At 48.3% G+C, this 71,245-nt stretch overlaps 1 protein-coding gene across 3 annotated transcripts; it reads left to right on the top strand.

Moving 5' to 3' along the window:
• Nucleotides 1-49,994: 49,994 nt before the first annotated feature.
• ONECUT1 (one cut homeobox 1) lies at nt 49,995-69,385 on the top strand. Of its 3 annotated transcripts, none has more exons than XM_057397741.1 (2): nt 49,995-51,454; nt 65,645-69,385. In XM_057397741.1, exons 1-2 carry the CDS (start codon nt 50,374-50,376, stop codon nt 65,935-65,937), a joined length of 1,374 nt encoding a protein of 457 aa, XP_057253724.1. In that variant the 5' UTR covers nt 49,995-50,373; the 3' UTR covers nt 65,938-69,385. The 3 variants fall into 3 exon arrangements, with proteins under 3 accessions (XP_057253724.1, XP_057253732.1, XP_057253739.1); XM_057397749.1 differs by lacking the exon at nt 65,645-69,385 and adding an exon at nt 52,775-53,609; XM_057397756.1 differs by lacking the exon at nt 65,645-69,385 and adding an exon at nt 52,149-52,243.
• Nucleotides 69,386-71,245: the final 1,860 nt, after the last annotated feature.

Raw genomic sequence — 71,245 nt, 5'->3', positions numbered from 1 at the left:
GTGCTCAGGGCTCTCCTGAGCATCACCGTGCCAAGCCCGACCTCCCATTCGTGGTCCCCAGCCAGGGCTGAGCTTCCAGAACACATGAGACAGCCCTGAGAAACACATACAGCTAAAACTGCTCACCAGTAAATACACCCTGCTGCATTCAGAGGCTCCTCCAGCTCAGATTAATGTGCCTTGGGGAGGAGTGCAGTATCCTAGAGGACACAGGGGAGAGCAGATGGAGGTGATAGAGACCTCCTGCACCCAATCAAGGAGAGAGGGGGATGCTCCTCACCCACTCTGAGAAACATGTTCCTCTACATTTAGCAGAGGAGAGTTGGCTGCTTCCCTGCCCTCTGCTGCCCTTTTACTTAAAAGTCTGACTCCTGGGAATCAGTTTTGAAGTGAGGCTACAGGCAAACCCCGATCATGCATGCTGGTGCTGTAGCCATGCAGAGCTGAGGAGAGGACAGAGCTTTTGACATACAAAGCTGTTGTACAGGTGGTCCCCTTGCAGCTCATGGGCAGAAATGTTCATGATGCTTTAGTTAGGAGAGCAGGAGGAACATGTGATTGGTGCTGTGTATGCAGCTCAGCAACTCACTGTGGTGCTCAGGGCTCTCTGTGCATCACCTACCCACAAAATATCCATGCCAGCAACACAAGAAAATATTCCCCTCCAGAAGTGCCATGTGCTGCTGCTTTCATGTCTGAAAAAGCTAGGCCATTTAGCAACAGGTCTCTGCCTACAGACCCTGAGAGATGCTGGTACTGCCATCCTGTTGTGCTTAAGAGCCACAGGCAGAGATGCTTCTGCAGCAGAAATAGGTGCTTAGAGGCTTGTTGCTCTGATTACATCTACTCCACATAAAGCACAGTAACCTAACTGAAGCCAGCAGTCACCCCAGTGTAAAATGGGATAGTGGAAGATCAGAAGCTGGGTTGTAATCCTCTCATTGCCCCAAAGTGAATTTTCCTCTTGGCAGCAGGGCTTAACAATAAATGTTGAATCCTGGCTCATACACAGCTTAGGAGCATGAGCAGCCTTGCAAGGGCTGTGCAGCAGCCATCCCTGGGGCCACGGAGGGAGCAGGAGACCTTAGGAGGGCTTCCCCATGTGTCCCGGCTGTGAGGGGCTCACAGGAGCAGCCTCTGCAGTCATAACTGCTGCCAGTGATGACATTTCAGAAGGTTTTGCCTTGTCAAGGTGTCACAAATGTCGTCCTCAATGCTTGTTGCTGAAGCTCCTGGTGGTGGCTGCACTGAAGGGAGCAGGAGCCAGGTGTTTCCCCTGGAAGGGGTGGCTCTGTGTCAGGTTTCTGCATCACTGTCACACATATATCTGATAATATTTACTTACTGTTTGAAAGGAAAATAGCTTTCTAAAGCCATTATTTCTTTCACTTGTCTGCTGTCATAAAGGTCTTTGTGATGGAATGATACAGGATTCATGCACAAAAATGGACAGATACCATCTCTGGGTAGGGCAATGTAAGATCCCTGTATCTATCAGTTACAGTGACACCTTTTGTATATGTAAAGGTAAAAAATACCAACTAAAAGTAAATAGGTAAGATGAGCACTCATATATGAAGGACTTGAAAACTAGATTTTTGCTAAAAGTTGGTTTGGTTTTGATTTTTTTTTCCTAAGGAGACATTTTATCCTATCTCATCCCATCTCATCTTTTCCTTTATTCCTTTCTGTCTAGTTTGAGACCTAGCCTCAATATAGTACAGTCTGTTTATCATTAGTAAGATGTAGTGTATATTAAAGCAGCAATAACAGTAAGTCATTTAGAGTGTATATCACAGGTTACAGAGAGAATAGGAATGCTATTTTATTATGCTACAGCTGTAAAGCTTATACTAATACAAAATATTGCTGGCAGTCACCTTGTTTTATTCTTCTTTTAACAACTTACTAACAGTGTGTAAATATAAAAGCAAACTTTGATTTTTCCATCCGGATACACTGAAAACTCTTCCAATAAAAATGCTAGGGTGCATTTAACACTGTGACCAGAAATATTGAAATTTGACAGTTAGGAGGTTAAAGGTTTCAAATTTATACACAGAGGTGTTTTGCTCCTGTCATGGTCATAGCAGCCTGCTCAGGATAACCCCTTTTGCTTACTGAACCTTTGAAAAGCAGAAAACATTAAGCAATACCTCTTGGCAGATGCCCTGGGATTTCACACCACCAGCAGAAGCCCATATGCACACAAAAAAGTGAACCTCTTAGGTGAAAACTGGTCAAGCCTTTCTGTGTGCTGCTGCTCCATGTGCTGGAAGCAACTGTCTTGCACTGCTGCCGCCACCCTTTCCACTAGAATTAAGGCAGTTTCTGTAATATTTTTCAGCTATGAAGTGCTACAGCTTTTAATTTCCACGTAGATGGCTCAAAAAGGTGGCATCAAGAGAACACCCGCAGAAACCAATACTGTGAGGAAATGGCATCAAATAAACAGGTATTTTCTGTTCCTGCTATGAAATACATACATAAACCAAAATAAAATTAAATTAAATGTACTTTGCACCCAAGATATAATTGTTTTAGATTTCTTCTAGTCTTTATTTTAGGAATTTCAGCCCATGGTATTTAGGTGTAGTACAGCATTTGCCTCTTTGCCACCATCTAAGAGAATACATGCAGCTGAGAACAGACAAGGCGCCACAGTGCTTCCAGCTTCTATTAAATCATATTTTTCAAGCTCTGAGTAAAAAACCAAAACATTAATGCAAACACTAGGTGTTGATTTAGTGAGAAACCATCACTGTATAGACCCGCTTGAAGCATTACAGCCTTGGCAAAACAGCAAGTAAAATGATCAACTTTCCTTTTTTGATCTTCATTATTGCAGTATGTAAGAGAATCACTATGGGCATTCCTTTTCATATTCACCATAAAATTGTCCTCATAAATATTACTACAAATGCACAAGGGCTTTTTGGCTGATGTTCTCTAAACAATTACAGAGGGAACATGTATTTATGCATAGGCATCTTTGTGACATTAACGTACCCACCTTAGAGGGGAGGAGAGCCACATCCCCTGGTGTAGGCATGGTGGGGCTGGCCAAGGGGATGCTCTAAGTCAGGTAGCCCTGCTTGTTAAATACCCCCCTGCTGTTGCTCCAGGGGCTTGAGGAATTTAGGGTTAGGTCTGAACTCAGGTTATAGCCCCTATTCACTTCAAACCAAGCACTGAGCAGTCTCTGCCTTTGTTGCTCATAGGACCAGCAGCAGTGGGAGCACCAGGCAGGGGGCAAGGCCCATCTGTTTGCTCAGGGCTTTGCCTTGGGCAGGTGATGGTGGGACATGGGGCAGGGGCCAAGGGGTAGCTGGTAGGAGATCCTTAAGTGGACTTTGTGCTCTTTGTAGTGAAACAGCAGGCAGGAGTGCGGGAATCAGTTGCACACAAGATTTTAGCAGTTTAGTGACTGTGAGAGTAGTTGTTCTCTGGTCTTGGAAAAGCACATGTGGCAGTGCTGAGACTGCACAGCGCTGTCCCTCTTGCTGTGTGTGTCAAGGCCATGTGTATCTGAGGAGAGGCACTCCATATCATGCTTCTTCGATACATACTGTGCTCCAGGAGGGGAGGCAGGAACTACTGCATGGGAAGCATGCAGAAGGGACCATGCTGTACCCATGAGTGCCCTTCCAGTGTGCAGGGCAGTATGCAGAGGTCACCACACCTCCTGTGATTCCTCAGGCAGTCCAGCTCTCCTGTGCCCTGGCAATAATGAGGCTGGAGGTTTGACTTTACACGTTTTTACAGGTGTAAATACTTACCTGGCATCTGCTCAGGCATCTGCAAGCTCAGGTTTCCGTGCAGTTAGAAGTCTTACGTCTTGTGCACAGCAGAACTGCATGTCCTGCAAGACTCCAGCTTTTTGGCTTTTGGAGCAGCTGTCAAATGACAGCACTGGTACCAGTGGTAATAGATGAGCTGGTTTTATTTCTAATGACTTCCCTGCATAACAACCAGTTCATCCCACCTCTCCCTGGCAGACAGTTCAGGGTACTGCGTGTCACTAAGATCCAGCTTAAAGCTGATTGTCTGAAGTGCGTGGCAGAGGGGCACTCTAGGCAGTGGAGAGAAAGGCTGGATTAGAAAACAACCAAATCAGAACTGTCAGTTAATGCCATTGAAAACATTAAACTCCTCTGTTAAGGGCTTCATTGGTCCCCAAGGCTTTCCCTGTGCCATCCAAGTCCTAGAAGGAGCCTACTGTGGCACCTACTGTGAGAACCTCCCCTGTGCTGTCTTCAAGATATATATCATCCAGGTCTTCAGAAATTCAAATTAAGTACTGTAAGGTAAACATATTCTTCTGTCTCTAGTCTTGTTATAGTTGGTTTGTTTTTCCCAAATACTTCTTTATCAGTCTGTTTTCCTCTGTAGTGCTGAGACCAGCTTGCTTGAGCCAGCAGCCCTTCAGGGTCCTGGCTCACCTCCGGTACAATCATGCAAAAGAAGCAATTTTTCATTATTGATAAAATGTAATGTCATAATGTCATGGCCTTTCAGGTCATCATCTTTGTAAGTCAGCCATGACATTATCACAATTTATAATGATAACAAATGACCATAATGTTTGCATGTAATTTTCATTGGCTATTGCAGAATTCTAAAATCACTCCTTCAAAGGATAGATTTCATTAACAAGCGACTGCTATTACACAGTACTAACTGCTTCTGCTGGGGGCTTTTGGCTAACGTGAAGCCTGTTCTCACTGATATACAAGATTTATGTGCCTAGTAGAAATCTAAGATTTGGTGGCTGTTTGCTAGTTAAGTACTGATGCAAATTGAGAGAGCATTCTTGCCTTTTTATGGTAACAAGTGCTTTACAGTATGCCTAAATACTAATGATTTCTAAATGCTTATGTAAATATGCACCCCATGAAGATTGTTTGCTGGAAGGTCTGACTTTAATGTCAGGTTCACTTTTGACTGCAGCGTTGGCTTTACTTATTTAATATTTCATGATAAAACATTTACAGCTTCAGGAGCTGGTGAGAATCATAGGACATTTATTTCCTTGTGATATTTAGAGGTTGGAGCTCCAGTTCCCAAACACTTTAAACATATCCTTAGCTTTAACATCTAGACTGAGAACATCACTGGGGTGGTTCCCCTTGTTCTGCAGGATCAGGACCTCAGCGTAAGTGCACCAAATTCAATAGATCTCAATCTGGAGCACTTGTAGGGAGTACTATGTCAATTTAATCCACAAATAAATACTCCTCCACTGTTGAAGCCCTCCAAAGCTAATGCATGAAAAACAATGAAATGCCTGGGCACTCCAGGCCTCTTGAAAAAGCAGAGCTAGGCTTTTGTATATGTGTGTGTGCACACATGCATGTGTATGAAATGAATTAAACCAAACAAAAATACATGTTTCTGAAATAGCAGCTATGAGTTATAGTCCAACAGACTCCATGACAGGCCACCAGGCAAAAGGACTCTCTGAGATGCACAACTGGTCCCCAAGGGACATGGTGCCTCAGAGAGGACAAAGCAAGAGCCAGGGACTTTAGGCTGTGCTTTGGTTTTGGCCTACAAGTCTTATCAGATCCGTGTTGTGATTTATTTTTCATCTGCAGCAAGAAGTTTGCAGGAAAATTTTACCTTTTGGGTTTTTTTAATTCTTTTCTCTTTCTTGGAGCTGCTCCTTTTTTTCTCTGGAAATTATAAAATCACTGCCCTTGGGCCAGATTTGCAAAATCACAAAGGGGGAAATACCTGGTCTCCCTTGCTAATGGGAAACATTTAGCTTGTTAAGGGAAACAAGGATAACTTCTGTATTTGTATTTACTATGTGGCCACCACAGAGTGTGTAGAAGTCAGAAGGAAGTGGTGCTCTGCCACGAGAGTGTTCCGAGTTCACAGGAGATTTCTGTGGAAAATATTAGACTAAGTTTCATTCTTTGTCAGTGTGACACCAAGGCTACCCGGTTACTATTGGATGGTCAACCAGGTCACACAAACATGCAAACACAAGGCTCTTTCCTTTCGAATGAATTGTATAAAAAATATCTGATTGTCTGGAGGATCACACTTTATGTGGGGTATTGCCCAATTATATTCATTGCCATTCATTTTGTAGAGTTTGAACATCACTCATGTGGGGATCTCCTTGTTACTGTCTTTGAAGTCTCTACCATGAAGACTAGTTTCATTAATTTTCCAAGCCTATTGGTCTACAAATGACCCAGAAAGGTTATCCACCACAATTCAGTCTCCATACTGTAATTGCTCAAATGGACCAGAGACACTTGGTTTGTATGCTTAAAAGAGTATCTTCATCCTCAGCAGCAAAGGGGGCTGAACTCCGTTGCAGTATGCAGGTACACTTGCATCAAGACAAGTTCTTTTAAGTCAATTCAGTGGAAAACTACTTGAGCTATCAAAGTTAATATGTGCTGCCAGCAATGAATGTTAACCAGAGTCTTGGGAAATACCGAAAGAAGCCTAAGTGTCCACGTTTAATTGTCCTTCCTGAAATGCCTTTTTATTACTCATCCCTGTTCACTGAATTCCCTCGGTCTAACACAAGTTTTACTTTCTTTCTTGGATGTGTTGACAGCCCAGGGCTTGGTTGTATCAGGGAACATTTTGCAGACTCTTAGTGAGATGGGTCAGGTCGATCTCAGCACAGCTCCAGCTCTTCTTATGGTTAGTGTCCCCAAAGATCAGATCATGGGGACTTGAGTGGATTTGCCTCAGTTTCTGTTAATTTATATGTAATCCCAAAACACCATTCCCTGGATTTTAAAGATGATGGCTACATCACACTGCTTAATTGGTATTTTAATGATGTTTTATTTGGTGACACACATAAGAAGGTGTCAGTGAGATTGCGTGATACCATTGCAACAGTCCATGTAACTTCCCAGGTGATTTTTACTCCGCTATCGCCTCATTGCTTTTCGGTGCCTCAGCTCAGCACTGACCATTTTATCAACTGCCCTGTTCAGATGAGTCCTGCTGCTTGACTCGATCTGAGCAGAGGGCCAGAGGAGAATAAGAGGCTTCTCTTCAAGAGAAAGAGAGAAGAATCTACAATATGTCAGAAAAGCACAAACAAAAGATTCCTTTGCATTCTCTAATGAAGCTTCCTTAAGCAATTGTTTACAAAGGAGCTTTTACGCCTTGGTTTCATCTTGTTGTTCTAGCTGGCCTGTATAGGCTCCCTCCCACCAGATGTTCATGCCTGTACCCGACCTCAGTAACAAGCTGTTATCCAGCTGTGAGCACCAGTCTGCTTTGCTACAGATTGCTGGGTTGTTTTTCACCACGTGAGAAATATCTACTGGGAACAGGCAAAGACTGGTTTCAGCCTGGCATGACCTGGTTCTGCTGTGGTGCTTCTCTTCACAGAGCACAGTGGCATGTGGTGGGCTCAGTGATGGAGGATTTTATAAGGGTCAGGAAGCAGCAAGGCATGAGTTTTGGTGGAGGGCAAGAGGTGGGCATAGCTGCCAGAGCAAAGCCAGAGCTGCTTGATCTTTCCAAAGCACGCAAGTCTGCTTCTCTGAAGGCTAAATAAGAAGTAACATAACGTGTAGATTTAGCACAGATTTGCTGCTTTGTCATTAAAAATGGGTTTGCTGCCAAAACAGCAGCCTTGCTGCTGGGGGAATGTCTGTACTGTCAGGCCTCATCTCAGTGCAAGCTAGTGCTTTGCTAAAGCAAACGTAGGGGGAATTATACAATATTGAATGTGGACCTGTCTCTAAATGCATTGAAAATGTAGGTTATTGTCTTTTGGCATTTCCTAAAAAGCCTCTTGAGCTCCTGTTGGCAACTGCTGATATTGAGGGGACTTTTAGCTGTTTAAGTCTTCCTGTTCTAACAGGGGTCAAAGGGCTGTAAAGATCTTCTCAAAAGGATATAGAAGGAATCATTAAAAGGGAGGAGGAAGAAAGTGACAGAAGGTCAGCCTTTTTTTTTTTAATGGGTGCATCCCCGAGGGGGTCAGACACACTTGTGCATTATACTCTAGCTCCAGTACCTGACTTTTAGAAATCTACAGCAAATCTTATTAGCACTTTCATAAGCATAAAATACAGGACAGAGCCCAATGTTCCAGGCAGAAGTAAAAGAGAAAAACCATGAAATAAATCAATTTAGTCTTTCAGATGAATTTAAATCAGCATAGTGCAAGGATATGACCAAGATGAGAACAAATACTCAAAATATGTGCAAGGCATTTTACGGTCCCTGGGAAGCGTGTGCATGTATCTGCGTGTGTTTAATTCCCTTGTTGATCTTTTTTTCCTTAGAGACAAATTTACTGTATGCTCATTGCTATAGCATGTCATGTAGCTTTTTGTAAGGACTGGTGTAGGGCAAAAAATTTACCTTTTTATGTGACACAGCCAAACAGAATTGTGAAGGTTTTCAGTGATTTCTAGACAGCAAGCAATAAACTGCTTTTGCACCCACACACTTACTGCCTAACACCCCATCTGGTAACATTTCCACGTCTCCAGGAAAGAAATCAATAGCAATAATCTGTGAGGGCCTCATAGGGTGTATATTTTTTTATCGCAGTGCTATTTGGAATTTTTTCCTATCTGCTTACAGCACTAGATTGTTCTTTTTTTGTTGGCTAACACTGAAATCTTGGAGCCATTATTATATTTTATAAAAAGCAGTAACTAACGCTGGGGTCAGAATAATATATTCTAAACACTCATATTCAATAATATGATGGTGCTCAGACACTAAAGTCCTATTCAGTGAAGGCACTGAAAAATCTCATACAGTAAGAACCTGTGCATTTAAAATTATATGTTAGCACACTTCAAAGACTAGCGTCCTAAAAATTCATGATTACTTAAAGAGAGTTTATATTAAAAGGGAGTATAGCTCCAGCTTTCATCTTGCTCCAATGCAGAGAAGAAATTGTCCTTATATTCTGAAATTTAGAACTGTGTCACTGTTGGTTTTCTGTGTAAGGAGGAAATATGATGCTTTGTTACTGGTCTTATTTATTGCAGACCTTGTCTGGAATCTAGTATTGAAGCTGTGCTTGATGAGTTGCTGCCTTGAACTTTTCCACTGATCAATGCTGGTGCTATGGCTGCATGAAAGAATAGCTTTCCTGAGGAGAAGCTATCACATGGGAAACACACTACACAGTAAGCTAAGAAATCTGCTATAATCTTGTATGCTTAGGCTTAGAAACGTGTTTCCCAAAAGGAATAGTGATAGTGAATGACCATTTAAAAACTGAGATGTTACATGAGCAAGAGGTCAGGTCAAGAACAGGGAGGTATTAAAAAAGAGACAGAAGGACAAACAGAATAAAGAAAGAAAGAAGAAATACAGACAGAAAGAGAAAGAAAGCAGCAGAAACCCTCTTTTCACTAACGTGATAAGACACAACTGGGCAAAATGCACAGCTGAAGAAGAGGACATTACAGAGCCAGGAGACAGGAATCATATTTCTTCTTCTCCCTGCAGTGACAAATAAAAGGTTGTTTTGATTTTTTGCTGTACAAATAATAAGCTTTACTTAGAAATTGTAGCTGCTGAGTTGTTCTCCCCAAAAATATTTTTTTCTTTCTGTCCTAGTGGCAACACCAGAGGAAAGAAAAGGAAGCAGGTCTGTAATCAGCATAAATTGTATTTACTCGTGTATTGACTTATGCATCTTACAGTGGGGGTAGGATTGGCACTCTGAACACAAGCAATGTCCTTTGGCAGTGGGATTTCAGCAGCATTTAAGATGGGCAGATCTGTGTCTGTGCCTACCAAGCCTTTTTCATCATGCCAGAGCTGTCAGTTGTGTGACACTGGGTTTGGGGTTTGTTTTTTTTCAGATAGGAAATAGCTTGTGCTGGACCCACTGAAAGCCCTTCTTTTAAGTCACCAAATCACCATCTCATTTGGCAGGGCACATAGCAGGTCTGTCTTTATGCCACTGGCTCTGTCCATGCCTCACTCTAAATAAGCCATTGTAACAAAAATTAGTTTACATTTTTGGAGCACTGTTGCAATAGAGATCCCACGAGGACTAATTAGGTAGCTGCACAGGTTTATGCAATGAGTTTAATACAGTTTTAGTTTTGAAGTTATCACCAAACCTAAAATTTCTGGATGAGCTAACCTTGTAACTGCTATAAATGACTCCTCTTACCTCATTCTTACCCTGACAATTCACATCTTTGTCTCCATTTGCACTCTGAAAAGTTGGTCAGCCAAATCTCAGCACTGAACAAATATTAATGCTGTAAGGATTCAGTTGATCAAATCACTAGTGGAAAGGATAAATGGGGCTGAGAATCCTGGCCTGCTCATGGATATTGCGAACAAGAGTTGCAGGGTGTTTTTACATTAAGTAGGCTCATAAGGGTGGATTTGGGCAGCTAATCTTTGATTTCTGTTTATTTGTTTTTAAAATCTTACCCTCACTATTCCTGCTCTTCAGATAGGTGGAATGAGAAAAATAGCGCTGTTATGATTCACATTGTTCTAATGAAAGTGACTCCATGGTGACTGCGGTATTCAGGTATTGTGGGAAGGAGGGCTATGTAAACACCTCAGTTAGTGGGGTTTTTTACCTGTGATCCATGGACTGTGAATGAGAGCACTATAAAAGACAATCAAGGATAGAAAACCTATTGTCATTTGGCTTAAATTTTCAGTAAAATTGCCCATTCCTCCAGCAGAAGATTTAGATGTATGAACACTGAAAAGATTAAAAACCACTGACATAAAGAGGCAGTCAGACCATTACAATCACTGAGAACAGTATATTCAGTCAGTACTATCTCAGTCAGAACATTTGAATCTATTCTTCTAATGCTATTGAATTTAATTTGGTAGTCTAAATTAAAACACAGGAGTAAAAACTTAGTGTTTTCAATAAAGTTATATTTGAGCTTAGTCTTTGATGATAAATAAGCCATTCACTTATGTACATCTGCCAGAGCATTCATAGGAAGCATTGGGCTTAAATGAGTTGTGACCTTATGAAACAGTCTACTGTTCGGAGACTATATAGGTGACTGCTGGGTTTTGAGTCTTGACCTTTCTGTTTATATTCATCATGAATGTGCAGATACTTTTATTCATTCTGGAAAAAGGCTGTCAATCTTCACACTAATTTTAATGCCTGTGCAATGCAGAACAGTGGTGGATCTTAGCAGTAACAATCACCGACTGACTAAAATTAACTAATTCAGACTGCTATGCTAAATTGAGTATGAGCGGGTTTGTTTCAGGCTCGGCATGGAAGCACAGGTGCAGTCAATAAATAGGGACACATACGGTGCCTAAATACACTCTTGCTCATAGTGACCTCCCAGAGAAAAAGCTTTGACAAATCACTTGTGACTTTCCAGAGCTCGTCGAGCTGCTGTTCAGTTGATTCGTATTTCTCTAGACTGGAAGTGACAGGAAGAGGCACTGATACTTGTGAGCTCGGACAGGACTTGAATTCCTATCCCAAAATCATGGTGCCTTCCAAGGACTGGCTGTGTGAACAGCACCTGACGCCTCAGGCAGGGACACAGCTTGTCATTCTCTGTCCTTCATCACATCTCCTTCCTTATTTCTACCACAGAAGTTCACTGCTGTTCAGCGACCATCTCAGGACCTCTTCCACCATCTGCCCCATGAAGCTGGGAGACCCTTCTTTCCCCTTTGCCCACCCCAGGCAGGTTCAGGTGGTCTCCTTGGAGTGCAGCCTGGGCAGGTTGGCATCCTGACATTGCTTCTGCCCCCAGAGCTGCTGAGATTCCCCACTGCTGTGAGGTCCTAGCTCAAAACATCCAAATAGCAATGCAGAATATAGCCTAAAATTATGATGACCCTGTTCCAGGTATGTGATACCGAGGTGCCTGTGGGGCTCTGGAGCAGCCACCCTCTGTCTTGCTGGGACAGAGGCACAGGAAGGATTATTTTTGGTAATCTTCAGAAGTGTTCTTCTATAATTTTAACCCAGTCTAGTGCTGAATAGAAAAGGAAACTTCTACTGGGGCTTTGGTACCCTGAGCAGAAGAGCTCTGTGTAAGCCTAACATCTGATTCTGTGTGGCAGAGCTGCCCTGAGCCCTCATTTCCCTATGGTGTTTGTGCCATGGTGTTTGTGCTGGCATCATCTGCTCTTCCCCAAAATCCCTCTCTGCTTTTGCCACCCCCTTCTGCGTTCTCATGCTCTTTCTTATCCTCACCAGGTGTTTTCCTCCCAGGTTATATCTTCATGTATAACTTCTTTAGCAGAAAATCATCTCTATGTTTCTTCAGAGGAACTTCCACTGAGGAAGCAATTATCTGAAGAGGGGGAAAATAGAAAAAGAAAGAGTTTTCCTTGGCTGCCAACTTTCCAGGAGGGGGGGGCAGTCTGAGCAAGGATATATAAAAGTGTTTTTCAAGCAAGTATAACAGAGATCTTTCTCTAAAGGTATATTGGCTTAAAAGGGCTCCAACCCCACTGGTATCTGAGCTTCTTTCACCCAGCATTGCCCAAATCAATGCAAGTTATAGTGCTCTTTTCTCCCATGCTAGCCCAAGTAAGCTTTTATTACCTTCTGTACCTTGCCAAAGTCATTGTGATCCCAGTCGGTACCCAGCCGTTCACTGCTGGCAGCGCTTTTCTGTCTGCCATGCCCTGTGCAGAGAATTATGCACAAGCTGTTTCTTAAGCAGGGTGCAAAAAATACCGCTGTGAGGCAGCTTCAGAACGTCTTCGCTTGCTTGTTTCTACCAATATCCCCATCCTTGTTTGCTTTACCAATGGAAAAGGGTAAATTAAATTATAGTAAAATGTCTTCCTAAATATGCTTTCTCACTCCTCCTTCATGTATACAAGCGCTGCGGACATAGCGAGAGATTATGTATCCCAAAGGAATTTGGTGCAATATTTTGTAATTCTGATTGAAATGTGTTCTGTCTGGTCCCCATAGTTTAATTTAGAACAATTAAGGTTCAGAGTACATGAGCTTGCAAAGCACATTACAAACAATGGCTGCAGAATAAACTGCAAATCAATCCACACTAAATCACCCTGAAAATCCCTGCGAACACAACAAAGAGGTCTAGATTCACAGTCCTTCAATGCAATCTCCTCTGTCTTTGTAGCCATAAGTAGTTCAGTTTCTTCCTTTATGGAAAAATGTGATCAAATTATTTCAATTTGGGTTTTTTTTCGGTTGTTTGTTACCTGAAATAAGCAGTAAAGAATTGTTCTATATGTGTTTATGCAAGCATGTCAAATCAAGCCGCAAGAGAGAAGCCGCTGCTGTGCTTCGTTCTCTGCTTTACCTTGCAACGTTTATTTCTAATGATTGTCTTGCTGCTTTTATACAGGATATAGATGAGCAGCGGGTACTAATATAATTAAACCTGATAAGAGGGTGTCCTGAATATCATGCACGTGCGTGCACAGCCTGTGTAATAGGGCTAGTACATGTTACACATCAACTTTCTATGATTTTTACATTACCTTTATTGCACTGGCTGACACACACGTTCTCTGCTTTTATGACAGTAGCTTTGCATTAATACTGTACCTAAAATATTATTTTGAGTGGGGTGAAGTCAGGTTAAAAAAAAAAAAAGTTCCTCTGATCTCTGCAAAGCTCAGATTTTATTTCCTGTGTGTGCAGACTCTTAAGTCTTGGAAGCAGACAAGAGTATATGATGGTTTTTAGCAGATAGTCTCGTACAGCAGATTCCCATATTCGGATGAACAGGCAGGTGTGTGTAGCTTGCATTGCAGTCGTATGGAGCCATCAGAAAACCATGGTTTCGTTTCGTTTGGGCTATGAAGAGAGTGAACTGGGTGCCTCAACCCACCACGGCCTCGTGCACGGTCTCCTCTTCAAACCCTGGACAATAACCTATTCCTCATAATCAAAGTTCAGTGAAGGGAAATGGCTTCCAGGAGAGCTCAGTAGCCTGTCCAGCCCCAGAGCAATCACACTACGTGACAGAAGGCAAAGCAGGAGCTATCAGAATAATTGCCTCTGGAAATGACCACGAGGGAGGGCCTGATCCAAAACCCCCACCGGTCAATAAGAGGCTACTGCTGACGTGGGCTCTCATCATCAGTTGTTGTATCGGAAAGATTTTTTTCTAGGACATTGGCTCTGATTTAAATGTTCTTTGCACAGAGCAACAAACACAAATACCCAGCCACCGGACAGGGCAGAGGCTGATTTAAGGCAGTGATGAGGCTGGCATGTGGCTGATATATTCATCAGCACTTCACTAGGGCCCGCAGGTCTCTCCATACTTACCTTAGTCACAGTAATATTGACACTACTGATGCACAAAGAAGGCAGTAAGACAAAAAGATGTGGATGTTTTCCCACATGGCCATTCTGCTGCATCCCCTAGCACTGTGTGTGTGTAGCTCTGTACTCCATTGTGGTCAGGGGAACATATAGCCTGTGTGCTGTCCTTGCAGACAATACAAAACCCACCGCATCAAGACCGCCATCCCCACAGAGCAGATTCAGGGTTATGGATGCTGGGCCTGTCGGGTGTTCCCCGTGACACCTCCCACCACTGCAGCACCCTAAACAGAGTGCAGCCCTGAGCCCCAAAATGCCCTCGGCATATGTCAGTCACATCCCCATTGTGTTCAGCCCATTACAGGTTTTACATTTTCCAGCAAGGGCAATGTACAGCCTAGCTGAGGCCAATCAATACGCTCCAGGACCATTATCCTATAAAATGCCCACTTATTTAAAAAGGGGGTGGGGGGTACAGACCTTCAGATCTGATCCAGCTCTGTTAAAGTCAACAGCCAAACTTCCATTGATTTTCAGACGCAAAGAGTTGGCATGCGTTTTAAAATATTCACAACCCAGGAATAACAGCAACAAGCAGATACAGATGTGGTGTCTTCAATCTGTATGCTATAGTCCGTGTGATACTTCTATCATTAAAAATAAACAATCAACTGTTTGGGAGAAAATAAGTGTGCATAAGCAGTTGTGCACTGCAGAACTCCTCAAAGCATAGGCAATGATTATAAGGGCAAGTCATAAAACCTGGTAGGTGTTTTATTTGCATGTTCTCACACTGGTTTCTGAACCACTTTTTCCTTCCCCCTAGGTAGCACTCTGCTCATCCCTGCTGTTGTGCTCATTAGTTTGGTTAAGCTGCGCTGCAGGATTCAGCTTGTTATTTTAAGTAAAATTATTGAATTAATCTGGGATTCCATAATTATTGCTTTTTGGAAGATAAACATATTTAATCTGAGTACAACAGTGTTTGTTCCTTAACCTGGAAGCCCTGGATTTTAAGCAGAGCCAACAGATGATTTTCAGAGAGGTATTAGCACAGCACTTCTATCTGCAGTGGTGTCTGTGTCATGCCCCTAATCCTGCACTGCCACTGTGCAGAAACAACAGGGAGTGCCGAACTTGTAAAGACCTTTAGGAATTAGGTAACTTCCTCCAGGGTACGAAGCTCTTCTGTCAAAGGTTCGCGGCATCTGTGGGGTTAGTGCTGATTTGTGAGGATTGCATTAACTGATTTTCACTGTCACGGTGCCACTGGTGAAAAGGGAGATGATAAAAGACTTTCCTGATGAAAAAGTGCAGCCATTTTCATTTCAAACAAGGCACTGGTGTGGTTATTTTAGCCTTATGTTCACTGGGACAGCATGGATGAAAAGGAAGCATAAGCATTCTGTTTTGTAGCTGTAGAGGTAATGGCTGGTAGCTTCTGGCAAGCCTCTCCTTGGATGCTGGATCCATGGGGATGGCTGGAGGGGGGCTTCCTCCCATGTGGGTCACATAGCTGGGCTGCTGGGGCATTTCCTTGGGAGCTGCTCACGTGCAGTGGTGATGGGGGCAAGCTCTAGGCAGAGGAAAAAAAAATCACTCTTGTCCTCCAGAAAAAGTTTCTAAAGATTTTTCTCAGTTTGGAGCCATGGGCACTCAGCTGCTCACTCCCTGGAGCTGCACTCCGCGGCTGTCCCTATTCTGCAGCAGGGTTTGTGTGTTTTGACTTCATTCAGAAACGTGTCTGCTCCCTTTTGCTATTTCTCCTGTAAATGCAGTGGTGCTGCAGCTTCATGGGGCCCCACTATGGAGGAAACAGTTTTGTCTTAACAGCCGGTGACCCAGGAGGTTTATATATATGGGAGGACACTAACCTTTGGTCTAACTATTTCATCCTTGTTCTCAGCTCAGAGAGGGATTTTTATTTTCCTCTAAACATCTGTGATATACTTCTTGGCCATTTCAGAGTCCTTCACATGTGGGACTTGAAGGGACACTTCCTTCTCTGTCAGTAGTATTTCAGACACTTTTATACAAGAAGTAACATCAGATGACTATTCGCTTGTGTCTTTTCTAATTACATCAGTCCTTGAATGAAGTGCACAGCCAGCGAGGCCCATCCTGCCTCTTAGGTGTGTGCCTTACTCTCAGTGAGGTGGCCGGGCTCATGACTGCTCCTGCTGCCCCCAGGGACCCTTCCAAATTGCATTTCTCAACAGGAGGGGTGAAGAGCAATTTCTCTCCTGGCCTCCCCACAAGCTTTTCCTATAGAAAAAGAGTACAGTTCAGTAGCCATGACACCCCTGTGCGCAAGCTTCTCAGGCAGAAGAAGAGAAACCCAGGTCTCCCTCTGCCTTAACCACAGGGTTTCTCTAGAAAAGAGGCATCACCTCTTCCCCAGCTGTGAGAAAGGAAAGGAGACACCAGATAGCACAGGGGAGGCTGAGGGTTATGAAGGAAAGCACAGCGAATTGAAGAGCGTCCCCTTCTTGGACCCCAAGAGGTGCCAACCTACTGAGCCTGGTCATGCCAGAGGAGCTTCTGGCAGCATGGAGCTGTGGCCACTCAACCTTCAATTTTGAAAATGAAGCTTAAGCACCTCAGAAATCAAAATACAGCCAGATAGTAATTCTGAGTGTGGTATTTCTGGAGTAAGGAATCTGAATTTCACCTAAATCTCTTTTTGGATTAAACCTTTGACAGCTTCTACAAGACATTACATGAAAATTCACTTTGTTGGATTTGACAGAATTTCCACATGATTTGAGAGTGCTGCTGTGTAGGAATGGACAGAAACACTTGCTTAAAGCTTAACCAAATACACAGATGCTCCTTTGAGCTTGGGGTCCCAAAAATATATCTTGAAACTTTTCCTGGCCTGACCTGTGCAAGCAGGAACAGAATGAGGGTCATCTCTTAATCTGTACTTTATCCCACCCATTTTGCTTGTTGTTTTCCTTCTCTTTCAAAGTTGCATTGTAACAATCAAGTAGAACATTCCCAAGACATTAGTGTATCCTGAACAGGAAAGCCATGCCAAAAAAAGCAAGAGGACAGGGCACAATGGCACCACGTAAGGGTCCTGGCCAACGGCCTGTCCCTTTGGCCACCACCACAGTCTCACCAAGAGCGAGAGGCACAGGCTGGAGCTGCAGGGTCCCTCCCATGCTGGGGCTCAGGGTGGCAGGGCTGGTGGCTGCCAGGGCTGCTGCTGGGTAGAATACTAATTTCATAAGGGATTTATTGAAAACAAGACTTCAGATTGAATTATGGTGTAATTATGAACTGTTTTTGTGGGTGCTACAAGGCTGGGCAACTTGCCACTGGGCACAATTCGCTGTGCATCAAGGAACCACAGGAGAACCTGACAGTGCTGCCAGCCCTCCCCTCTCCCTCAATTAAACACTCCTCCTGACTGCCAGTTACATGAATTAAACTGGTTTAGCCTCATTTACAATATCATAAGAGAAGAGCGACAGGCTGAAACCATCAAACACCCTCAGCTTTCAGCAGCCTTATTCCTGCAATGACCATATGCTTGTGCACAGTTGTCTTTCTCAGCTGATCTGATACAGAATTAATTGACACTCAGATTTTAGCTTTAACATACCAGCTGTTAGCTGTAAAACAACAATCAGGGCCACTCTTTAATCAGAAAATGTACTAGCTACCTTAAGGGTCTAATTTTTTTGACAGCTATGAGTGATTGCTTATGCTTATATGATCCAGGCATGATTTTAGATGAAGTTGAAATACTGCTAAATGTGCTGCTTAGAAAGGCACATCCCCCTCTTTTCCTTTTTGGCCAGATGATGTTTGGCAGTTGGCAGAGAGACAGACATGGAGTGAAAAGATAAAGGATGAGTTGCTGTGATGCTGGTGCGAGGCAAAGGACTGGATTTTTAGCCAGGGAAATCCTGCCGTGGTCCGCACTGATTCTGGCTGCTTCCAACAAGCACCCTCAGTCTATGAATATCTGGGAAACCCTGGACAGCTTCTCAGCTGGTATGATAGAGCACGAGTGATTTACCCCAGCTGGAAGAATGAGTTTGAATTTGGCAAATACATTTAACAAAAAGTGACTGCTCTTAAAAAGCAGTTGTGTCACAGGATGAACTAAGCTGCATGGGCATAAATTGGATGGGGAAGCTGGTTTTTGCAGTACTTGGACATCTCACACGGACAGCCAGCTTCTAAATTTGGGCCCCTAAGTCTCAGCACATATGAAAATATGATATTTCTTCTGTTCTTTTGGTTTTGCTGATCTTCCATCCTGCTTAGAATTATATTTTTCCGTGTGTTTTAATAAAATGAGTTAAATAATTAATGCCACAATCCAATAACTGATTATAGAATTTTTTTCAGAATTGCATGTAGCACTGTTCACACACTAAATCTTTTTGATTAATGACTCCTAAAGAAGGCTTGTTACATTCATAATGTAAAAAAGTAGAGGGATGTGAGGCACTGAAGTAAAATTCTAAATACCTTTAACGAACAGTAATTTATTTTGTTTGATAAGCTTGATTCTTCATGTGTGTGTAGGAAATACTAACACAGAAGAAATATGCAAAGGAAACTGCAGATAGAAGCCTCCTCTTCCATACCCCCCTGAAATCTAGTTTATGTCCATAGGTGAATTGCTGCTGTGAAGCCACTGCAATTTGACTTTGTACAAAAAGGGTCATTGAACAGAAGGTCAGGCAGCTGGCCATTTCCATTTCAAAGATGCTATCAAAAAGGGCAAGAGGCAGTTCATCCAGCAGCCCTTTAGCAAACAAGATTTTCTCCTTTCTCATTTATGATATTTTTTATGCTAAAATAGTTTATAGGCTACTGAGAAAAGGGCCTTGATTCATTTTCTGCGGAAGGAAAGGGGACTAAGTGGAGCTTGGAAAGGACTTTGGTTCAAAAAATCAGAGGAGCTTTTGAGTAATGAGGAGCCATTTGGTGTCCACTTATCAAGAGCCTGGCAGTAAGGCAATAAATCATTACAGGGACTCTCTGCTTCAGCTGAAGACAATTGGAAAAGGTAGCTCTTTTATTACAAATTATGGCTTATCGCCTCCTTAATGGCAGGCCTCAGCTTTATGAATACTTGAGCTTATTAATCAAGATAAACCAAACAAGTTTGGAAAAGTTTGGGGCTCCTGCACACCAACATGCCATCACGGAGGAAAGGCCACCGCCAGGTTCGCAGCACTGCCTGACAGCTGGAGGCTGCCAGTTGCTGACAGCTCAAATGATACTGGTTCTTCTGGGATTAGAGAATTGCCCCTCGCCAGCGAGCAGCTAAAATTTTCCCATTACCGTGATTTAAAAATAGGCTGTTCCTCCTCCAGTACTTAGTGCACTTGTGCAGTGGGACAGACCCAGCCAGAGGCTCTCACCAGCATCTTGCCCAGGCTGGCGGCTCCTGTGAAAATGCCCCTGCTCATTTGGTAGCTTAGTTGGTCATTTTCAGAAAAAAAAACATATCTTGCTCTCAGGGAAAAAAAATGCTTCAGAAAATGTAGGTCCCATATTTTACTCTACATACCATGCTGCTTGTTATCCCAGAGAGCTGTTACACTGCCTCTTCACGGATTTTATTTCACAAATACAAGGAGGGAGAAGGCTATCTTAGCAACATGCTTTGGAGCTGAAACATCAGGCTGCTCGTGTGTCCCTGGTTCCACCATGCAGCCTTTGAGAGGAGCAAGATGCAAATATTGAAATTTCTGAAGGTCAAATAAAGCAACCTTTCTTAGAAATCAGTGTGAGAATTTGGGGCTTCAGAAACCTATTTTTTATCAATGGATAGAAAGGAGGATCATTTATGGGGCAAATTGTGAAAGTGAGTCCGCACTGCAAACAGACTCCTGACCCGTGCTTGGGCTTGTACATGCAAAACAACTGATAACAGCCCAAAGCTCTAGTGAATCTTTGGTCATCCTGCCAGCCATTGTCATGTCAGAGATAACTGAGTGAGCACACAGCTTCCCCACCAGCACAAATATTTTCGGAGGCATGTCAGTGTAAGTTCAAAATATATCATTGTAAAATGTTTATAAAACATTGAGTTGAAAATCTATTGATATATCTGTGCTGTACCAATACATCCTGATAATAAGAATGCTTCATCACAGCGGGTCAATATTTATTGGAGTAAATCAACCCCTTGCCAATGTGGAAGTGAAGGTGTCCGTTACCTGAAATTGGAAGAGTTGTATATTCAATTATAAAAACTAACAAGTGAAGGCTTTATCTACCATACAACAACATCACTCCATTGACTTGATGGAGCTGCATCAGTCTGAATCAGGTAAGTCCAGTCTTAAGAGCCTTACCAGAATATATGGGGAGGACTTGACTGACCTTTATGCAGCATAGGTACGCAGGGTGGCACAGACAAGTATGCAGTGGGCAGAGCAGTCTCCTGGCACATGGCAGAGGAGGTGTGACCCACCACCAGTCCATTGAGCAGCCCTTAACCATTTCGGAGCCCCTGCCCTCTATCTGCCCCCCATAGCAGTGCTCCCCCCGGCACCCTGAGGCACAATGGTGTGGTTTGGCAAGCCCTCCTGTAATGTGTAGGGAACACAGGAGGCTCCATGGCCAGGGGCAGCATGCGAGGGGAAGATCCTGGTCCTTTGAGCACGCCTCTCCCAGTGCTCTGTGAGCACTGCTGCCAGTGCATCCTGCTGCTGCTGGGGTCCAAAACACTGCCCACATCCAGCAATGAGGTGCATCCCTCAGTGGAGGGTGGCTGAGAGCAGGAATGTGGTAATGGAGGGCTGGCGATGGCTGCACAGAGAGGAATGAATAAATATTTTCTATTATCCCTCCATAGCTTTATCCCTGTTAACAATATTGATTGTGGAAAGTGAAGGTGAAGTATATGATTTTAAATACAGCTGTTGCGAGTCATAATTCAAATAAGAACATTTCAAACATGTCTGAAGCATGGCAGCGGCAATCAGCAGCATGGGGCCATGTGGAAATATGGCCACTAACAGTCGTCTGAAAAGCATAAGGCAAATTGCCAGCTAAATAAGAGCTGGAAGAACACCACAGCCCACTGTGTTTTCCAGAGTGGCCAGTGATGAGTTTTTCATTGTGTCCTTTGGAGAAGTAAAAGCATTTCCCAGCGGCTCGTTTCTCCCATGCTTCTGCCCCACAAGCCTGGCTGCCACTGCCTCCCAAGGCTGCAGAGAAGGGACGCAGTGCCGGAGGCAGCACTGCTTCCCCGGAGGTACCCTGCCCTGCGCCGCTAATGACGCTGCCCCTCTCCTGGCAGCAGCAGCTGATGCTGCTATTGTTTCTTCTACAATAATACAGATTTTAGACTTACTAGTCACGGAAACATTTTTCTTCTTCTCTTCCTAGCGCAGAATAAGCTACTTTGACACCCCAGGGACAGGCTTAGGCACAGCTCTGCAGTAGGTTTGGTGCCGTGGCAGTGAACCTGTGACCCCTAGCTCTGCTGTGGACATGCAAGTAAATTCACAGGGACCAAAGGTAGCTCTGGGGCTCTGCATTTTCTGCTCATTGTCTCTGCTTCAGCATCACAGCTACACACTGTGCCCTCAGACTTGCTCGGTTTCCACTTGCCAGGAGGGGAATGAGGAAAAATGTCAAGATCTGCAGATGTAGCTAGACCTCAGAGTGCTGCTTCCCCGGGTGAAGAGCAGGGCTCCTCCGGGATTGTTCACAGCAATTATAAAATGAACCATAAGAAAATCCTCTGGAGTAACTCAGCAGCTCTGCATTTGCTTTGTAAGTGCTGGAAATTGTGGTCAGGTGTTTCAGAGGGGCTCCCATGCAGCCCTAAGTTGTGACTTGTTATGCTGAGGGTTGTGTTTGGCATTTAGGTAAACCACCAGCTCTACCAGATTTGAAGGTCTTGAGAACGTCAGACTGTCATATTTAAGGCATAATTAATGTTTTGTCCTTAGAGTTCAACAGTGGGTTTTATACCCATCAAAGTCTATGGGAATTTTGTTGACGGTGCCATGCTTGTAAAGATACTACTTGAGGTTTTGTATTTTAAAAGTGTAAAACACAAAGACCATTCTTTCTACGGAGCAATAATGTGTCAGAGATCCATGGACTTATAACCAAGGATCTATACCAAAAACCTGTAAAGGGAAAAGCTAACAAGAAGTTGTGAGAAAAGGTCAATGAAGCTGTACAAAAGGGTAAATATTCTGATGGTTTCCTCTCAAATGCGTTGATATTAGGCTCAGAAAGAATTCTCCAGGTATGTCTGGTGCTCAGTTTTCCAAGTAAATACTGGTTATGTCTGCTTTTAATCCAAGGTAAGGCAACTGGCTGAAGGTCTGAGCAGTTTGTGAAATTTCACCTGAAATTTTCCATCCCTTTCAGTCTGAATTCATCCAGGCTGCAGAGCTGGAACAATTGCCATTTCATTGTATAAAACAAGAACATTAAACTTGACAGCAATTCCAGGGCATAACATTTCAGCAAAGCTGTGGAAGTGGTAGAGCAGCTATCTTCGACCTTTGGTCCATCATAAATGGTAAAAGAGATGTTTGTCTGAAAGGGAGAAAGTATCGTGCTTCTGGAGGCTGCTGCTGCTTTTACTGACATGGCTGTGCTCCTCCAGCACTGCCTGGTGGGGCTCACACTTCCAACAAGGGGGTATACTGAGTGGTGTTGAGGGTGGAAGGCACAATTTGAGGCAGAGATACCAAAACAGGTCTGCACCAAACCCTCTTGAGGGAGACAGGTGGGAAAAGCACCCTGATTAGGCATGTTAGGTGTATAAGCTATACTGAGGAATCAGTATGAGATGCCAAAAAGTGGTCACCAAACAGGGCTGATGAGTGACTTATGCTGAGTGGGCGTTGGTACTGAGCCAAAGGTCTAAGTGCTACTTGAGTCCTACTACAAAAACATGGTTTTAGGAGCCTTGAGGCGCTGGGCACAGAAAGCGTTAAAGAAATACAAAGTACCAGAGACTTCTGATTGAGCTGGGGGTTGAGGCAGGTCCAGATTTCAGGGCAGGAGTAACAAAGGAATACCTAAATCTGTGATATCATCTGCAATCCGTTCTTCCCCCCACCTCCCACCCCCCGAGCTGAATAAGCCACCGATTATGTTTTGCTTGTGCCCATCAAAACCTCACCGTATCCCATCCTGATCCTCTCCTTCTTTGCTCTCCAAAAGGCACTCATTTTCCTGTTTGACTGCTAAGCGTGTAAGCAGTTTTTCACATGGACTGTTCTCAGGACAGTGATGAAGCTGTGTTTGCATTCACAGCTTTGGAGCACCCCCCTGGTAGAAATACCTTTTTCTTGTGTGCTGCATGAGTGTCCCCTCAGTACACTGTGAGCTCCAGTTGCTGTCAGAGGAGTGGCAAACCTATCACTGATGTTCTATGGGTATGTGATATAAGGGTTTTTTTAAAGTCCCAAAGCTAGAGCCAGGCAGCCTAATTGGAAAAGGCTAACTGCAACAGTTTTGTTGCCTTTGCAAGCAGAGAGTGAGAAGAGACATGGGTTATCCTATGGAACTCATGGCCAAGACAGACAATATGAAGCTGTAGCCTCAGAATCAGCAGGGTTTGATCCTGGTAGAATTTGTTAAGTGTTCCCAGCTCCAGGAAAGCAACCTCACCTGCAGCCCATGATCGTGAGAGGTCTGTGCTGACGGGGGGATGCTGCAGGGCAGCCAGACACCTCCATGGTCTCTGAAGAAGTACTCAGCCATGGCCATGCCTCCCACCATGTTCTCTGCCCACACGCAACCATGGCACTAAAAATGACAGTTCGCAAGCCCAAGGCCTGGGGAGGAGGTCCATGACCCCACTGGGCTCAGAGCACCAACACACAGCAGCAGCACCCAGGGAAGCCACTGCTTTGCAGGTCCTGGAGAGGCCATGATGTACCCATGCAATGGGAGCCCCTTGGCCAGCCCTACTGCTGCCTTGGGGGCTGAGAGCACCCTCCTCCTGCACCTCCCAGCCCCTCTCCTGGCTGGCTGCTGGCAGGATGCAGTGATGATTCTAGCTCTTCATCTGCTAAGCCTGCAAAGCAAAGATAATCCCCTTCCCGCTCACACAGTGTTTGACCTGCCCAGTGCCCCAAGGGAATAAAGCAAAGGATGTGGGGCGGTGCAGGGCAGGGGGGGGATGGCTTTGTCACCTGAAGGGGGAAGGCAAGAGAATCTAGTTAGTGGAGTTAAGGCTGATTTTTGCCACTAGGCCTGCTTCAGAGGAGCTATAACCTGGTACCTCTTGTTTCTGCAAATTGTGTGAGCACTGAAACTGGTGAATTTGAAACTGTCCTAATGACACATCAAATATTTCACATGGTGCTAATGACAGATGTAATATCACAGTTAAATAATTGGCACTTTTAAAAGCACTATGTTATTTCAACTGTGTTCTTATGGTTCAGATATTCCTATGGAATAGTCATATTTTCTTCTGACACCTTTACAAGTTGGGTTCAAAATGTATCATTTCGAAATATGGTCAGATGCATTAAAATTATAATTAAAAAATTGCTTTTCACCCTGACATGAAAAATTTAAAGCTGGTACCAAGGAACAAAGCACTTTAACCTACTGGATAAAAGGAAAGCAGTGTTTTATTTTAAAAGTGAATTATTTTTCAGGAGTTTATTTTATAATGGTATAATGACATTTGTGGACCCTAAACCAGAAATATTAGTCTTCACAGTTAATTAGCTCTTAAAGGGAATTTTGCACTCCCACATTATGAGTTATAATTGCCTGCTTCTGGGTTCACAGTGAGGACACCAGAGGGGAAGCAGCACCCCCAAAACCTGTGTGAAGGCCATAGCAACAGCACTGAGGGATCCTCCCCATTCTGCTGCTGCCAGAGGCCACTGTGTCCCTTGAACCACCACAAGCTGCAGCAGTTCCTGCTCCTGGTGCAGGATCCCTCCCTCTGATTTCATGGTAACCCTTTCTGTAGAGGTACAGTCAGAACCATATAAAATGTGCAAAGTCAGGGTTTTTTTTTATTATCACCAACTAAAAAAATAAGAAAGGGGATTTTGCTCTAAAAAGGTTGCACAAAAAGGTTAATTGTGAAGGGACTCAGTGTGTGAAATACGAGCTTCAGGAGTGGTTCTCCTATGAAGCCACGAAGTTACAGAAAGTGGGAGAGGATCAGGACTGACATGGTTCCAAAACCATAACTATCAAACCTGTGTGAGCCGAATGGTCTTGAAGGGGAGAGACGGTCACAACTCAGGGCGTGCAGGAAGCCAGAAGAGGGTGCTACGATATCTAATTATCAGAGAACTTATTTAAATTACTATTTAAATACCTCCGTGAAGCCCTCCATCTGTCGTGCACGCAACCCAGCCCCAACTGCTCCCAACTGGGCACCGGCATAAATTCAGTTACCTCAGGGGTCAGTGTGACCCCAGTGGTGTGGACGTTACTGGGTTGATGCGGTTTGGGCTGGAGACTGTGTTCAAGGAGAAGAAAATGCCAGATAAAGATACTGTGCTGAGATCTGTGTGAAAAACACCTCCCTCAGCCCCATCACTTCCCTTGTCACCACTGCCTGCTTTAGATGAGTTGTGCCCTTGACTGCACCCATGGTTTCATCACTTGGAGGCAAGGTTTAGGGGACTGTTGCTTTGTTGCTTGATTTTTCACTGTCTTGTAGTGTTATCTCCAGGTAATCATTCCTCATACAAGCAGTGCAGTTTCAGGGATGCTGTGGTGCACAGGCCATAGTCCAGATGATATCAGAGATGGCAGCTTTGCATCTCATCCATTTTAACTTTCCTAAGTTGAACTTTCACCTGCCCAAGAGTGACATAAAATATAAGATTTACACTGTTCCTTACTTCAGAAAGCGCCAAATACAGGAGGGTGGGACAAGCCCCATTGCAGATGGTGAATTATTTTTCCCTACTGCCAACTAGGAGGGTGCAGGAAAGGACAAACAGCCCTGATCCCAATGGTAACATGACACAAAAGCGAAAGTCAGTATAAGTAGTTTCTGCAGGTGCAGGTTTCATGTTTGTTCTCCTTGGGACACTGCAGAAGTTCTATTGTATTGAGCATCTTGTGCTGGGCATGTTGACTCTACAGTCTATAAACAGGAATTCTGGAAACGAAAATAAGCACTAAATTAGCCCAATTGCTACTGCTATTAGTAACTGTAAACTGCTAAGAGAGCAACTAGTGTTTTTTGAAGTGTGAAGAGAAGCTATGGCTTCCTCAGGAGCATTGCCACACAGGCAGATAAAGCAAGTCAGGCGCAAGATGTACCCTAATACTGTCTGCATACCAGAAGCCCCTGTATAGTAATTACCAAGATGTCTAGAAGCGTCATAATTATTAAGAGCTGTCAGCATTTCCATTACAATCCCCTCTGTGCATGGAGTGAGCCTCAGATGCCTCAAGGCGGTGGGCTGGAGGCTGTGTGCAGACTGTGGGTGTGTGTCTCTGAGCTGCATCAAATCACTGCCCAGGGTTCTCCCTGGCCACCCCAGTGCTCCTAATGCACCTGCGCTGGGCAAGGAGGGAAATAGCTGTTCAACACTTGTGCTTAAATGATGTGCTCAGCTCTTGCAGACATTGAAATGAATCATAGCAAGGAAAGGCATTTCTAGAGGACAAAAGTATAATGTTTAGGATGTCAAGCTAAATCTCAGGTGCTGGGTCTGTGAGCTCAAACTGCTTCCTTCACAGAAGCCGAGTGGCACTGCACACAGTTTCCAGAGCAGAATTCAAAGCGGCAATGGAAGTTGCTAGGAAATACTTTGAAAACTTTTACTTCTTTTCCTAATTTTTGCAAGGTTTTCTAGTTTAGGATTTGTAAGAGCAAATGTAAGAAACAAAAAATGTACAAAATTTTCCCTGCTTTTTGTCAGAAAGTTTGATTATTGACCACATTAATACTTCATAGGAAAAAGATGTTGCCTGGTTCAGTCTCCCTGACCCCCTGACCTGGCACAAGATTCACAGTCTTCTTCCAAAGATGGAAATCATCTATCGTTTTTTGGAGATAATTCTACTGGTGCAAAGGGTTATTGGAATGTGGGACACTACACAGTGTTTTCTTGCCAATATTATATAAGCAGAAGAATGGAGATACCGGGTGAAAATAGAGTGGGTTTTCTTGTTTCTATTCCTATTCTGTTATAGCTCAAATATAGAACAAATATGATTTGATGCATACTACCTTATGAGGGTGGTATTTTAAGCCATATGTTAAAATAGACATAAAAAATACCTGAGTTCTTGTTCTTGTTCTGCTTGTTGCTCCTGTACGTCTAAATACAGCTTTCTCTCCATAGTAATTTACACTGATAGAAAAAATAGTCAGTGAAAGAAAAAGGCTCAAGATATTCAGGTAAATATGTGGCAAATAAGATGCTAGTGAAGCTAGGAAGTATGTTAAGTGCCATGGAGATATAAACAGAAACTGCAGGCCCTTTTTCTTTCTGGTCCATAGGGTAGACACAAGTGTGGCATGGATCTATGGAGTCTCTCTTCAGTGTTGGTCAGAGCATTGCATCATCAGCTCTCACATGCACCCCAGCAGGGATGTGCTGTCGTCTAAGGGGATCCACTAAGTCAAAAATTACCAGGAAAATCAGGAGCTGATAACCAAAAGGCATTAGTCTGAAACTACAATAACACTAATGGGTTTAGAGAAGAAACAGATATTAGAAATCCCTTTCAGATTGCACAGGGAGAAAAGGTGGGGGCAGCTGTTTGTGTTTTGAAGTGCCTTGTTATTCTGGGGGGGAGATTGTATATTTGTCACTGGTGAATGACTGCCTCAGCAGAGTGACTTCACTTGTGAGCACTATTTGCTGCATCAGGATCTGACCCACAGTGCTTGCTGGGGCTGTTCCTAGGCCAGGGCTGTGACACAAGGGCACAGCCACCCTGCTCTGTTTCCTGGGCTGAAACACCAGCCCGGGTTTGAGAGCTGCTGGGTGCATGCAAGCAGATGTGAGGGCTATCTGTGCTTGTTTAGTGACTGCTCTCTGCAGGCACTGCATGGGGAATTGAGAGGCAAAGACATCCTGCAAGTGTCCATTTCAGCTCAGCCTAATTGGCTGTGGCCTTTCAGTCAGGCACTTCATGAAGACACTTAGGAGTGTGCCTGCTGCTCTTCTGCATGGGCAAACTGGAGATGATTTGAGCCACAGGTTAAGAAGGGTTGGGCCACCCCTCTGCCATAATCAGCCTTCATCAATCACCGCGTTCAGCGTGGATGCAGAAAGGCTGAAGTGCAGCTAACAAGACTTTGTCAGTTAAAAGCTGGAGCTGAGGGTATCACAAGTGTTAAAACACTCTATTTACTATACGTGAAGGTAAAGCAATCTATATCCCAATCGCTGGAGTCATTTGAGGCGCAGGGGCTGCTGACAAATGTGGATGGACAGATATGTAAAGATGATGCGTCATGAGCTCTGCTGATGAGTTTACAGCAGAAGCCTCTGAATTCACATCAAATGTGTCAAAGGGTGACAGAACTACATCACACAAACTCTGGCAGTTTAATTTGGTGTCAGCTATTAGTGTTGACTTTCAGCACTATTGCTCCTCAGTGTTTCTGCCAGCAAGGTGACATAGCCTCACAGATTGCTAAATTTCTTTGTTGTAAGAAATAGGGTTTGCTCACTGCAGAGTAGTCCTGTAATAGAGGAAATCCAGAAGGTCAGAAAACTATTTTACCAGGCTGCAGTACTCTATTTTGTGACCTAGACTTTTCATTACATTATTTTTAGTTAAGTACTTGATTGTGTCACTACATGGAGAAAATGTCTGTGTCTTGGGTTTTTTAATTATCCTTAGTTGCTTGGAAAGGTTTTATTCGTGTTATGGGCTCAGCCCACCAATGCTGGAATTTACCAGATGTATTTGAGGATTGTGAAAGTGTGGAAGGCTTTGAGAACTGAATTTTCCATTCAAAGTGTTTTTCATGGCAAAGTGGTATTTTTTAATATGTGTTGCTCATCAAACACTTCCTTTGGAGATGGTTTGGCAGACTGGCAATAGACTCAAACCAGAAACATTACAGCCTCCCCTTCTTCTATCCCTTCTTAGCTATTGTTGCTGAGCTTTGCAAAGGATTGAAAGAAATGAATGAAGTGGAGGATAGTGGGAAGAGTGGGAAAATGAAAGCTGCACTACTTGAGAACAGAAAACGTTTTAGGGGAAATACATCCAAACCCAAAACATTTCAAAACATGTTATGTAAAATGGTTTCCTTCTTCAACAGAATAGGGTGGGCAGAAAGAACAGTTGTGTCTTCTTGAAGGACTTAAAATGGTTGGTATCCACTTGCAGTTCTTTAAAACTGCCCAAATGTGAAGGCAGAGGTACCCAGACCCCCTGCTCCAGGAGCCCCTGCCGGGCTGACAGTGAGGCGCGTTGCTGCAGTGCTCCCAAAGCTAGAGATGAGAAAATACAGCTCCCGTTGCAATGAGATTGTTTAATACATACTCTCTATCATTCACCAGCCGAAGTTTAAGCAGCACATAAGCCACTTTGACACAGCAATATATCATTCAAAAACAAAACCTGTGCACTCTGCACGGGGCATGGGCGGATGGATAGCTCATCAGAGGGAGAGAGAGTCTTTCATCAGCTGCCTTTCACCGGGTGATGACAATAATCATTTCAACACAGAGTACACAACCTAGAGTGATGAAGGCAGCAGAACACATCTGGCCTGATCTCTTTAATACCGAATATTTTAAAAACCTGAGAACATTTGTCGGGGTGGTTCAACACAGTGCCTGAGCCATGGGAGAAAAGGTTACATTTATTAAAAGTGGAGCCAAGAAAAAAGAAGACAAACTGCCTGTGACAGAAAAGCATGGCTTGTGCTGCATCCAGCTCTGAGTGTGCTAGTAACTTCACACTGGAGATGTCAGAAGGCCAAAACAATTTTACAGCTTTTAGCATCTGATCCAAACCCGACCAAAGTCAATGAAAAGCTCCCATGTATTTCAATAAGCTTTGGCTTGGTGCAAAGTAGTTACATCAACCAAGTGCTGTTCTACACAGCAATATTCAGTCCTTACATTGTGTTTGTCCTCTGGGCACAGCAAAATGCTGTATAAAGGTGGTCAGCATCATTCCCACAGGTTACCAAGCAAGAAATGGAAGCAGAGTAGTGAACTTGCTTGACCAAGGTCACCCAGGAGATTCAAGGAAAAGCCAGAAAAACTCTGAGACTTTAAGCAATGCTCAAGTGTGTTTGGGTTGGTTTCAGCCACAGAGCAAGCTGCCAGGTCTGGAGAAGGATTTTGCCCAGTGCCGTTATTTGCTTGTCACTCACAGGTCCAATACATGTGCAATCCCATATGAGAGCTGCACATGGATACCTCCCAACACAGCCTTGATGGATGTTTTTGGTCTAGAGCTCACAGGCAGTTTGCTGCTTGTCCTCTCCGCTCAAACAGGACACATGAGAAGGAGGTAAAGACATTGCCCAGCTTCTGTGGTAGCCAGTAAAGGATTCGGAGTATGGGAGGGAAGGCTGCATGAGGGAACATAGGGGCATGAGCTTTCTCTGCTGTTCAGAGACTGATGTGCAGGAGAAAACAGCCTGTCACAAGCAAGAGATAGCTTCTTAGTGTCTGAAAAGAACTCAGTGGATGTGCACACATGCAGCTCCCAGGACACACTTTCTCTTTCATGTGGAGTACAAATAATGTCTCAAAGAAATCTGTTCACATTCAAGTTAAATGGCAATGGGCATAATTTAGGTTCTTGATGACCTTCAGGAAAATAGGAGAACCTCAGCAAGTCTAGAGATAAAGCACTAAAATAGAGCAAAATATTGTCTTTGAGTTTCTCCAAGAATTTCTTCTCAGTGTCATCTACATACAAACCTGTTCTCTGCTCTGCACTAGGAGGTTTTCATTTTCTGTATTTGACACAGAGCTTTTACTAAAAGTCCTCTGTTAAAAAGGCATAAAATCGCAGTTAGAAATGGATTAAAAATGAATTAGTGTATTAACATGCTAGTCAGAAAAAAAGGAGATGGAGAAGGGCATAATAAACAAGACAATATGAGGAAACAAAGCTAATTGCCAGCCTGGGAGAGCCGTGCAGCACATTCCTAGTAAGCTGTCTGTCTTAAACCCTCTGGATCAAAAAGTGATTAATCCTACAGACAAATGTAGCCTTGATGGTAGAGATACGCAAAATCCCCTAAACAGAGCGGTGCAGTGTTGTACTTGCCATTCTGAAGGCCTCAATTACAGGGTCTTTAACTCCAGCCTTTCCCATTATGTTCCCTGGCGCACCAGGGAGCCCCCTCCTCACAGCAGCCCAATCTGAGCCTCAAAAAAGATGCTCTTGGCAGTGCCTGATGCTGCTGAGCCAAGCTTTATCCCTCCCTCAGCAGTCCCCTTCCCTGCTCCAGCACTGAATGAACCAGCCAGCCAGCACAGGCAGGAGCAGGCACTTCAGCATCCCCATCACCCCACATCTCCTGCAGGCCCACAAAGCCCAGCAGCTCCGAGGCAGCCCTGAGCACTGCTGGCACAAAAGCCAGGAGGTGCATGAGCAGGGGCAGCAGCAGGGGTGTAACAACACACAGGCTACTGCAGGACACATCGGTTGTGCTGTGCACGAGCAGGGGCACGGGCTGGGGGACAGCGTCTCATCAGCCTCTGAGAAAACCTAACAGAGAGTAACTGGGACAAGGGAAGCAAAACGGGAGTTTCTATGGTGCTGTTTCAACCTATAACCACAGAATTTTAACCATGTTTCTCGCCAGAAGGACCACGTGTCTGCAGGATGGGACCAGGCAACACTTGCTGGCATGTGGGGATTTTGTCCTCTGGAAGGGACACAGGCTGGTGCCAGTGGGAGGATGTGGGAAGGAATCCCCAGCACTGCCCTAGCTAGGGCACGGGAGCAGCACTTGGGAAGCCTGAACTGAGCAGGACTTCATTTGCTGTGCTAGATCCTTTTTAGAGTCTCATGTTATCTTGTGCTCAGCTCTAACCATGCTGATCAAAACTGTTTTCTAGAGCACTCTTCTGATCTCTGCCTTTAATTTGATTATGTCCAAGGCTGCCTCTATAAACATTCTCTTTTCGTTTGTGGGTTTGCACACTCCTTGCTTATACGAGACAGCCAGCTGCCCTGGGCAGCCCTGCAGAGCCCACCCTGCCATTCTCTGGGGTAGCATCTGCCCTGAGCTGCTCCCTGCCTGTGCACAGGCTCCACCACCACTCTCCTGGCCAATGGACCTCTGCCTGGGAACACAGCCCAAAGGCAAATTACATCAGGTTAGACACAGCTCACTGAGAGCACTTCTACAAAACGTGGTTTTGAAATGGAAACTATTTTAGATGCTTTTTAACTTTTTTTGCATTTTTGTAAAATAATACCAAACCCCTGAAAATGACACTTGAGGAATCAAAAGATCTCAGGTTAAATGTAGGTGAACAAAAAAACTTCTCAAATTATTTACTTGTTTAAATGAATATCTACATTTAGGAAAAGAGGAGCTATTTCTGGAAAAGATCTTTTTTAAGAAGTAAAAGGTATTTCCCTCTTTAAAACATAGAGAGAACTTTTTGACTGTATCTGCTAGATTTTATAACTCAGTACCTAGTAATAAACCTTTTTAGTTTATTACACATTGCGTTAAGTGAGTCCTTTTAGACTCATCAGTACATCACTGGTACAATGCACTAAAAGGCTTTAGAAAACACATCACGCTAAAAGTATGGGTGCTAGAGAATGCTCTGGGCATTATATGGCAGAACACAGGACTGAAAGTCTTTATCAAAGCCAGACATCCATTAAACAGGTCGTTGCCTTGCCAAATGCCAGCCCCTTGGCTCTGACTCTGCCATTTAGCACCGGGTGGATGCTGCAGTGGCAGCTGCTGAGGAAGGTGTTTGCTGGTGGCTCCAGCCGCCACTCACAGTCAGTCTCAGTGGTAAAGAAGGGCTCAAAACAGACTTGCTAATACAGTGAGTGAAAACACAGGAAGGTGAGGAAAGTCTAAGCAAGCACCTTCAGTGACTGAAAAATTGGGATGCAACTTACATGGCCGTGCTTCGGCCATTCAGAAACAGGAGATTTATACATCCAAGTCCAGGGGGCTTGAGCAAACAGACCCAAAGTGAGCCCCATATATTAACTGCTGAGGTAGGAGATAATTGGAGTGAAACAAATACACAGTTCAAATCTTTCACTGCATTTACCAACCAAAACCAGAGTTCCTACGCTTATAAATAAGATCCTTGCTCTGTTCCGTGTGAGACCCTGAACTTTCCTGCAGCACTATGCTGTTTTACATCCCAAACACTGCTCATCTCCTGAACCAACCGGAAAAGACAGTGGTTCCCAGGGGAGGAGGGCAGAGAGTGAATACCTTCCTGACCCCTACAGTTGCTCATTTTATGCCGTGAAACATGAAATTTGATTACTCTTATCATTAGCTTAGCTCACATAGCTACAAATGTTATTAGTAGCCATAAAATTATCAAGGCCCTTTTAAAATCCATTTTTAAAGAGTGTGTGACATGTATTAGCAGATCTGAAATCCTGATTTCAAATACCCTCACTCGAACATCAGAAACAAAATGTCGAGCTAAGCAACAGTGACAGGGCTTGAGAAGCACTAATGAAGAGTGGTGCCATTGCCTAAGAGAAACATTACAGATTATTAACACATTAGCCCGCTAAGGCACTGTGCCAGCTGTAATAAGCAACCAATTTGGCATGCTAACTTAGATACACAGGACCATTCAGAAAATCTTCCTCCGTTTTTTAACTCCCCGGTGGACAAACACATGGTGCAACCTGTTCCCAACTCTCTAATGCCCAGAAAATCACTGCTTAGCTGTGCCGTAATTCCTGCGCACGGTTGGCACCTCGCTGTTAATACTTTGACACCGATCTTTCCGACGCAAGGTCCAGTTCACAAATTGGCTACATATATTATCTGTGCATGGGAGTGCGGGAGGGATAAATCATATTCATTATTCACATTCATGAAATTCCAAACACATGGGAAGTACTGATGGTGTCCTTGGGGAACTAGAAACAGCTTGTCAGAGATATCCAAGTAAAAGGGGTGCAAAATCAATTATGAAAGGAGGTGTTTCCTGCTCTAACAAGCTAATTACTGTACATCAAGTCACAAAGGGAAAACTGATGCTTTTTATTTTTTTAATGGAGGTGCTGTCAGATTAAATCAACTTGGGAGGACGACTGAGTTTAATGTATTCCCTCAGCTGATGCTCTCTTTAACACATTTACATATGCAAACATGTTAATATTCCGTCAGAACCCATGAAATAGGAGTGACAGGGCAGAACCTAACAAAACGGTTATGTGACCCTGCTCCTGCAGCTTATTTACGTCATTTACATAGGCTGGTAGCTCCAGCTCACACTGAGAGTGATTGGCTTGGGAGTCACTCCTGTGAAAGCAGGAGCATCTCAACAGGGAAATGACACATCCCCGCTGCTGGAAGGATCCATTTTAGGAGGCAAACCAAATGTATAAATTGCTAATGAGCTATCGCTTCCTATCCAGCACAGCTAGCAAACTGCAGATGGCTGATTCCCCCTGGGATAAGAAATAGGTGAAGCAGGGGTATTTGTTAGATGGCTTCCAGGTTATCTGCCAGGAGCAAACAGCTATGTCATGCTGCCTTTTCTGCAGCAGGAATCAGAGAGAGGGGTATTTGCTGCCTGCCTCTCCCAGCCCCTCTGCCAGGCTGCACCCAGCAGGGCTCCCTGGCTTTCCTCGGGGTTCCTGCCCCACTGCTTGCCTATGATGGATATGATGGCTCTCTGCTTCCTTATATCCATTTCTCCAGCCTTCTGGGCCTTTCCTTACAGCCACACAAGCCTCCAGAAGCTAGCAGTCAGCAAAGGGTCCCTGTGCAGACAAGCCATTGCATTGGGCAGTGATGCTCACCTGTGTTAGGGCTCGAAACACTATGTTTCCATTTGCTGCTCTCTGAAAGACTAATTGTTTTCATGCAGCCATCTGCACCAGAGACAGGGTTACACCCTGCCTACAACAATCTTGTGTAGGAGCATATACCCAGAGAGCAGTGTACAGATGAAGGCTTGCTCCTCTCAGGCATCCAGCTGCTTCCCCGGCATGATACTTTCCACAGCATCAGGGCTGGATGGCAGGAAAGGGATGCATTGCCTGATGTGCCCAAGAGCCCTTGCCTGCAGGCACCAGCCTGCTGCCAGCAATCACTGCCCTCAGCACAGTGCCAGGGGCTGCAGAGACTGCTGCATGGAGAAAAGGTCATGTCACCCTACGTGCCTACAGGACAGAATCAAACCCTGTCTTAGGTCTTGCTAGCTCTTCAGAGCAGGCTCAGTAGAAAGCACCTTCAGCGCTCTGGCTGGGCTCTCCTAAGCTGGTGGCCAAACCCCCACAGCCAAACCACTTCCAAGGGAAACGTGCAGGCTGTGCCCTGTGCCTGCTGCAGCTCTGCTGGACGGCATTTTCAGGCTCCAGCATGATGGCTGCACCCAGCTGTGTCAATCTGTTTCCACCTCTGAGCTGTCTATAGCTGAAAGACAGATGACCTGTTATATATTTTCTTACCTTTTAACTATTCCCACATGATCGGAGTGTTTCTGGGATATAGATAATGGGTCCACTCTTGAAGTCTTTATCAGGGCCAGGTTGTCGCTGGTCCCTGCAACACCAGGTGTACAGGGGAAGATTAGGAGGAACAATCAGATTTCCATTTGTTCAGAGCAAAGACAGGAAAAATTTCTATACTTAGAGGTGGTAATAGGCTGCTTTCTATTGTATTCAGTGGGGAAAATCTTGTCCTAAAACAGCTGGAACATCTCCCACTGCATACCTCCCACCTGCAGAGCAAGCCAGGAGAGAAGGCTGCATTTTCCTGAAGGTGTTTCAGCTTGGATGCTATCACACTGCTCTTTTGAAAGAGGAATGTAATCACAGTCCTTATTCAAGCAAGAATTCCAGCATAGCTCCATGTAAGTACAAAGGGAGTGAGGATTCAAAAGCTGTTCCAAGATCAGCCAAACATCTGTTTATTTGCCTGTTGTCTTCTCTCCTATTGAGTAAGCATGGGCAACGCTAGGGAAACCATGTCATTCATAAGGTGGATTGATGTCCTTGAAGCTGTTCAACTCCTTCTTGAGGAAAATGCACAACCTGTGTCTTACACTCAGATGGATTCACTCACTTGTGGAATTTATCCCTTGATACTATTGCCTGACACAGGCTTTCCTTCACACACACATCTGCAGACAGCAATTTCCTATTATAGATGTTGCCTATCACCTCCATGTTCCTTTCTTCCCCTCACAAGGAATTCAGATGTAGGCACTTGAGAGCAAACTGTAATGGCCAAGGGTGTCTGGCCCCAGCTTGCCTGTGGTTTAGCACAGAGAAAGGCCTTGTGGAGAGGGCAGATTCCAGCCAGCACACTGTGACCCAGGCCAAAGGCTGCTGCACGACAGAGCCCTTTTCTCCAGGCTCCATTTGCGGAATGCTCCCTGGCAGCCCTGGGAGCGATGTTATTGATGAGGGGCAGTCCCTGTAGGGAGTGGGGTGGCTGAAACCTCCAGAAATTCATCCCAGAGCAGCATGCGGGCTTCCAGGCAAATGGGAGAGGATGTTGCTGTGTGCACTGTGCAACAGTAAGCATGAAAACACAAAATAAAGGGAGTGGGAGCTGTTGGGTGCTTCAAACCTGCCTTGCCAGAGAATGCCCACTTGCTTCTCCATGGCTGGAGCAGATGAGTTGGGCATCTGGGAGTTCTCTGAAGAGCTTGCATTGACCCCACACACTAAGGTGCACTCTGCAGTGAAGTCTGTCTCCTCAATAAAGGAGAGAATGGAGAAGATGGAGACATCTGCTGGGAAGCTGTCAGATTTATTAGACACATGCGGGTTTGGGGACGGCACAGCAAGAGGATCTCAAGGAGTCTGAGCTCAAAGAAATGAAGGCAACTTCAAAAGGCACAAGCAGACCAGCAGAATCGCTTAACAACAGTATTTTTTTGCTAACAATACAATTGAAAACACCTGAGAATCAAATAGGGATTCAACCTATCCCCCTGCCTAGAATTGCAGCTGCTATTGATGCTGGGCGGTAGATCTTAGGAAAGCGCTGCACACTCCTGACACTGGCCATTACAAGCGATCCCAGATGTGGAAGGATTTATGGGATCCCCACACTTTCAAATATGTGCATATATAAGACCGTGCTGATTCTAAAGATGGAGGGAGATCCACTCCACTCTCCTCGGTGCCAGGGTGTCACAGCAGTGCCACTGGTGGCAGGGGCAGGGTGGGAGCAGCCTGAGGACCCTGGAGCTGTGGCAGCTCATAGAGTGCCCAAGGTGTCCACAAGTGTGGACTGGGAAGAGCACTCCTTTATAAATGGTCTGTTACAATCCACGTGAAATGGCTTAGCATCTCTCAGGAAACCTGGTGCAAACCACAACTGCAGTTAACAGTCCTCATGCAGGAGAACTCTTTCTCATGACTTGAGATACCTTCTCTCCATGGCACAGAGGAGGAGTGGGCACCCCTCTCTCATGTGCTGGGGGAGCCCGAGTGCTGGGACAGTGCTGTAACCTGCTAGAGCTCCTACATCCCACAACTCTCATCCAGGGATTCTACAGCAGAAATAGGGGGACTGAGGAACGGAAACAATATCTGTAGCCTTTGCAAAGCAAAAAAGCAACCTGGACCACCTTCCACCCAGGACAGGGCCCCTAATACGGGGAAAACAATTTGCCTTGACTCAAGTAGGGACAAGATCAGCCCCTTCAGGCTGTCAGAATAAATGAGGGTGTTCACAGTGGTAAATACTAGAGAAGGCAGCTTTTTTTCTGTGGTAAAAGGCAGGAGTGTATCTCCTCACTGTGTACTCCAGTGAGCATCACTGCAAACAGCAGCATCACAAAAGGCAGGTCAATGTCATATAAACTCCTTGTTCTTTGTCTTTAACAAAAGAGTAGTCTTTAAGGTAAAGAAATTAAACCCTACCTGCTTGGAAAGCTGGGTGTGCAGCCATTTGGTAGGGCTTGGGTTTGGACAGCAAATAAAGGAAAACTGTGGCTGCCAGCTTGTATTCACACACATTTCTGAATTGCCTGTGATGTCTCAAAACTAATGATCGATACATTGTCTGTCGTGGTAAACAGACATTTTTAAAAGATTCCTGCTTCATAGTCCACAGAAGAATTTGATTTCCATGCCTATTAAATAATGATAGATTTTATGACAGCAAATGTAAGATCTATCATGTGACTGGGATTAACTTTAGCTGATAATCCAATATCTGACCCCATAGCAAAGTAACTGGTGCTTCATATCTCTGGTGCGGCACCCACGCCCCTTTTGCAGCATGAGCTCAGGGCAGGTTTCAGGCTGGATCCTCCCTTCTCCTGGGACCTTACCAGCCTGCTGCCAGCTCGTCCTGGGCAAGGGAGAGTCAGTGAACACAAAAGTACACCAACGTCCCCTGTGTTTCTAAACAATTGAGGGGTGAGAGGGGGGAAGGAAGCCTCCCAGATTTGCAGGATCATTCCAAGATATCATTTCCTGTTCTTGTGTGTATCTTAACGTAGGGATTGATGTCAGGTCCCTGTGTGTGCTCAGGTAAAGACAAGCCACAATTATTCCCATTCTCTTGACACAGCTAGCACAACATGAGCTGTGAGCCCTGTTTGTGTGGTGGCACATGGTGCCCACCTGAGCCAACTAACAAAACACCAGGGCACTCTTCCTTAGAGGAGAACTTCACTTTTTGCTAGCAGGTGAGAGCCAGGATCAGGATAAGTAACAGGTGCCATAAGTGTCTCATTAACAAATTAACAGAGCTCAATACTAGAGAAGCAGTATTCCAAGATCCGCTGCTTCTGATAAGTGGCACAGATGCCACACAAATGCTTTAAAACTGCCAGCCCAAGCCCCAGCTGAGCTGTTGGAACCCCAGGCCCCTGTACCACTCTGAGTAACATTTTCTTTTGCTTCTACAGTCTCTAAGGTGAATAACTCGTAAAACTATTACAGCCAAGGGTATCAAACAGCTGCTCAAGCCCTTCACAAAAACCAAAGCTCTGCAGTCACTAACAAATACTTGTGATGTGCTACCACACTGAAAGAGAAAACTGCTCCCTTTCAGCAGCAAACAGTAAGTATATCAAACAAGAAAATCTATCAAATGCTGATGTCATGAGGGTATATAATCTGTTGTCAAAATGAAGGCCATCAGGTTCTCTTGCCAGGTATCATCCCACAAGAATAATAAATGTTGTGGGCTTGCACGCAGCAGTTCCCCTTGAAAGAGAGTGAAAACTCATCCTTCGAGGGCTTGATCCCAAATCAGGAATCTCTTCCTCTCTGAATATTGAAACCTGCTGCAAGCAGAGCAGCCCCAGTGTTCAGTGATGTGGCCACAGTCCCTCTCTGAGGTGGGGCACAGTGTTAGCATCCTCCTAGCCAGAGCAGTGCTGCATCTCTGCCTTAGCTTAGCTTCTTAGCACACGCAAATGGAGGCAGCCACCAGGGAGGCCTCAGAAATGAGTCAGACATAACAAGACCCCCCCTTTTGGATCCACTCAGCTCCCCTGTGGGAGGAAGGGGCAGGGAATAGGATGCTTAGATTGCCCCAGCCACTTCTGGGGCAAACGTTTAGTTTAGATTAAGTGGCATGTAAAGCAGAGAGAGGAGCGCTCTCTGGCTGGCTGCTAGGGTTGATAGTTAAATATTTATAATGTCCAAATTAGCATAGTGAAAGCTCAATTCATCAATTTGTTCTGGTCTGTTTGTAAGAGGAGGGGGTGTCAGGCACCCGCAGGAGATGCAGCAGTGGGTGGGCAGGGCATGCAGGCTGCCTCCATCACCAGCCCACATCCCAGCTCCCTCTGATGCTGAGACTTGTTGCCCTGGTCAGGACTTGTTACCCCTTGGTCAGGGTAGGGGGAGAGGCCAGCTGTGGGGCAGGGCTGCAGGGATCCCTCCTCTCCCTCAGGCCCACCTGCCAGGGGGTCAGCCCCCGGCTGCCGGGGATGCTGCGGGGAGCAGCCTGGCCAGGGGAGGGGCTGGGGAGGGTGTGGGCTGCCCTGGAAGGGTTAAGGCTTTTCAGGCCAAAATCCTCCAACAGAAGGCAGGGTCAGCCTCGGAGCTGAAATCTAAGTGCTAATGACTGATGCCCTTCACCCCTCTGCTGCCTCCAAAGGCGAGTGCCCTGGATGAGCCGGGGCCGGAGAGCATTTAACATTTGAACTTCTTCTCGTCTGCGAGGCAGCAGGCCGTTGTGTGCTGGGTCGCTGACCCCCAGCCCCGCTCCCCACAGCCCCTCAGCTGCCTCCCAGCCCTAATTGAATGACAGATGGTCAGCGGCAGGGAGAGGGCAGGAGCAGGGCCCCAGCCCCCGGCGCTCCTACCCGCACAGCCCCAGGCTGCCCGGCACTGCGCCCCGCAGCCGCAGGGAGTTGGAGCAGGGCTGGGGGTGGGTGCTGCACGGGGGGGGGGGGCACCCCGGGGCCAGCCCGACCCCAGTACCCCTCTAGTCCTTGTCCATCCCCCTGTCACACCACAAAACGTCACCGAATTCATGGATACCTGATGGGTACAGAGTGGCCAAGGCTTTCGCTGCTCCCGGCAGTGCCAGAGCCGGGGACGGAGGAGAGCTGCGCTGAACTTCCGGGCCTCCATAAGGACATGGGTCACCGCAGGGAGCTGCAGCGCTGTGGGCAGCCTCTTCACCTGCCTGCACTCCAAGGGCTGCTCTCTCCCTCCTTGCCCCAAGCGGGGGCTCCAACCACATTCTGCCCCGGATGGAGGATGCCACAGGTGACAAGAGGGGCCTTACTGCAACCACAAAGGGGACTGAGGAAAGGCCTCTCTGTGGGGCCAGATCTTGCCGCTGCCTCCTGCCCACAGCCCCTCCAGCTTCCATCAAGACAGAGCTGGGGGCCTGGGTGGACCCTTTGGGTGCAGGAGCTGTGCTGCCCGGCTGCCGAGCGCAGCCGCTTTGCCCCCACTGCAGCCCGCTGTCCCTTTAACAGAGAGCCGTGATTCCCACAATTACTGGGATTACAAGGAAAGGATTATCGATTTGCAGCCTGCACTGTGTGATCAGCGCCCTGGCGGCCCCCCCGGCCCACCTCTCCTACTGTAAGCACGAAACCATTTATAAATGTTTTATTTCACTGATCGCCTCACCCTTGCTGCATAATAATAACCCCAGCAGCATGGTGATATATTCTCTCTACTCCCCCTTTCCCAGTGCCCGCAGCCTGCAAAAGGCACCAACGTGATATGCAGCAGCCCCTGATTTGTGTGTATGTTTTAATTACCGCAGGAGAAACCTGTACACAAGCATAAAAAAGGGCGAGGGAAAGGGAGAGCAGGCCCAGACAGCGGAGGCAATGGCAGCCTAATGCACCGCTGGCTGACAGCGACTTCCGCTCAGGCACCTTCTCCAGATCGAACCCTTCGATTGTAACTGAAACAATTTGCATACTGATTCCTCTCATAGCCTCCCGATCCATAACCAGGCAGGCAGCTATTCAAATGCAAGTAGCATCCCTAAATGCAAGGCTAGGCTGACCAAAATGCGCTGTCCAACAAGCAGGAGGAGAAGAAAAAACCCCTTGATTATTATTTCTATTTTTGTTCCTTTTAACCTTTAAAAGATGTAGCTGGAAGCTGTTTGTTTATGGCTGGGGATGTAAGGGAGAGACTTGATCCTGGACTGGACTTAAAGATGGAGCAAAATGGGGCGCTGGAGAGATTTTTCGTTGAGCTTCTTTTTCTTCCTTTTTTCCTATTTTTGTTTTTACCTAAGCCACAAACTGAGGCTCTTTGGGGGAGAAAGAGGGTTTATCCCCTCTCCCACCCCTTTCCTCTACCAAAACCACCTCTGCTCCTGCAGACCCAGGGAATACGCAAACTGCTGCCTCTGCCTCTGGTGCATGTTGGGCTGATGAAGAACGGGTAATTCTGGCTGTAAATTCTTGCGTTTAAGTTGGTGCAATAAAAGATCTCTCCCACACCTTGTGAGGGTTCGGTGCTTTATTTTTTAACGGGACTGGCGTGGCAGCCGCGGCGGTTGCATTTTTTTCATTTTCTTTTTCTTCTTCTCGTTCTCACTTGAATTGATGCAGGTAGAATTTTTTTTTTGTTTGTTATTTTGATTTTTCTCCTCCCAGGGGGCAAATCTAGAGGCGACCCCGCATCGGATGCCCGTCCCGGCGGCGTGCGGCGGACGGCGGGGTAAGCGTGCCCAGCGGGGCACGGGCCGGGCGGGGCGGGGCGCAGCGGCTGCGGGGGGTGGCGGAGCGGGCACCTCCGGATGCCACGCGGCGCTCGCAGCCTGCTGCGCACCCGCGGAGATGGTTGCACGCAGGAGGGACGTGGGGGGGGGCGGAAGCCCCGTCCGGTGGCCTCCGCGCCCGCTGAGCCGCGGTCGCTGCCCTGCGCCGGGACAGGCGCTGGGCCGGCGCATTTGCCGTGCGCACCTCCAGCCCCGTGCTACCGTCCGCACACGCTCCGCCGCCGCGCAGCCCGGCGCATGTTGTGGCCACTGCCCGCCGGCGCGGCCGAGGCGAGAGCGGCCCCCGAGCTCCACCAGCCTCCATGTTTGGGGCTGCTCCTTGCGAATTTCACCTCCAATATCCCTTGAATCGATCCCGATAATTTTCTGCTAACAAGGGCCCCGCTTTTGTTCCCGTTGGGGCGCGGAGCGGTGCTGCGGCCGTTGCGGACCGGGGATCGATTGCGGGCCGGTTTCTCCGCATGTTCGTGCGCGATGGAGACCAGGAGCACGGATGCCTGAGTGTGTGTCCGCCGTGTCGCTGTGCGCCGTAACAAATGACTGGGATACGTGGGTATTTTGTTATTTAGCCACGGCTAAGGGAAAGCTTTCAGGATGCTGTGGAGCTGTGAAGCTGGCTCCTCGCCTCTCTAAAATCCCAATTTCCCCTGGGCCGCGACCCGTTCTTTGACCTTTAGAGACCCCCGAAGATAGCGGAGTTTTCCTTTCGAAGCAGCAATAAAGCGGCCCGGGGGGTGGGGGGGGGGGGGGGGGGGGGGGAGGGCGGCCCTCACCTGAGTGCGGGGCTGCGGGAGTGCCGGGCGGGCACAAGGCTGAGCCCCGGACACACGCGTTCAGTTTGGTTTCATTTGAGGACATTTGGTGGTTGTAGATCTTTCTCTGGTTTGTTGCATCACCACAGCTCGTCCCTTAAAACAGTAATTCAAGATGTAAGTAAAAGTGTTTTCATTTTTATTGATCCTGCTAACATCTTTCATTACCCAACACGTAACCACAACAAATGATTGCTCATTTGATACGGAGAGTTTTATCGACGCTCTCCCCGGTCGGGGCGCGAATCCTAAATCCCGGCGGTGCTGGGAGCGGAGAGGCGCGGAGCTGCGCGGCTGCGCAGTGGGGAGGGCTCTGCCCGGGCCCCTCCGGCCCGGGGCCTCAGTGGGACCGGGACCGCCTCCCCCAGCACTTCCCCCGCCGAAAACCGGGGAGGAACCCCCGGGGGTTGGGGTCAGTGCACACCCCCCTTGTACCGGGCCCGGTCTGGGGGTGCTCCCGGACGGAAGGCGCCCGCCCTTTTCCGCCCTTGCCCGCAGATCCTGTTCCTGGCATCGAAACCCAACAAGTAGCGGGAGGAGAAACGGCCGCGCAGCCGGTCCCGCAACGGCCACCGTGGGAACGCAGCAAAGCCAGGCTGTGCTCTCGCCCCGCAAAGCCAGGCTGTGCTCTCGCCCGCTTTTTATTCCCCCCCCCCCCCCCCTTTATTAAACACGCTACATAAATAAAGTGTTTTCTAAAAGGGCATCTTGTTTAAAAACAAAACCAAATACAAACAGAAATCCACAAACCTGAGGGTTAATCGGGGATACCGGGCGGTTGGAAACAGCAGGTCCCGTTTCATTTACACGTTTCCTTCAAGTTAACTAATGACGTGAAAGGTTTTTCAGCCATCAAACAAATGCTACTATTTTAACTCTCTTTGAGAATATTGTTGTTTCTTTTAGTACTAGAAGGGAAGGCAAGTTTATGAGAGCGAGGCTCGAAGAATTGGTTTCGATGCAAGAGACCTACGGTGAAATTAAACTAGGTGGATTCTTTATTAAATGATTTTCGGTCTTCTGTTGTTTTATGAAAATAAAAGGCAGCACTTTGTCATTTTTAACAATGTAAGTAGGCAATAAATCTAATTTTCACATTGATTTCTGTAGGAATTAAGTGATCTGCTGTGGATTGTTTTTGGAAACAAGTGCGACTTTCTCCTAGCAGAAGCTGGTTTTAGAAATAATAATTACAAAAATATTTTTAAATATAGTGTTTTAAGGCAGCAGCTTTTTAAAGCATTAAAAATAATTCTCTACGAGCTTGATGCATATCTGAGAAGGGATCCAGACAAAGAGTTTTATAAAACGCGTTACGACGGGCACAGCAGAGCGTTGTACGGGAAGTGTCTATTGCGAATGGACTGGGGAGGGAGCCGCTGACGGAGCCCTTGGCCGGAGAAGGGGAAAAGGGGAAAGAAAAAGGTGAGCGACTGTATTCGCTCGTGCATGTAACTAATAGAGACCTCAGAGCAGAGAGCAGCCCTGCCTGACCGGAGTGTGCTCCGGCCTGAATTGATACTGCAGGGCACACGCTGCCTGCAGCCTGCCCTTCCCGGCAGAGCCTCATCCGGAGCCCGCGGAGCTCGGCCGCACCTTTCCTGAAAGACCGAGCGCACGGCGAGCCCTGGCCGAGGCTCTGTCCGTCCCGCGGGGGATTCCGCGCTCGGCCGGCCCCGCACGGCTCGGCGCTGGGCTGCTTTCGGGGGTTCCACGCGTGTCCATGGGGGTAGAGGAGCGAGTCGGGCCCCGGGTCCCGACGGCTGGTCTTGCCCCACGGCACACGCTCCGCGGGCGGGAAGGCCCGGCCCGGCCCCCCGTGTCCGGGGCACGCCGTGAGCGGCTGCTGCAGGCCTCGTGAGCTGCCCCCGTCACGCGTAACGGTGCCCGTGCCGGGAGCTGGCGGCGGGCCCCGGGAGCGGGCCCTGCGCCCCCCGCGGCGAGGCCCTGCGGGTTTCCCGGGGCATCCTCTCAGGACCCGAAGCACCGGGGCGCGGACCGCGTGGGTCGCGCGTGGATCACACGCACCCTGGGGGCCGGGGAGCAGCGCCGGTCCAGTCCCGACCTGCATCCGAGCAGGCGGCGGCGCAGAGTTCAAACGCATCAAACTCTCAGAAGTCATTTACCCGGTTTCATAAATAACGTCCTTATTATCTCCAGCCACCGTAATTCATGCTCCCGTCCGCTTGATTGCGGGGTTTCAGCAGATAAAAAGTTTATAAGTTGGTCGGGTTCTTGTTTTCCTTTTTCCATCATTAACATCATTAATATAAGCTATCAATAACCCTGTCGTTTGGAGCATAGCTTCACAGTATTGATCTGCGCAGCTATTCATCTCTGCCATGGAAGACACGGAATAATTTTCGCATTACAGTAGCTTGGATTTGCTTTTAATTCATATTTAAAGCTGCAACTGGCTCTGTGGAGCTCTCTGCGAAAGACTAGAGGCGCCTAATTAATAATAAGTTAGAAACGAAGGAAGGCACCAGCGGATAAATAATTAATACAGACATCTCTGTCTCTTTGAATATTGCTACTTTAAAAATTTAGGCTTACCAGGGCCATACTGTAAGTCTGCAAGTTATATTGAGGAGGTGATTTAAGAAAGCTATTTTTTTTTTCCTGAAATACAATGCTAAATTATTTACGGTGTTTTGCAATCTTCCCTAAGTTCCTTCATTAACAAGCGCTGCGGTTTGCTCCGGGGGGTGCGAGAGAGCGCGGCTGCAAGACGGACCGAGGCGGCTCGGACGGGGGGCGTCCGGACGGGAAGCGGGGGGAGCCGGGACCACCCCCACCTCCCCGGGCAGGCACCCGCCGTGCCTCCCGCCGCGCCGCAGGCTGCCCTCAAAGGCCGGTCCTGCCCCGCCGGCCCCGGCCGTGCGGCCCCTTTCTGTGCCTGCCCCCGACAGATGTGTGTGTTTTTGTCGCCAAGCAAGTTTCCAAGAAGCTCGACAGGGGAAAGTCTGGAAAAGTTAATCCCCCCCGGCAGCTGTTGGCTTCGGGAGCCTTCGAGCGTCACCTTTGACACGCTCCCCGTGCGGGGGGACCCGATGCCGCAAGCTGTCACTGCGCAGGAGGCGCGGAGAGCCGCGCAGGGCTGGGGCAGCGCAATTAAAACAAATAACGAGAACTGGGGGAGAAAAAGGGAAATAATAATAATAATAATAGTAGAACCCAAACCCCTGTCCGGTCCGCACCGTGACCGCTGTGTCCCTGACTGGGCCGCCCCGTCCGGGCTGGCCCCGGTGCACCGCGGTGTTCGCTGGCGTCAGGTGGGAGATTACGGCCGTTTCACGGTGTCATTATCTCGGATTTAAAAAGCACACACACGCAACGCAATTCAAGCAAGCAAAGTTGCGTTTTAAGTCCGCTCCGAGTATCTGCTGATCAAATAAAGACTTAAGGGCGGTAACGATTATTCTGTTAAATATATGGTACTTGACTGCACAAGCAGTAATTGATTACCGCACCGAAATTATCTCTCTCCGGCTCTCCCCCCTCCACCGGCAGGACCGGGGGCTCCGCGGAGGAACCGGATGGGTCCGCGTAAAGGGGAGCCCGCTCCGGACACCCCGACGGCTGGAGCCGGGGAGCTGGCCCGGTCTCCCTTCCCCAGTCCCGGACCCCTGTAAACCCACCGGGGGGACTCGGGGCTCCCTGCGGCCGAGACGGGCCCGGACACCGTCGGGGAACGCGGCACCGTCGGGACAGTGCCCAAGCGCTGCCCTCCGCGCCGCGGCTATTGCGCACCGGGGCTGCTTCGTCGTGACCCCCCGAAGAGTAACGGGGAGAAATAGTTTTGAAAGCACAGAGGCGTGTGGGAGCGGAGAGGCGGGTGCGGGTCTGGGGTTAGGAACCGGACCCCGGCAGAGGCCGGTGCATCTCGGGACCAGATAAACTGCGGATGGGTCTGAGCTCACTGCTTGAAGAAAAATTTGATGCTGTAATTTCCTAGAAACTCGAGGGAGTAACTTCCGAACACCCGCGGAGGTGCTCGCTTTGGTAACCAGTCGCTAAAAGCGTGGAGGTGAAACATTTAAAATCAAACTGTAAATTGTATACAGGTCCTGATGAAGAAGAAGCTGGCAACGTTTCGATTAGATCCGTGACATCACCTCGCGCTGGCCTGGGAAACAATCACAGACGTTCACTCCGGTCGCGAAAAGCTCTCGATGATTTTGTTTTATTTTATCCTAAACATTTCCTGAGATCATTGATTAGGTTTCGGGTCTATTTTTAATTCTCCCGCAGTTACACCTCTCCTCATCTGTCCCTCTCTGTAAGAAATGGAGAGTCTGTTAACGATAACATTACAAAAATTCAGAGAGATGTGGAAGCGTTTAGGGACGGGCAGTACTGGAGAGAGACCGGAACTGAGCGGGATCTGTATATGTGGGGTTTAGCGCGAAATAAAATACAGAGGAGCTTCGTGCACCCCGGGGGGAGTGATCGGAGGTGAGTAACGGATGTCTCTCGGACCTGTGGGTCAATGGCGCTGAATTCTTACAAATCCTCGTGTGTGTGTTAATTGTAGGAAGTGAATAAACCCGCTTTGGAAATTCTGAATTTATAGGGGAAAAACGCTCATGATGCGGGCTTGCTTAGCAGATAGTTGTCGTGATTCTAAAAGTTTCCTGCGAGCTTGCCCGGCTTCTGGGGCTGGTTTTAGCTCACCGATAGCGCACACACTGTCACAGACTGCACTTGCAGACACGCACATGGCCTGTCCCTGGCAGCAGCCCCCAAGCCGGGCACCCAGGGCACGGTGCCCTGAGAACCCCACGGGGTACCGCTACGTTCCATAGTGCCTAGGAGCGAGGAGGGCGGCGGGTGCCCGGTGCGGGGAGGCCGGTCCCCATGCCCGCACCCAGCGGGGTCACCTCTTTCCCCCAGGTGCTTGTTGGGGGCGGCCGGGGCTGGAGCGGGGCCGGGCCTGGCTTTGCCTGCGGGACTCCTGGCCGAGGCCCTTCCGCGCCCCCCACTTCGGCCGCTGCCGCGGTGCTTCGGGCTCAAAGTGCGGAGCGAGGGGTCTCGGTGCCTGGCGGAGGGAGTGCGGGAGCAGGTGCCCACACGGGGTCGGAGCAGTGCGGCGCCCTCGCCCCCAGGGAAACCTCCAGGGGCCTTGGCCATAGAGCTGGGGCAGCAGCTCCAAGGGAAGTAACCCCAGGGTTCAATTTCGGCTCCCTCCCAGGGTGACTCCCGGCCGAGGACCGGATCCAGTCCCTACTACTGTGGTCTTCATTCCCCGTGGGGTCGGTGCCCCGCTGCAGCGGTCTCCTGGTTCTCAGCAGGGAAGGGGCCTAGGCTCTTTTTGCAGGTGGCATCCCCCTGTTACAGACCTCGGCTCACACCGGGCAGCGGCGGAGCGGGGCTGTATGCTTTTTCACTTGGCATCCCGCCTGCGGGGCTTTGCAGGGGCAGGTGCTCCAGCCCTGTCCTACACTCCACAGAAAAGACACCCGGTCCCTAGGGTGAGCCCCACCGCGGCGGGGACCTACTCGCTCACCCAGGGCCTCGCTGGGGCGAGGGTCCCAGGCGGCTCCGCGGGTGCCCAGGAGCTCCCTCGGGCTCCGACGGCGAAGAGGGGGGAGCGGCGGCAGCAGGGGCGGCCTTTGTGCACGGCCGGCCCCGTGCCTCCCGGCTGCGGCCCCGCGGATCTCCCGCGGCGTGCCCCGTCCCTCCCGCAGCTCGGCGCCGCGGACGCGCGGCACTCTGCCCGGCGTGGTTCGTTATTGTTAATGGGCGAACAATAGGCACATCTGCCCTTTCTTCCAGCATAAAGGCACCTTAGCTAACGAGGGGGGCTGGCGGGTGCGCTCGCTTTTTCTTTCTCCTCCTCCTCCTTTTCTTTCTTTTGGGGGAAAAAATAAAAGAAAACCAGCGGCACGTCCGGCTGCCGGGCGCCTCGGGGCATATGCTCTCCTTGGGCCGCTGGGCACGGCCCCCGGGCCATCGAGGTTTCCGGAGGGGGCTGAAGGGGGGAGGTCCCCGCATCGCATCGACTGTCTGGGCCCAGCGGGATCTTGGAGGGGGACACACGGGACAAGAGCTCTGGGAGGGGTAAGCGGGAGCTGAAGCGAGGGGAGAACCCAGCTGGACCCGGACGCAGCGCTGCGGGGCTCCCAGCGCTCTTTCCCAGGACGGATAACGGGAAGTTCCCCGGTAGGACAGCGCAGAGGATAGGTCTCGGGACTGGCGTGCGTGCGGGAGCCAGAAGGATACTGGGGGGGGGGACACAGAAGGGGCGTAGGGCGGGCATAGCCCGCTGGCTCCCGGGCCAGGGGGTGTCTCCCCCCCCGGAAGCTCACTGTGAGGTGAGGGCGAGGAGGCTCCGCGCTCCTGGAAAACGAGGAGTCACCGAAGGGGCGGAGCGGAGCGGGGCGGGGCGGGCAGCCCCAATACCCGGGAGCCGCCGGCCCGGGAGAGGCGGAGTGCGGGAGGGGTCGGCCCTTTGTGCCCGAGAGTGAGGCGGAGGGGGGGCGCTAGGGCCCGGGGCGGCAGCGTAAGACAGCACCGGCTCTGGCCGCCGCCGCGCGGGGCTCGCCTCCTTAATAGGGGCGGTGACGTCACGGAGGGGGCGGGCCCGCGGTGGGCGGGGTGGGGGCGCCGTGCGCATGCGCCGTTGTGGCGGCCGCGGCGCTGCAGCAGCCGAGCCGCTGCCCGGGCGGCGGAGCGCAGAAAGAGCCATGGCTCGGGAGGGCGAGCGGCGCGGCAGGCTCCCGCCGCGGCGGCGGGGCCCGGCCTGACCGAGCGGGGCCAGAGCAGCGGCCCGGCGGCGTCACCCGGCAGCGGGGAAAGCAACGAATAAAGACAGAGCCGAGAAGAAGGGGAAAGGAAAAGAAAAAAAAGGAAGATCCCGCAGCCCCGCGGCAGCAGCAGCAGCACCGCCGCCAGCCCGCAGCGCCCACCCGCCGCCGCCGGCTCGCGGGAGGAACCGGCCCGCGGCCGCCGCGAAGAGCCCCGGGACGCCCCGCTGCCCACCAGATAGATGTGCGGTCCGGCCGCCCGCCTGGCCGACGATGAACGCGCAGCTGGCGATGGAGAACATCGGCGACCTGCACGGGGTGAGCCATGAGCCGGTGCCCGCGGCTGCCGAGCTGATGAGCGGCAGCCCCCACCACCGGAGCGCCGTGGCCCACCGCGGCAGCCACCTGCCCGCACACCCGCGCTCCATGGGCATGGCGTCCATCCTCGACGGCGGCGACTACCACCACCACCACCGGCCGCCCGACCACGCGCTGACGGGCCCCCTGCACCCCACCATGACCATGGCCTGCGAGACCCCCCCCGGCATGAGCATGAGCAGCACCTACACCACGCTCACCCCGCTGCAGCCTCTACCTCCCATCTCGACGGTCTCGGACAAGTTCCCTCACCACCATCACCACCATCACCATCACCACCACCCCCACCAGCGGATACCGGGCAACGTGAGCGGCAGCTTCACGCTCATGCGGGACGAGAGGGGTCTGGCATCTATGAACAATCTCTACACCCCTTACCATAAGGATGTTACTGGCATGGGGCAGAGCCTCTCTCCGTTGTCTGGATCGGGCCTGGGGAGCATCCACAACTCCCAGCAAGGGCTGCCCCACTACGCTCACCCCAGTGCCACCATGCCCGCCGAGAAAATGCTCACCCCAAACGGATTTGAAGCCCACCACCCTGCCATGTTGGCCAGGCATGGCGAACAACACCTCACCCCCACCTCCGCTGGCATGGTGCCTATCAACGGGATCCCACACCACCCCCATGCCCACTTGAATGCCCAGAGCCACGGGCAGATCCTGGGCTCTGCCAGGGAGCAAAACCCTTCTGTAACTGGTTCGCAGGTCAACAGTGGAAGTAATTCAGGGCAAATGGAAGAAATCAATACCAAAGAAGTAGCTCAGAGGATCACCACCGAGCTCAAGCGGTACAGCATCCCCCAGGCTATCTTCGCCCAGAGGGTGCTGTGCCGCTCTCAAGGGACCCTCTCAGACCTGCTGAGGAACCCCAAGCCTTGGAGCAAGCTCAAATCCGGCCGGGAGACCTTCCGCAGGATGTGGAAGTGGCTCCAGGAGCCGGAGTTTCAGCGAATGTCTGCTCTGCGGCTGGCAGGTGAGCCCGCTGCGGGGCGGAGGGGGCACCGTGGCGACGGGGCTGGGGCCCCGGGCCTGGGCAGGCCGCCCCGGTTTCTGCCTGCCCCCGCGGAGAGGCCCCAGCCCCGCTCCGCCGCTCCGTTTCGCTCCGCGCACCGGCACAGTCCGGCTTCCGCGCTCCCGGCTGCCAGACAAAGCCGAGCCGGGGCCCGGGCTGCGCACTGCGGCGTTCCGGCTCTCCCCGTTAGCTCGGGCGGGGCGCACCCGCCAGCCTCCCCGCCGCCAGCGGGACGGCGCCCACCATGTCCGGTAACGGGGTGCGGCGACACGCGCACGGCCCGCCGGCAGCGCTGCCCGCAGCGGGCAGGGCGAGGCGGAAATGCTCTGCTCGGCGGTTCTCTGAGCGATCGTGCCCGGCACTGCCCGGTACGGCTCGCTGACGTGGGGGAGGGAGCCCCGGTAACGCTCTGCCGAGAGGTGTCGATGCGTCCGCTTTGTGCCGGTGACAGCGACCCCGGGCTCCGGTGCAGCGCCCTGCGGGGTTTTGGCCAGCTCCAGCCCCGCTTTCCGCTTGGGCTGGGTTCGCTGTGCTGGGACGGGGTTTTCCCGCAAGCGATACGTGCCCGGCGTGTGACTGCGGGCTGAGAGAGGCTGGTGGCTGGAATCGGTTCATTTACTTAATTTTTTTTTTAATTGGTTGTGATTATCATTAGGCCGTGGAGTTTGAATTGCGCGTGGATGCCCCTGCTGAGACTCGCAGTCCGTGTCGTGTCTCCGAGCTGCTCCGGAGACATCCCCCCTCCCAGCGGCTCCGTGTTGCCCGCCCGGAGCAGTCGTCCGGTCCCACTCGGTGCCTGCTCGCCGCCCCCTGCCTCCTGCGCTCCCAGCGCGGAGCCCGAGTTTAATATGCCGTGAGTGAGGGTTTGTTAATTAAGTGATAGGTCTCCATTAATTTGTCCCTGGAGAACGCGAGGCAGTCGATCCGAGTTGGAGCCGGGGTCACTGATCCGTTTCACAGACAAAAATAAGGGAAGGGTTGAATCTTTCTCCTCGCAAAGGCACAAAGGCTGCTGCACTTTCGACTGCTGTGACGGTGGGAACTGGGAGTCTGCGGGGACCCGGCTGGGCCACATCGCGCTCCTTACCCGCTTTCAGCTCCCTTCTCTTTTCTAAAGCCTGAAGCGGTATGGGGAAGGGCCCGGGACAGCATCCCCCTCCCGCCGTCCCGGCCCTGGGGTGCACGCCGGTGGGAGGACGTTGTTCCCTTTGGCTTCCACTCCTGCCGAGTCAGTTTCTAAGCTCTCAGAAAATGCCCTTTCCACCTTCCCTTCCTCGACAGCCATCCCACCAGGAGAAACCCCTCGTGTTGTTGGTGCTACCCGCGGGAGGACGATGGAATTTGTGTTTGCAGTATCCCCATAACGATCGCTAAGGCGAGCTTTCTTCGATTTGGAACGTATTTTTACGACAATTCGGTCGACCTGAATCTCCGCTCATTTGCATAGATCGATACTGGAAGCAACCCCTCTCTCTGGAGTCTGCTGGCCTCCCCTTGCTGGCGCTGCTGGCAGCGGCTCCACGGCCCGGGCCGGAGGGAGGCCTGGGCAGGAGGAAGGGGACAGTTCCCCGCGCTCTGACCCACTGCCGTGTTCGGAGGGGACCCATTGTTCTCTTCTGCCCCTGCACTGCCCCTTCCTCCTGCCACCTCAGTGCTGCACTCTCACGACCGGATCCCGGTAATCCCGTTAGGCAGACAAAGCCTCATTATTCCGCCTTCCCTTCCTGACGAAACCCAAACGCTGCCACCTCACAGGAGCGGCCGGCCCGGGCCGCGCGTCCCCATCCCGCACGGGCCTCGAGAGGCGCTGCCCCACCCGCGCGCCGGCTGCCCCGCAGCACGTGGACATTTGCATAACGCGGCGTCCCAGCCAATGAGGGCGGCCGCGGAGGGCCCGGCCCAACCCCGCAGAGGATGCGCGCCTCTCCGCGCTGCCGGCGCCGTACTGCACATGCAGCAAACAAGTATCGATCCCGGGTTGTACACGTTTTAAATGTGTGATGATCTTACTAAGTGGTAAAAATCTGCCCCAGCTGATATTGATGTATGAACATCAATTCAAAATACTATAAATTACTCCAGCCGACGCAAATTAAATTTCATGTCCAAATTATAACTCGCTCCCGGGCATTCAGAGAATTATCAGGTAGATAAATAGCCAGAGCAGAGCCCTCTCTGCCTTCATTTCTTGCCTTCCTCATTTCCTGCAGGGAGCGGCAGGAGGTGGTGAGGGGGATGGAGCCTTCTTATTTCAGGCCTCACGGTCTTGCACGGCACTTTATCTTGAGTATTTGCCCCTTCCAGCCATCCCTGGGGGATCCCTACCTCCCAGATTACAGAAGCTCCGACAAATAGTGGAAAAATTGGTAGTTACATGGAAGCAGGATTGAGGTCTTGACACTTCCTGGGCTGTCTCTTGAAATGTAAGCAGAACTGCTAATTGCAAAGCTGACCTCTTCCAGCCTCCATCTTATTCATCCCATCTTCCTTCCCCTCTCTTCTCTTGTCCTTTGTCCCACTCTCTCACCCCCTCGATCGCTGAATATTTATCTATTCAGCCATTTCTCTCTTAGATGGTGTTCCCTCCCTTCCCTCGTTGTCATGGACATTTGGCAGGGCAGTGAAGTGATACGGAAAGCAAAAATACAGTTCAAAGAGAATGCACAGCCCTTCTGCAGCCTGATGGGATTTAAGGGGAATTTATTCCAGGTTATTTTCGAATAGGGAGGGAAATAGGAAGGGATAAAGAAGGCAGAACCCGACTCCTCTTGTTCAGGAAAACCCAATGTGCCCTGGGCCGTGGCCCCGCGGGAGGAACGCGGCAAATAAACATTTCGGGAGCAGGCGAGGGGGTCCAAGGGAGTACAGAGGCCTCTCTGGATCCTCTGCAGCAGAGGCCACCTTGCCGAGGTGTACCCTCCGCGGCGACTTCCAGCTCCCAGTGTCCCAAGCACGTCCGGGCAAGAGGCGTGGGGCCCATTCTGGCCCTCCGGAGCTGCTCGGTCTTTGCCTGCGCTCAGGCTGATATTTTCCGTAGTCGCAGCTCTTCTTCCCTTCTCGTTTCCTTTCTTCCTCCCAGTCTGAATATCGGCGAAGCTGAAGTCTTGGGAAGCCGGCGAGAAATTCCCGCCAAATTAACTGTAAAGAAATCGATACCGTAATCAGAGCGTTTTCCACATTAAATATGAAATTAATGAGCGCCGCTTGCTCCCCTCGCCACGCCGGCCGCCCGCCCTGCGCCGAGGAAGGTCGATGCCTCCCCGGCCCCGATTGCCTCATTAGGGCCTGATTAATATTTACCCGGCGGGGACTTTGCATAAACGCATTTGCATCAGGGAGGCGGAGGGCATCGACCGGGGGCTTGGCCGATGACAGCCTGAGAGCGGCGTGGGCCTGGGGCACAGAGCCTGTCACTCTCGGCCCGGGCTGCCCGGACGTCGCGGGGACTGGCGCGGGCCTGGCTCCGCGCACCGTGGGTGGTGACAGTGGCCGATGCGCAGCTGCCGGCGCGGTGCTGGGCCCGAGACGAGGTGCCCCGGCCCGGTGGGATCGGAGGATGGGAGCGCAGCCCGCCCCCGGAGCGGTCGTGCCCCTCCGCACCGGGCGGGCCCTGAGGCCGCTGTTGTTTGCCGGCCGTGTCCTTGTGACGGGATTGATTTACAGCCGCTCGCACATAGCTGCGTTTGCCCTTCGTTAATGTTTGCCCCGCGGAAGGAGAGGGGCCGGGCGGCGGCTGCCAGCCGCGTTCCTCCGCACCGGGCCGGGCCCCGTAGCACGGTTCGGCCCCTACTTGTTTGTTCACTTGTTTGTTTGCTTTAATTACCCGCCGCGTGGGGGGGCGGCGCCGTGGGCCGTGCCTCACTCCCACCCTCGCTCCCGTTTGTTTGAAGCAGCCTCACAGCGGGGCTGCTCCCCACCGAGGGCACCGCTGTGGTGGCCCGAGGGACGGGGCTGCAGGCGCGATGCCGGCTTGGCCGGCCGCGTCTGCCCGTCCTCACCGGCCAGGGCCACACAGCTGCCCCTGGTCCTCGCACGTCGGCCTGCGCTTCCCGGGGGCTCTGCGCCATCTGCTGACCGTTGGACAACGGGAGCCGACCCCACCGGCCCGGGCACCCCACCCGCACAGGGCCGGGTTGCAACGGCGCTGGCGAGGGCTGCAGACCGACCGAGCTCTGAGGGGTGCCCTGTGCCGGAGCCCGGGCTGCGCCTCCCGCGGGTACCGCCCCGAGGCTTCGGGGCGAGCGCGGCTCGGGTTCAGCACCGTGGACAGCGACTCCCGGGAAGTCCCGCCCTGGAGCAGGGGCTGACCGGGCCAGCGCCGCGCCGGTGAGGAGGAAAGGAGCCGGCAATGAGGGCTGTGCGGCCGCGGAGGGGGCAAGCACTGAGTGCCATCACCCCCCTGGCTCCGGGGCCGGGATGCCCGCGGGAGCGCAGCGGCTCCAGACCAGGCACTGAGCCCCGAGAGGAGCTGGTTTGTGGACGGGTGTCTTCGTAGGGGTGCGTGAGCAGAGGGAAAGGGAGCTTCCGCAGCACTGCATCTGGCTGGAAGGGTCGGGGTGGCTCAGGAGGAGGAGGTGAGGGATAGGGGAGAAGGACGGCAGCGTGGCGCCCGCCGCAGATGCCACGAGTGGGAGCCCGGGCACTGCCAGGCATGCCCCCTGTCCCCTACACCGCCGGGAAGGAACGTGCTGGTTGGAGTAAGGCAAGATTCCCTGGAAATGCACAGGCCGGGCACACATCGGTGCCTGTCTTTGCGTGTTCCAGCACTAAACTAAAGCTCGTGCTTTGCCTCAGGCAGCCTGGTCCTGTCCTCAGTGTAGCAAAAGGATCCCCATAACCTCCGCACAAGGGACAAGTTCGTTTCGAGGGACACCTAAGGTGACTTTTAAGCACAGGAGTTATTGTTGAAGTGCTGGTGGCTTTAACCTGAAGACTGCAGGCATCGACGAGGGATTTCCTGAGGACCGAGCACAGACCTAGCATGGCATCACGTCGGGTTCTTCCATGATCAAATCGATAAATGTTGATTCGCGTTTCAAACATAAATCTATCTGGATTAACCATACACTGACAGAGAAGCGACCGATGCTTACTGACTTTCTTCGGAAATGCAGCTTGCTTGAGCCATTTTGCTTAAGAGGAAGTCAGGTTTATGATGCTGAAAGCGTAATTTATAGGAACAATTTATTAGCTCAACATTAGTTTTGATTTTTCCCATTTTAGGGCAATAGAAAGTCTCAGCGGTAACATTTTATGTGGATGGCAATTCAGACGTGGGTGTTGCCTTCTCGCGGGCGTACAAGCAGCACTTCAAGCTGCTGCGGGCTGGGGTGTGCAAGTACCTTCTGGGGCATCAGAAACGCTGCTACTCCGAACAGCCAAAAGCGTTCTGTCGGATGGCGCCGGGGGTTTTCCTTAGTTACTTCGGTGCAGCAGCTGCTGCCGTGAGCCCGCCCCAAGGCCCGGGTGTCTCTCAGGTGCAGCAGTGCCGCACGCATTTACTGCAGCCTGGGGGTGGGGGTAAGGAGATTCTTTCCCCCCTTCCCCTCCCGTAGGGCGATCCTCGCAGCCCCTTCCCCGGCAGAGACCGGCTGCCGCGGTGCTGCCGTAACGCCCCCAAAGCGGGGACTTTCCTCGTGTCACCGCGGCCGCATTTCTCGTCCGTTTGAGACTTATCTCGTTGTTGAACACACTGTCGGAATTAGCTGAAGGCTTAAAAACTGGAGCAGGGGAAGCGGGAAGGGTCAAGTAGGTCCTTAGGGAAGGGGCGCGAGAAGCTGGCCGGGTTTTAAGTAAATTCGACGATCCTTAATATTCCAGCGAAGGTTTGGCAACGCACTGCGTCGCTTCCACAGCTCAGAAACCCCATTTTCGGCGGCTGGAGCAGCAGGAAGGGGCGGAATAACCCGGTCAAGCGTCGAGCCCGTTACAGAAGCGCCTCGCCCGCCCCCCTGGGAGGATCCGCTCCTGCTGCGGTAATGAAAACAAGCGGCAGCGAGCAGAGGCCAGGCCGGGCAGGGCCGACGTGGCTCCGCAGCGAGATGCGTCCGCACACGGCGCGGGCGGGGCCGGGCGGTGCGGAGCGGTGTGAAGCGGCGTGGAAAGGAGCAGACGGGTGCGGAGCGGGCGTTGCTGCCCGGCTGGGCGCGGTGAAGTGCGGGGCGAAGCTGGCGGCGCTTCCTGGCGGAGCGGCCGGTGCGCCTGGCTGGGAGATGCTGCGCGGAGCGGTGCGGAGCGGAGCGGTGCGGGCCCCCCGCTGGGCAGCGGCCGCAGCAGCGTGGGGAGCGGGCGCCACCCAGGGGCCGGGGGCTGCTTGCGCCGTGCTGCGGGGTCGAGGGGGGGGTGGCCGGGAAGGGCTAACACGATTAAAATATTGATGTAGTCGCAAAAATCGTTCATTAAGGCAATTTAATCTTTGCTATTAAATGTCCTTTCAATTCATTTGGGGTAATTAAGATGCAGTTTAAGTGATTAAATTCTAATTACTTATGCTGGACAAAGAAATATTTGTCACAGTAATATGGTTAACTAAAGACCCAGCTAAAGAAATTTAACGTTTACTTTAAATGATATCGTAGGAAAATCGGGTGCTTTCCCCTGATTGATCCACTTAACAACATATTCTGTAATGGTGATGTCAGCTCACTCCAGTGGTTACAGATCCATCAACACTGTAAGTTTGTGTAAACCCCAGAATCCCAAAGTGTTGAGTCAGCGCTCTTTAGTCAGATTGACTTTATTATTCCAGGGCCAGCAAATTAAGGTCACTCGTTTTAATACAGTGCACGGAGTGAAATGTTTACAATCCAATCTCAGCTGGGATCTATATGTTGGCAGGTTGATGTTACTCTGTGAGCATATAGGAATGTATTTTTTATCTCTTTTCATGTTATGAAACAACGAAAGAGGAGTATTGCCTGGGCTCAAAGGCAGAGCGATAAGATAGAGGTCAAATGACCTCTGAGTGGATGTATGCACCAGCACTCTAAATAAATGTAAATACAAATCATTAGACTGACAAGTGCAAAATGCTGAAGGGTGCTAGGAGTAGTAAGGCCAAGAAATACTTTAGTGTGGGTTCAGACATTTCAGAGCAGTGTTCTCTTCAGCTGAAAGGAGAAAGTTTTGGGGAGCAACAAATGAACTGCATCACCCATATAGGCTTTCATCACTGACACATGAATGGCCTTGTTCTATGGTGGGTTGGAGCTTTTGGGGATGCTCTTTGCAGCACCATTGCTGCCCATTGCTTACTACAGCAGGAGCACGTGGCCAAAGCTGTCCTGATGTGCAGAGTCTCTGTCTCACACCGCATGTCTCTGCAAGGATCCCATCCCCAAGGTGCCTGCAAAGGCCCCAGGCCAGTGACAAGGGGGCCACCAAATGGTGAGGTACCAGAGTGAATGGTACACAGCAGCTGTGATTATTCATCCAGGCCAAACAGATTTGCTTGCTTTTTAGTTGGTGTGGTGAAGTCTGCCTTCAGGTAGCATGTGTCTTATAGGCACCTTATCTCGTTCTCATATTGCCCCAAATGTAGAGTTTTTGATAATTAGGAAAGATCTGTCATCGTCAGTCTCTCTGCACACTCCAGAGGTGTTATTTGCATGATAAGGATGGAGCTTATCATGCTTTATTATATATTATCATCACCATGAATTTACTGTAAACTTTTGGCGACTTGCTCTCAGTGAGCTGTTGTAGGCAGTGTGATTATGACTCTCTCTGATGGCTGAAGTCCTTAAGTGGCTTCAACCTCCAATGAAAATCCTGCTGCCTTTTCTACCCAAAGGTAGAGCCTCCTTCAGAAGGCTTGTACCAGTGAAGTTTTCACTCTCTGAAAGTGTTACTGGGTATTGTGTGATGTTTCAAAACTAGAAGCAGATGCTTTAGGAAGATTCCACTTAGGTCTTAGTGGGCACAGCTCAAACTGTAACTGGGGCAGGTCCTGGCCTTTGTAGACCTGACACAACAGAGGTTAGAAAATACATATAAGGAGAGGATTCTGAAAGGGTTTTTTATGTCTCTAAGACATGTCCTGTACACACGAGGTTGGGATAGATAAAAGACTTTGCAAGAGGAGGGGGGAAACATGATAATCACAAGACTTCAGAGAACTCTTTCCAGGCAGTCTGAAATACATCTCCTTGTCTCTCCTATGACCCCTGCAGAAATGCAGGGCTTTTGGTGCACTTCTTCAAGCTGGGCTGCATCATTTCTTGGGGGTTTCCCACTAATGGGAAGGGTGACTGGTCTGAACCCACAGGAATGAAGCTTGTAAACTCCCCATTGCTTTTGTAGAATCTCACACTGAAGTCTGAGAAAGCATAAAAGAGTTCTTTTTTTCTCCTACCTGTCTGAAGCAAATATAATGCTCATGCATAGTAAGGGTGAGGAAGTCCCCCAAACTAAACCAGTCCGGTGAGGGTACTGGTGAAGATCTCAGAGCTCAGTGCTGACTTTACCTTCTGGTGTGAAGCAACCAGAAAGTGCCTCATGAGGCAAGGCAGAGCGAGCCCAGAGTCATGAGAGATCCCCAATCATTTTTACTCCCCAAAAAGCTACAAATGAGTTCCTACAGACTCCTTCTGTCCATAGCGTCCGGCTCAATCTTCCAGCCACAGCACTAATTGGTGTCAAACAGTGTGTCAAATGTGATGGAAATTAGCGTGTGTGTTGTGAACCTGCTCAGAGGGAGCTGAACCAAGACCACTACCTCTTTCGTACAGGGCACTCAATGGCCGCAAGCAATAATGGCTTGTGGTCAGCAATGACCTGGGCCAGAGCTGGAAACATGACCTGTCACTTCAGGGTGAAAGGCCCTCTATCCCATCACTGGTGGATATGGCCTCCTCTCCATGCCAACCAGGCTCTGAATTCAGCATAACTGGAGACATTACTCTGTGTGTGTGTCTCCCCATTGCTGGTCTGGACCTGCTCTGGATACAGAGAGGAAAAAGGGCTCCCTGTAAGCAGAGACACACTGTGTGCCTTGGCTCCCACCTCAGTGGGGTGAGAAAGTTCATGCCAAGGCAGCGATGGGACCATTCCAAGAAGAGCTGTAATGCTGTGCTGTTGTGGTGCACTGGGGTGGGAGTGCTCCCTTCTTCCTGCCCTGTGTCTCTCCTCCCTTTCCAACCGCTTTGTACAGTTAAAAAAGCAATTGTGGCCATTGCATGTGCCTGTCCTGGAGTAATGGGAACTGCTGCTGGCAGCTGGTGAGCAGTGTGACCTGTTGGTGTGCATGGAATGGCATGGCTTTCTCAGTGTCAGGTCTGAACCCCCCTAAATTCACCTTCTTCCTCAGCATCTGCTGCCTTTCTACCCTGTGTCTGAGAGCACACACTCGGTGATGTGGTTGGCAGCCAGCAGAGCAGTGCCTCTGGCAGTGAGAGTGGTCTTCTGCCTCCACAGCTAGCCATAGGGCTTGGGCTGGGGTTTGCCCAAGTAGGGTTTTCCATTGCCTTTCCCCCTACACCAGTGCCATTTTTAACAAAAACAGCCAGCAGAACTTGTGGTGATATTTTATTCTCCATACCTGGCAGTGTTCAAGGCCAGGTTGAATGTGGCTTGGAGCAGCCTGGTCTAGTGGAAGGTGTCCCTGCCTGTGGCATAGGGGATGGAAGCAGATGAGATTTAAGGTCCCTTCCAATCCAAACCATTCTGTAATTCTATGATTCTATGGTTTATTATGTGCCCAAAACAAGCCAGAGGGTTTGTTGAGAGTATTAGTGGTTTCATTCTGTGCCTCTGGTTCTTAGAAAGGAAAATTTGTGTTTGGCAGATGCAGATAGGCACACGTGTATGCACCAGGTGCTCCTGAAAATTGATTTATGGTAATCAGGGTTTTTTCCTTAGATTTAAAAGAGAAATCCACTCTCTAGGGATGAAAGACTAGATCAAGCATCAGAGTTAACACCTGAGCTTACTGTAATGTTGACTTTTAGACTGACAGACCAGTGTCGTTCACATCACAGGTGGGCAAAACATCCTCTTTGCTATCTCAACCTGATGATGCAATTAGTGCGTTTTCAGAGGGGACATGATCCTGCCACACCTGTGGCAAAGCAGGACTGATCCCGCTGTGCTGTACAGAGCCAGACCAGCTGGGTGCTGCAGGAGAGCAGTGATAGATGGTGGAGCTGCAGCAGTGAGACCTGGTTCAGCACCACGCACAGGCAACCAGGCCTCAGTGAGATGTACAGACCTTACAAGGTTGGCAAGTTAACTCAGCCAAATCCCTCGGGCTACTTGGAAGGAACAAAGGGAGACAAAAATAGATTGATGGACTGCATCAGGAGAATTGCAAGTGTCAAAAATATCTGTTGCTCAGGGCAGAGGAAGATAGAAGTGACTGGAAGAGGCCAGAGTTCAGCAGTGGATTTATAAGGCTCCTTCTGGCACCGATAATATTACATTGTCATATCTGCACATGTGTTGCCAGAGCCATAGTGACTTTCTTTATCCTCTGCTTTGCTTTTTTCTTAACTAGACTTTGTTAAGGCTTTTTCAAAAGGCATCACAAGGAGCACCGCTCAGCTGGGGCAGCCCAGAGACAAAGAGCACGGCTGTCTGCCATGGGGAGACAGGGCAGCATGAGAGCGGGTGTGCAGGGGAGAGGTGCATGCCTCTGGGGAGCACAGCACCCCACAAAGCACCTGAATTCAGCTTTTGTGCTGTGGGACAGGGTCTGCTCACAGTGCTAACGGGTATGGGCACATCACTGCAAATTACTTTTATTATCTTCTACTAAAATCCAGATGAAGGTGTGTGATAAACGGTTTTGAAGACAGGCTCTGTTTTTTTTACACAAGAAAAGGGTTTCAGTCAGTGTTTCCGGAGCCTCTGACTGCAGTGAACACCATTACTGGTGCTGGAGGAGGACCTGGCCCAGGAAGGCATAGCTGCTTTGTCTGAACTGGCTTAGGCTGCTGTAACTGGGCTGGATGGTCCCTATTTGTCAACCCTTGCCATGTGAGCTGGCTGGTCTCTGTGCCTGCTTTGGGTAGACTCTCACGTTGGAGCAGATTTTATCCTGTGGTGTACATTTGTTCTCTGGCAAGCTGGAAGCTACAATTTATTATTAAAATTGATTGGCTCCAGTGCAGGAAAAACGATCGTAAGGAAACCCTATTATGGTTTTTCATTATCACCATTATTTATTTTTAAGTGCTATTAATATTTCTGAGCCTGGACAAGGCAGAAGATGAGAGGTGGTATCCACCCTTGCTGCTCACAACCTGAGGCCTTGCAGCACTGTCTGCAAGTGTGCTGTGAACAATTAAATGTATTGGAAAGTCTTTGCCCTCAATCTACCTCTGGTGAATGCTAACAGGGGTAAAGCTCAGAAGACAGCAACTTTAGCTTTGAATGGAAATGATCCAGGTTTGGAAGCCATGCCCCATCATCCCACGGTGAAGAAAGGCTCTGTGGTGTGCTGCTCAGCCCAGGCTGGCTTGGCCGGGCTGCTCTGGGCAATGCCTGCCTCAATTCCACCTCCTGGGGCTGTGCTGTGTCCAGTGAGAACTGAACTTGTGCATGTGGGTCTTCGTGTCTTAGATAAGGTCCCAATTGCAACCAAGTCAATCTCTCTCTTCCTCTGAACTGGTACATTATTAGCACTTAATTCAAACTAGAAGAAAGAAGAACTCCAACTTGGATGTGAGGATAAGAATCATCCTATTTCATAGGCAAAACTAGAGCATATCTTCCCTCGCTCCCACTAGGTGTGGACCAAGCCTTAGGAAACCAGCAATCCTGCAGGATAGTTTGTTAAAAAATTGAGTCCACACTGGTTTGCAGGAGCAAGGGGTGGCTCCCAGCTTCTCCAGAGAGCACCATGGGAACCTCAGTGCTTGCTTTCTGATGGGTTTGACTGAAATGAAGTTTTATTTGCAAAACACTGCAGTTGGCCTGTTTGTATCATAGACTGGAGAGGATTTATTTTTTCCTCTCCAGTAATGAGCACTTTTTTCTTACCTCTGTGATGTTACGAGCAGTAATTATAAGGTCTCTGATGCAACAAGAGAAGCTGTAACTCTTGGGAGTAAGGAAATAATTATTCAGGAATACTATGTTTCAGGAGGTGAGCACAAGTTCAGGAAGACAATGTGTTCAGCAAGTTAGTTTCACAACGGACTGTTGTTTTCTTGTTATCCTCTGTGATTTTGGAGAACTCAGGTACTAGTTTGTGATGGAAACCCCAGAGGTTTACACTGCTAATTGAACTAGCTTTGTATCTACTGCTGTGACTGTCATTTATGATGTGACTATTCCTGCTGAAGCATCGTGCAGAGCCGACTCAGATCATGCTATTTGTGTAGTTAAGATTTTGTGACAAGCCCTAGACAGAGCGTCTGGGTGAAAGCTGGAATTTGTGTCGTCTTTGAAACAGGAAGGTGCAAAGCAGCATAAGCAGAAATCATTAGGCACAGCAAACCTTGCCTGAGCTTGGTTTGTCTCCTTTGCTGCATTAGCCTGTCAGCAGGGCAAAGTCAGAGCTGGAGACTGAGGCTGTTACAGAGCTGAGCTCCGACATGTGCTTTCATGGGAACTCGTGATTTTCAAATGGATAGACGTGTAAAAAAGATTGAGATGCTGTTGATATGTTCTTTGCTCCTTGTTCCTAATATATGCCAGTAAATAACAGACTATTCTCGCAAAAGTATTTTTAATCCTTGAGTTATCAATGTTAACTTTCACTTGGGGATGCAGAATTATTTCAGCAGGCACTGATCCCCACAGTGAATTCAGCAGCTTGACTTCAGTGGGGGCTCACTTCCATGAGGAAACCTGGGTTTCAGCCCAGAAGCTGCACAGAGTTTTAGAGGTCAGGATGTAACTTCAAAGCACTCTTCAAAGGGTTTCATATAAAATAACTGTAGAAGGTATGAGTTTGGTATCCCAGTCCATTTGATTCATGTGTCATTGCTTATGAAAGAATGTGTGGCTGGAATACATACTGTTGGGGAGCTCTTCAAAAGCTTCTCCTCAGAGGGGGCTGAGATGCCAGTGTCTTGGTCGCTGCCCGCTGGGCTGGCAGAAGGTGCCTTTGCATCTCCTGAATCTTGCTGTCTGATCTGTGCAGTTGCTATTTCTCTAAGTACAAAAGGTGGATGACTATTTTTATACTTCCCTCAAGCAATTAAACCCTCATGCCAAGGCTGGCTCTAGGTTGCACTAACAGATGTAGGAAGGACCTTTGTAAAGTAATTTGCTGTTTTCATTCCAATAACTGTGGAATAGGTACACAAAATTCTTCTTCATATAATCAGCACTGATCTCAACAGAATTCAGGACTAGGCAGGCACAGAGACAAAACATCCTTATTACCTTCAGAAATACATCTCTGAATCAGCATTAAAGGTCATTGTTAGAGAAAAAAGAGGGAAACAAACTTCAGAATCTTTTGAAAGCGAGACAGAGCAATCTGCTCTCCCAAGGAAACCTTTATCCTAGCAAAATGCTAACAAGATGAAGTGGCAGGCAGTCAAAGGCTGGTGGGGGGGAATCTGGGAGTCACTCTGTCATCCTGTTGGATCCTACGTGGCAGGTGATCTGCAAGGCAGATTCAAATTGTGAGTGCCTTTAGTAATATAGAGCAAAATGGTGTTCTGAATGGGAAAGAAAGGATGATAGATGAAATAAGGTGAAATTCTGTACGGAACATTCACTATACCATTTTTCTTCATGTTGAAACGTGGTTTATTTTGTTCAGAATACGTAATCATCTGGTGTGTAAGACTGTAGTAGCATCCTGGTTTCTCCCAGTTCCATATTTCTTAGACAATAAAAAGCTACAGAAATGGATTGACAACAAATAATGAAGGTTGAAGAGGTTGGCAAGGTTGATTTTAGAGCTCAGTGAATTTCCACTCCACCTCATAGAGATATTACATAGTTAAAGTACCAGCAGTAATGACTGTTACTAAAATGTAATAGCATTTGCTGAGTTTTATCAGACAACAACAAAGGTATTTTCCAACTTCTATTCCTTATCTCTTTCTGTAGTTTATAGTAAGTTAAAAAGTGTCACAAATCATCTCCAAATTTAGAAGCTGACATGAGCAGTCCTGTATCCCGTTTGTCCTGTTCTGTGTACCAGTGCACTCCTCTGCCAGCCCTCTCTAACCATTCTTCCCTTTCTTGCAGCATGCAAGAGGAAAGAACAAGAGCACGGAAAGGACAGAGGGAATACACCCAAAAAGCCTCGGTTGGTCTTCACGGATGTCCAGCGTCGAACTCTACATGCAATATTCAAGGAAAATAAGCGTCCGTCCAAAGAATTACAAATCACCATTTCCCAGCAGCTTGGGTTGGAGCTGAGCACCGTCAGCAACTTTTTCATGAATGCACGGAGGAGGAGTCTGGATAAGTGGCAAGACGAGGGCAGCTCCAATTCAGGCAACTCATCTTCTTCATCAAGCACTTGTACCAAAGCATGAAGAAATAACCACGAACTAAACCTCGGTGGAAAAGCTTTAAAAATTAATAAATAAATAAAGACAGACCAGGACCTCAAGATAGCAGGTTTATACTTAGAACTATTTGAAATAAATGTTATTTATAAGTCCAAAGAAACCAAAGACATATTTCACCTGCATTATGACTTTGTTCTAAGACACACACTTTAGTAGGATGACGACTTGCAAAGAACAGAGAGGAAGAAGAAAGTGAAATGGAGGGAATGAAATGGAATGCAAAGAGAAGAAAAGCAGACCACTGGTTTTACACCTTTGCCCATTATCATCTTCACCGTACTTGGCTGTTTAGTGGTTTGGAGCATAGTGATTTCTTGTCATTGAACGGACATTTCTTCAGATATGGCTCTTCATTTCTACAGCAATTGCCATGAAGGTGTATAACGTACACACCAGTGGTTAGGGACTTAGTCAGGGCTGGTCTTCAGAGAGGGTTGTGCCATGGCATGACCTACAAAGCGTGGAGTCGTCTGAATTCATTTGAACGGTAGTGTGATTTTTGCTGTTTCATGGTTTGAACTTAACTGGTGCAATGCCCGGAAGCAAGTTCAAACTAGGCAAAGAAATTTTGAATGGTACCTAAACCAGTGCATTCTCTTTGTTTGTTAAGGAATGTTCAGATTTAAAAAAGGAAAACTATTCCATCCATTAAAAAAAAAAAAAAATCGACTAGCTACCAAAGAACACATTTAATAATTATATTGCAGGTATTTTATTGCAATGATTTTACTATTCCAAAGCTATTTTTACACAAAATACTATGTAGAGTTATAGGTATAAACTAATCTAACTGTATAACACATAAAACTTGTAATCAAGACTGTTATTTGCAATTAGTAAAACCACTAATTCTGTGATTGGCAAGAAAGAATGTCATCTGAGGAGATCGCAGCCCCTTTTGGAGCACAGGCACTGATAATGGGATGACGCTTCCATTGAAGTCAGTGAGCCCTTCTGCCGCTGACTGCACTGGGAGCAAAAGAAGGGCCGCTATTGCCACGTGTAAGGCAGCGTGGCAGCTGTCGTGCCTGCATCCCCTTATTACAGTCTCCCAGGCTGACATTGCTGGAAGCCCATTGAACAGCGCTCTTTGCAAACCGTGCATTGTATATAAATGCAGCTCAGCTCTGCCATCTAGCCTGCAAACAGGAGACCTGAGGCACTTTGTATGCAAAAATGAAACGAATTACGAAATGTAAAACCACAGGGCTCAGCATCTGATCAATACTCGTTGACATTAGTGAGCTTTTTTTACCTATTGACTTTACTAGGCAAAGGAACAGCAGTAGCTTTGAAGGCTCGTGGTCTTTTCTTATTGAAAAAGGTGGTACAACATCAGTTAATGCTGGTGAGAAGAGCTCCAACAGGAGCTGCAGTAGTGGTTTCGGAAGGCTAAATCATGATGCCTCTGAAGTCAATAGCAAAATTCCCATGACACTGAGATGCAAGCCTGATGTTTCGTGGCTTCCTATCTGTGTGTAGCAGGCTGAGCTTTTGTCCTGTGCGTTCTTTCTTGCTCATCTATTAATCAGGATAATGCATGAAATAGTTTAACGTTTGTAGCTGAAAAGCTTTAAATGCTCTGTTGCTAACAGACCCGTAGAAGAGAAATCATCCCATTCCTACTCTGATGAAATTAAAAAGAAGAGCGTGCAACATCTGCATATTAAATTCTAGTGTAAGGGAAAAATAGACTTTAAAAACCGTACATGTGCCTGTTAGATTTCTAACTGGTGTTTCAAATTACAGAGGTAATTCTGCTAGGTATATTAAATTCCAGAATAACCAAATATGCACGTTTAAGCCCAAAGCAAGGATTAGAAATAGATATTCTTACTTACACCCTTAAAAAAAAAAAAAAAAAAAAAAGAGAGAGAGAAAGGAAAATTCAAGGTAAACTAGAACCCAGCCACCACCAACAAAATCAGATACTGGGTTTTGGGATGAAGCCCACTCAAAATAATAGCAACACCAAAGTTAAGCAATTCTGTAGCACCACTTATTTCCCAGAGAGGACAGGGTCTAGTCAAGGTTCAGGGTATACAGTTAATTTCCAGTAAGTGCTTAGAATGCAGCTGAAATATCTCTATATTAAAATAAAGTGAAATAAACCCAAGCTTTTTGGCACTGAATATTTCTCCCCATTTCCGTATGTTAAACCCACTTTAAGACTGACAAAGCAATTGCCCGTGAAAACGTAATCTAATCTGTGAGTTTTTTGAGTCTCTAGCTTACCTTAAATTTTAGCAGCTTTCTTTTAAAGTGTTCCATCCACACAGAGACATAATTGACATGGAAACATTAATAAGCTGACATACAAAGTATCTCATGGATGCAGTCTCACTAGTGTAAGGTTAATAAAGGACGGTGATAACTAACTTTTTAGGTTTCTTTCCAGCAAAACACTGCTTTGTAACGTACCTATAGTTTAGAAAAGAGAGCCTTATTTATTTAAAACTTGAGAATTTAAAAATGCAGGGAAATTCAAAGTACATTGCCGCATTTTTTAGTATTTCCATTGTATTGTCTTTAGAGACTACTTGCTGAAACCAAAGAGAACTTTCATACCAGCATTAAATTTGCACCCAATATGCAATTTCAGGATCTCTGATACACACACATGCAAGTCCCTCAATAGGTCTGTGTATATATACAAGCACACACATTTTTATGGAGTGCTGTATGTATGCACGTGCACACATGTATCCACACACACAAAACCCGATGCACAAGTTATAGATTTTAAGTGGTTTGGGTTTTTTTACATGTCTGTTTAAGTATATAGAAACGTTTTGGTTTTTTATAAGCCATTAGGAACAAAACTCTTCCCATGAGCAATATGCGCCTCATACTCTGAACAGGCAAAGAACACACTTTTCTTTAATTCTTTTCAAAACATGAAGCAAATAACTATGGAACTGCTCATTCTACCTGTAAAGCTGTTTTACCTCTGAGCAGACTGCCTGGCCGCACCAACTGAAGCATGGACAGGTTACCTGGTGCTCCCTGGCTTGGACCATTGCCATTCCTCAGCAGGGCATCCTTAACAGGGAGCTGCTTTCTGATGTTGTGCTTAACGTTACACAGGAAAGCTTGTCTCTGTCTTATCAGTAAGTCTTTTGGTTCACTTCATTCCTGATAAAATAGTTTCAAATTCAACAAAGGGACCTAAAAATCTGCCAGGAAGGGTTAGGAGAGGGAGCAGAACCTGAAACCATTTGGGAGCATCAGGAGATGGGGCTTCAGTCAAAGGTGACTCCATGGGCGAGAGGGCATTAGGAATGTGCATTCGGCTCATAGCCTGCATCCAAACCTGACCACAGTAACCCACGAGCGGAGGCTGGCCGAGAGGTGAACTGTCCACATCCATCCCCATTGTAAATGGCATTATTAGCTTTCCAGGAAAAGAAAAATAACCAAAAAAATAACCCCCCTTCAGAGCAACCCATTCTGCCGCAATACCCGCACTGCTTTCAGGGGCATCAGCCTCCTCTCCTTACTCAGGTAAAGCAATCCCAACAAGAGCCAGCCAGGAACAGGGCTTTTGCTTGAGAATTTGCTCCTGCTCCCACCGATGCCAGAAGCGAATTCCCAAGCAGCCAAAGTGGCTGGGGGTGCCCCGTCACAGGACCAGGCCCAGGACTGCTGTGGGCACTGCTCTTCTCCTGAGAGGGATTTCAGGATAAGGCCGTGGTGGTGGCGGGCTCTGCCTGGAGGGAACACTGCTGAGCTTATACCAAAGAGTCTTAGGACACCTCTCCTCACCTGAGTTGTAAACAAGACATTTTTACCCCGAGAAACAGTCCTTCTTTCTACTACTCTTCCTCCTATCCTCCTCCTCTTCCTCCTCCTTTGTACATAAGGATGATAACTATGCATTTAGCAAACAAAGAGAAAGCACTTACCCTTTTCTATCTTGCTGCGTTTGGGTGCATTCAAAGGCCCAGGGGCTAATTTTGAGACTTTGCTTAGCCTCCTGGTTTATTATTGTGGTGTGGTTAGCTTTACAATACATTTGGTAACTATTTGCTAAAGACAAAGAAGCAAAAGGTAAGGAATAGCTACTTCCACGTGTTAAAAAAAAAAAAAAGAAAAAAAAAAGAAAAAAAAAGTGTGTAAAGATCTACTATTTATAGTGTGAACCAAAGACGCTACCTCACTCGATTTCCATTGGTGATTTTAATCACATTGATGATACCAAAGAATACCAAAGATTTTTCATGCACGGCCTCAGTCTGGAAAGGGAACTCATCCTCCTTCTTACCCCCGACCCTCCTCCTCACCTTCACTCAGTGCGTAACCTTGTCTTCATTCTTAATGGTAATGCTAATAACCTTACGAATACTTCTCTTGCTACAACTGCTACTACTGATGATGATAAGGATAATAATAATAATAAAGCTCTAGGCAAACATGTTGCAAACTTTGTAAACTCATAGGACGAGTGCCTTGCTTGAACCAAAGTGTTAAACCGCTGTTGACCTCTTTATCTCTCACCTTATACTCTTTGAATACCTCAGCCTCTTAGAAAGGCCACTAATGAAAAAAGGAATAATTCTTCACCGTGGTGCTTTTTGCCGTGCAACCATGCAATGAAACTTTCTTTGATACCAAAGGAAAATGTTTTTTTCCACTTTCTTGCTGACAAACCAAAGGTTCCCTCTTCTTTCCCCCAAAGCAGCTTGAGTCCCTCAGCCCAGACAGGCCGTGCATCGCTTTTACCAATTCCTCCAAATACCTCATAGTAATAAATCTTTAGGGTTATGTTGTATAGAGAGTCTATGTGATAAGGCAGAACTTACTAGTTTGATAATTGTTAAGGTTACTTAAAAAAAGCTTTATAATTCTTATTTATTTTGTAGGGGTTGTTTTGTTTGTATGTTCCTTTTATATCGTTTGGTTTGGGTTTCTTCTTTTTTCCTCTTTTTTTTGGCAGAACTTCTCTGTTATACTCAAGGAAGATCTTATTCCTGGGAATGTTTCAAAGTGGGTAAAGATCGCTGTTTGCAATGAATGCAAGAAAGGGAAACGTGGCTTCGATTTCTTTTGTTTCAGCTAGGATGCTTTGCGTTTGCTAGTCGATGTTCTTTTCACAGGGTAAAAAAAAGATATTCTCTGCTGTGATAAATGGTTCCTATTTTTTCTCTATAATGTGCTGTGACTTTAATTTAATTACATTTTGTATACGCTTATTTAATCACTGCTTTAATTTATGACTATGTAGTTTAAAAAAAAAAGAAAAAAATGTATATAGTAGATTCAAAAATGGCCA

This window comes from Pezoporus wallicus, unplaced genomic scaffold (genome assembly GCF_028554395.1).
Source record: "Pezoporus wallicus isolate ANWC-B61680 ecotype Strahan unplaced genomic scaffold, APGP_CSIRO_Pwel_v1 contig_3952, whole genome shotgun sequence".
In the NCBI taxonomy this organism is placed as follows: domain Eukaryota; kingdom Metazoa; phylum Chordata; class Aves; order Psittaciformes; family Psittacidae; genus Pezoporus; species Pezoporus wallicus.
This window is presented reverse-complemented; position numbering and strand designations above follow the sequence as displayed.

What these genes read in the sequence shown, in the direction of transcription:
- ONECUT1 (XM_057397741.1), top strand. Translation starts at nt 50,374, where the DNA reads ATGAACGCGCAGCTGGCGATGGAGAACATCGGCGACCTGCACGGGGTG. An exon ending in GTCTGCTCTGCGGCTGGCAG is followed by an intron (nt 51,455 to 65,644) that starts GTGAGCCCGCTG and finishes CCTTTCTTGCAG; the next exon opens with CATGCAAGAGGAAAGAACAA.